The 72089-nt window shown below is 43.3% G+C and overlaps 1 protein-coding gene across 1 annotated transcript; it reads right to left on the bottom strand.

Moving 5' to 3' along the window:
* Window positions 1–6408: 6408 nt before the first annotated feature.
* LOC134344722 (P2Y purinoceptor 1-like) lies at window positions 6409–45470 on the bottom strand. The gene is made up of 2 exons (XM_063044805.1): window positions 45286–45470; window positions 6409–10067 (listed from the first exon to the last, which is right to left on the bottom strand). Exon 2 carries the CDS (start codon window positions 10065–10067, stop codon window positions 9084–9086), a length of 984 nt encoding a protein of 327 aa, XP_062900875.1. The 5' UTR covers window positions 45286–45470; the 3' UTR covers window positions 6409–9083.
* Window positions 45471–72089: the final 26619 nt, after the last annotated feature.

The following is a 72089-nucleotide window of genomic DNA, read 5'->3' on the forward strand; positions in this document are numbered from 1 at the left end:
TATTGACAGACTCCTGTATCGATTTCCTGCTCCTGTTCAGAATGACTTCATGGGGCTGTTTGCATCTGCTTAAAAAACAGGAAGGATGCACGGCACTTTCAAAAGTGCAGCACTACGTCAAGACCCCACTGCATTAACTCCGAGCTTCTGGCGGGGGATTTGAATCCACAACTTCCTTGGACGCAGCACCTATCTGTGATAGTGAGAACAGCTACATTATTGCTGCCTGTGGGAGCCTCTCAAATTGAATACTTCCCTCTTTTACAATACGGTTTAAAGAGCATGTACAACAATGACTCTGCAACTGACCCCTCTTAAATTTCTGGAGGGACAAACAGGCTGCCATACCTTTCTCTTGAGATGGGAAACTGCAAGGAAGTCCCTTAAAAGAGGTCGGGCAAACTAGGATAGTCCAGTTTGGACCATCTAATGAAAGTGCAGTTCATCACCAAGACTAACACAGAGGAACTGCGTATCCTTGAGTTATTGCACAGACCAGTCACCTGTTGCAACTACCCAGAGGAAGAGGCGCTGGAGACTGATAACATTCAAAGTGTAAAAGAGGACAAGTCGTACAAATAATAAAAATGTAAACAATAATTCTGAGAACGGGAGCTGCAGAATCCCCGAAACCGAGTCCGCAGGCTGTGAAGTCTGAAATGAAGAAAGCCAGTCCAGGGGCCCGATGGTTGTCAGGCAACAACTGCTCCTGAACCTGGTGGCTTAGGATCCAAGACTCCTGCATTTCCTGCCCGATGGTAATAACGAGAAGAGAGGGAGACGGGTCAAACATAGGCAGATGGGATGGGCTCAGGTGAGGGACCTTGGCTAGCACGCCATAGTGGGACTGCACACCCCTTTGTTTCCCACTCGTGGGCATCGACACTTTAATCCTGCTTGAAGACAGACCCTCTCTTGCGGTGATGCCCAACCTTTGTCCACTTCAAGGTGCTGTGCCTGCATTCCTGAGTCAAGTTTGCTGAATCCTTTGGGAGATTGTAAAATCGCTAGTTCGCTTACGGTTCAAATGTATGATTCTTAAAGAGAAATTACAGGCTGTGGTTTGCATCAATGCAACACTCACAACACGCTGGAGGAACTCAGCAGGTCGGGCAACATCTGCGGAAACGATGAGTCAACGTTTCAGGCCGGAACCCTTCGTCAGGACCGAAACGTCGACTCATCGTTTCTACGGATGCTGCCCGACCTGCTGAGTTCCTCCAGCGTGTTGTGAGTGTTGCTTTGACCCCAGCATCTGCAGATTATTTTGTGTTTACAGATTGCATCAATCATAGTTCTGAAGAAGTATACTTGGTAGTTTTGTGAACTGCCTGCAAAATGTTGCTGTATATCACCAGTGCCATCTTGGATCTGATATATTCCGGCAGCAACTCCATATTCCTGGATTCACTTTAAGTCCAAAGGACTATCTATTTTAACTAATCCCACCACTCAGTCTTCATACTCCCCAGGGATACAGAATTCAGAAGGTTCTGACTGAGAAACACATACAAAAGTGCTGGAGGAACTCAGCAAGCCAGGCAGTATCTGTGGTCGATGTTTCGGCAGGACCATAGAGGCTGCCTGACTTGTTGAGTTCCTCTAGCATTTTCTGTGTGTTGATCCAGATTCCCAAAATCTATTATGTGTTGGAGAAAGAAATGTTTTCCTCATTTCAGTCAGGGAATCATTTTTCCTACGTCTGATCCTACTGAACACTTTAATCATTTTGCAAGTTTAGGCGTGACCTTATTCTTTTAAATACCAGAGAATACAGAAAGTGGTACATCTCTGGAACTTGTCTACTGAAATTCTGATGCACACCCTCTAGAACAAGTACATTCTTGGGGTCAAACCTGTGCACAATACTCCAGGAATGGTAAACACAAAATAGTCTGCAGATGCTGTTGTCAAAGCAACACTCACAATGCGCTGGAGGAACTCAGCAGGTCAGTCAGCATCAGTTGAAAAGATTAGTCGACGTTTCGGGCCGAAACCCTTAGTCAGGACTGAAGGAAGAACTTTGGGGAGGGTCTGAAGAATGCTGGTAGTTGAAAAAAAACAGTAATTTGAAAGACAAAGGGGTGGGGGAGAGGAAGCAGGGAGGTGATTGGCAGGAGAACAATGTGCAGTAGTAGAAGGAGGCGGAACTATGAGGGAGGTGATGTGAAATAGGGATAGGGGAAGGGAGGGGGAGGGAATTACCGGAAGTTGAAGAATTCTATGTTCATACCAAGGGGCTGGAGACTACCTAGACGGTATACGAGGTGTTGTTCCTCCAACCTGAATTTAGCCTCATCATGGCAGTAGAGGAGGCCATGTATGGATATATCTGAACGGGAATGGGAAGCAGAGTTGAAGTGGGTGGCTACCGGGAGATCCTGTCTGATGTGGCGGACGGAGTGGAGGTGATCGACGAAGCGGTCCCCCAATCTGTGTCAGGTTTCACCGATGTAGAGGAGGCCGCACCGGGAGCACCGGATGCAATAGATGACCCCAACAGACTCACAAGTGAAGTGTTGCCTCACCTGGAAGGACTGTTTGGGGCCCTGAATGGTGGCAAGAGAGGAGGTGTAGGGACAGGTGTAGCACTTACGCTTACACCGGGAATGGTCCTACCCAAGTTTCTATGGAATTGCAAGTAGTCTTGTTTACCCCTGTAAACAAATCCTCTTAGAATGACATTAAAAGTATCATTTACCTGTCTGATGACCTGCTGCATATGAATTTTACCCATCATTTTCTTTCGGTGAACAACTTCAAGCTCCTGGTGTCAATATCTCTGAAGATCTATTGTGAGCCCAACATAGTAATGCAATTATAAAGAAGGCATGCAGCGTCTATACTTCATTAGGAGTTCAATCACTCAGTCTCATTCAACGGCAGCAAGATAAGGAGCTGATTATTGAGTTCAGGAGGAGAAATCCGGAGGTCCATGACTCAGTGTTCGTCAGGGGATCAGAGGTGGAGAGGGTCAGCAACTTTAAATTTCTCAGTTATCTTTTCAGAGGATCTGTCCTGGGTCCAGTACATATGTGTCATTAAAAAGAAAACACAACAGTGTCTCTTCTTCCATAGAGGTTTGTGAAGATTCAGCATGTTCAGAGGTTCATTTATTGTCAAAGTATACAATTCTGAAGTTCTTCTTCTCTGGGTAGCCATGAAACCAAGAAAGAAACAAAAGGCAGCACAATCGTCGTCCCCCAAATCCCCCCTCTCCGCACAAAATAGTGAACAAAACTGGACCAGGCACATCAACCCCGCTGTACAAAAAACAAGAGAAAGACTGGGCGAAAAACACAGAATACGAAAAAAAACTATAAGATTGTAAAAAGTCACAGTCCAAGTCCCCATCCAAAACATAGGAAACCTGGGCAACATTCTCCTGGCACAGCAGCAGGTTCTCCCCTCTCTGGCAGTGTAGCAGAGCACTTCCCAGTGATTAAAATCAATGCTCACCTACAGCATTCGCCTCGATGTTTCAATCTCCCTCATCACATTAATTGGCAAACAATGGAAGCATTAATCGGCGAAATAGAGTTGAAGATCAGCTCACGCCCTGTCCTACAGCCTACCTGCCAGGAAGTTCGAACACGCTGCCTCTGCTGCCTGGAATTCTCTCAGAGACTGAAGCACCTAAATGATCTCCAAACCTCTGCATTTACCTTGATGCTTCAACTTCCCTCGTCATCTAAAACTTTGACACACTTACAGAGATGTACGGTGGAGAGTATATTGATTGGCTGCATCATGGCCTGGTATGGAAACACCAATGCTCCCTGTATGGAAAAGCATACAAAAAGTAGTGGATGCAGCCCAGTATACTGCAGGTAAAGCTTTCCCCACCAAGGAGCATCTGTTAGTCTTGCGAGACCATGGATCTGCGCCTGGAAAGTCTTCACTCTCCAGGGCACAGGCCTGGGCAAGGTTGTATGGAAGACCAGCAGTTGCCCATGCTGCAAGTCTCCCCTCTCCACGACACCAATGTTATCCAAGGGAAGGGCATTAGGACCCATACAGCTTGGCACCAGTGTCGTCGCAGAGCAATGTGTGATTAGGTGCCTTGCTCAAGGACACAACACGTTCCCTTGGCTTGGGCTCGAACTCACGACCTTCGGATCGCTAGTCCAATGCCTTAACCACATGGCCACGTGCCCACTAGACGAAGGAGCACTGTCGGAGGAAAGCAGCATCCATCATCAAGGACATCTGCCATCAATGTCATGCTCTCTTCTCGCTGCTGCCATCAAGAAGGACAAACAGGAACCTCAGGACCCGCACCACCAGGTTCAGGAACAGTAGTTACTCCTCAACCATCAGGCTCCTGAACCAGCGTGGATAACTTCACTCAACACAACTCTGAACCGATTCCATGATCTGCAGGCTCATTTTCAAGGACTGTACAACTCACGTTCTCAGTATTATTCTTTTCACCGCAGAAGTTGTCTTCACTTACACTTTGGTTGACTGACAGTGTTTATTGAGGGAATAACCTCTCAACTTCACTCATCCCAACACTGAACTGTTCCCACAACCTATGGACTTACTCTCAAGGACTCTTCATCTCACGTTCTCAATATATATGGTTGGTTAGTTAGTATTTGTACAGTTTGTTGCCTTTTGCACATTGGTTGTTTGTCTGTCTTGTGATGTGCAGTTTTTCATTGATTTCCATTGTATTTTGTATTTACTGTGGATACCCACAAGAAAATGAATCTCAGGGTTGTATATGGTGATATATATGTAGTTTGATAATAAATTTACTTTGAACTTTGAATTTAGTTGAATTTGAGTTTGAGGAGATTGGACATGTCACCAAAGACTCTCGCAAATTTCCACCGGCATATATCTTGCCTTTCTTTGACAATTTCTCGTTCCTCCTTTGGATTCCAAAAGGCTCCAAAATCACACTTGTATGGTCATGCATTTTGGTAGAAGGAATAAAGATGTAGACTATTTTCTAAGTGGGGAGAAAATTTTAAGAATCGGAGGTACAAAGTTCTCATGCGAGATTCCCTAACAGTTAACTTGCAGGTTGAGTTGGTGGTCAGCAAGGCAAATATATCGTTAGCATTCATTCCGAAAGGACTAGAATACAAGAGCAAGGATGTAATGCTGAGACTTTATAAGGCATTGGTCAGACCACACTTGCAGATTTGTGAGCAGTTTTGGGCCTCTTATCCAAGAAAAGATGAGCTGGCATTGGAGAGGATCCAGAGGAGGTCCGCCAGAATAATTCCAGGAATGCAAGGGTTTACATGAGGAATATTTGATGCCTCTGAGCCTGTACTTGCTGGAGTTTAGAAGAATGAGGGGGGAATCTCATTGAAATCTATCAGACAACGAAAGGCCTAGATAGAGTGGATGTGGAGAGGATGTTTCCTATAATGGGGGAGTCTAAGACCAGAGGGGACAACCTCAGAATAGACAGATGTCCACTTAGAACAAGATGAATTTCTTTAGCCAGAGGGCAGTGAATCTGTGGAATTCATTGCCACAGATGCTTGTGGAGGCCAAGTCATTGAGTATATTTAAAACGGAGGTTGATAGTTTGTTGATTAGTCAGGGCATCAAAAGTTATGGTGATAAGCAGGACAATGGGATTGAGAGGGAAAATCTCTCAGTTCCACGTTGGAATGGAGGAGCATACCATTGGGCCAAATGGCCTACTTCAGCTCCTATGTCTTATGGTACTCATTGAGCTCCTTCACTCTATAGGCAGGATTCCCAGTGGCCACTCATTTTAATTTCACTTCCTATTCCCATTTCAACATGTTGGTCCGAGACCTCCTCAACTTCCACAATGAAGCCACTCTGAGGTTGGAAGAGCATCATCTCATATTCCATCAAGGTACCCTCCAACCTGATAGAATGAACATTGATTTCCAGTGATTTCTCACATTCCCTCCCTTCCCTCTTTTTCATTTTGTCATTCTGACTCCCTTCTTTTCTCCTCACCTGCCCATCACCTCCCTCTGGTGCTCCTCCTCCTTCCCTTTATCCTATGGTCTACTCTCTTCTCCTATGAGATTTTTTTTTCTCCTGGTCTTTACCTCTTCCACCTATCCCCACCAAGCTTCTTATTTTGTCACCTCTCCCCACCTTCCCCCTCACCCGTTTTCACTTATCACTTGTCAACTTGTACTCCTTCCCCTCCTCCCACCTTCCTATTCAGACCTCTTTGTCCTTTCTTTCTAGTCCTGATGAAGATCTCGGCCTGAAATGTTGGCTGTTTATTCCTCTCCATGTACGCTGAAGACCTGCTGAGTTCCCCCAGCATTTTGTGTGTGTCGCTCTGGATTTCCAGCATGTGCTGAATCTCTTGTGCTCCCAGTAACATCTGCTTGTTCAGCATCATACTTTGCAATTATAATCAACTGCAGACAACTCTTGTTACATAGCTTCACATTTATTTTGGGATTCTAGTCAATGGTTTTGTTTTGAACTACATTGGTTTCACATTCAGAGTAAAATTCCATCATGATATGATCACTCTTCTCCGCAGGCCCCTTGACAACAAAATCCCCCATGCAGCTGAGACCTCTGTGGTGCTACCTGCCTGCTTTTAACCGTACTACTCTGAGGAACTATAATTCTTTACGGTATCTGAAAAGTAATATCGTTTTGAGAGTGCAATTTGCTTAGAGACACCATTAGTTCTTCATTCTGTCTGCGGTTATCTATGTGCTTGCTCAACCTTAAAGTTGTGGTGTGACCTGACACCCTTGTGCTGCGGAAAAGTTAGACTATGAAGTGCTGAGCGGTAACCATGGACAAAGTTGTGCAATTAGGTTCCATGTGTGATAAATAGATCATTAACAAGCATCCTTTACTGGAACACAATGTAGTAACTATGTGCCACCAGAACAGTAACCAGATAGAAAGTGGAACACAGGAAGCTGGTTCCAATGGAGTTCCAATCAGTAACCAGTCTCCACCGTAGCAATCCATTCAGTTAACTGACACATAGCATCGATGGGGAAGAAATGTGAACTAAGTGACTTTGACAGTAGAATGATTGATGGTGCCAGACAGGGTGGGTTGAGTATCTCAGAAACTGCTGACCTCCTTGGTTTTTCATGCACACCAGCTTCTAGAGTCTAGACCATAAGACCAGGAGCAGAATTAGGCAATTTGGCCCATCAAGTCTGATCTGCCATTTCATCATGGCTGATCCACTCTTCCTCTCTCAGCCCCAATCTCCTGCCTCCTCCTTGTATCCTTTCATGCTCTGACCAATCAGGAATCTATCAACCTCTGCCTTAAATATACACAAAGAATTGGCCTCCACAGATTCACTACTCTGGCTAAAGAAATTCCTCCTCATCTCCATTCTAAAGAGACACCCCTCTGTTCTGAGGCTGCGTCCTCTGGTCTTAAACTCCCTTACTATAGGAAACATCCTCTCCATATCCACTATCACGGCCTTTCACCATTCGGTAAGTTTCAATGACGTCACCCTTCATTCTTCTGAATTCCAGTGAATAGTGGCCCAGATTCATCAAATGCTCCTCATCTGACAAGCCATTCAATCCCTGAATCATTTTCATAAAGTTCCTTTGAACCCTCCCCAATGTCAGCACGTCCTTTCTTAGATAAGGGGCCCAAAACTGCTCACAATACTCCAAATGAGGCCTCAGCAGTGCTTTGTAAAGCCTCAACATTACATCCTCCATTTCATATTCTGAACCTCTCAAAATGAATACTAACATCGTATTTACTTTCCTCACCACCAACTCAACCAAATTAATCTTTAGAGAATCCTGCACAGAAACTTCCAAGTCCCTTCACACTTCAGATATTTGACTTTTCTCTGCATTTGTAAAATAATCTATGCATTTATTTATTCTACCAAAGTACATGACTGTACACTTCCTGATACTGTATTCCATCTGCTGCTTTTTTTGCTCTTTCTCCTAATCTGTCTACATTCTTCTGTAGCTTCTCTACTTCCTCAAAACTACCTACTCCTCCACCTATCTTCGTATCGTCTTCAAATTTAGCCACAAATCCATCAATTCTGTCATCCAAATCATTGACATATAATGTAAAAAGTCGGTCCCAACACAGACCCTATGGAACACCAGTGGTCACTGGCAGCCAACTCAGAAAAAGCTCTCTTTATTCTCACTCTTTGCCTCCTACCAATCAGACAATGCTTTATCCATAGTAGTATACTTCCGGTTATACTATGGACTCTTAACCTGGCAAGCAGCCTCGTGTGTAGCAATTTGTCAAATGCCCTTGAAAATCCAAGTAAACAACGTTCACTGATTCTCCTTTGTCTTGTTTGCTATTTCTTTAAAAAATTCCAACAGATTTGTCATGCAAGATTTTCCCTTAAGGAAACCATGCTGACTACAGGCTATTTTATCATATGCCTCTAAGTACCCCACACCACATGCTTTGCAATCAACTCCACCATCACTAACTGGCCTATTATTTCCTTTCTTCTGCCTTCCTCCCTTCGTGAAGTGACATTTGCAATTTTCCATTCCTCTGGAACCATTCCAGAATCAATTGAAAAATCATTGATAAGGCCTCCACGATTTTTTCAGCCACCACTTTCAGAAACCCAGGGTATATACCATCTGGCCCAGGTGACATACCTTCAACCCTTTCCATTTCCCAAGAACCTTATCCTTAGAAATAGCAACTTCACAGAAAGGTTCACAGAGAATGGTGCGAGAAATTTAAAAAAAATCCAGTGAGTGACGGTTCTGTGGATAAAAACTTCTTTCTGACAGAGGTCAGAGGAGAATGGCTAGAATGGTTCAAGTTGATATGCGTTACAACAGTGGTGTGCAGAAGAGCATCTCAGAACACACACCACATCAAACCTTGAAGTGGATCATCTAGATCACATTTCTTCCTCATTCTGATGTTTGGTCTGAACAACAACTGAACCTCTTGACCGTGTCTGCATGCTTTAATGCTTTGATTTGCTGCCACATAATTGTCTGATTAGATATTTGCATTAATGAACAGTGTACAGGTGAACGTACGAAAGTTGCCACTGGGTATAAGTGCTGGTTGTAGGTTCACCTACATCCTATGACTGAACTATCATGTCCAGAAAATTCCTACACAATGTTCTCATTCCGAATGGTCATTCTAAAAGCTGCATTAGAAAATCTTTTCCTGAAGTTGTCACCAGCCAGAAAGTACAGGATGGGGTCCATGCAGCTATTGAGACTGGCAAGACCCCTGGTCACTTGGTACATGGCATACACCATTTTATTCCACGCACACGTGTCTTTCCTTTGGTAATAAAGTCTGGACTGAAGGTTTAGATTCTTCATCACGTGGAAGGGCAGGTAGGAGATGGCAAAGACCAGCAACACAATGATGACCAAACGCACGGACCTGCTCCGGGAGGGAGAATGCATCTTGTTACGTATCAGCGCCTTCACTGTGAAACCATAACAGACCAGGATGGTGGCGAAGGGGACACAGAATCCAAAGATGGTGGTACTCGTAGTGTAGATGAAGTATATGTGAAGGAGTTCCTCTGACGTCGTGTCATAACAAATGGTACGATTAGCATCTTGTTGTGGCGTGGAATTGGTGCGCAGGTGTGTTCTAGAGAAGTAGAGTATTGGGGAGATGCCTGCCATCACGACAATCCACACACACACACAAACAATGGTGGACAACCTCTTGTTCAGCTTGCCCAGTGACTTTATGGGATGGACAACCCCGGTGTATCTATGGACACTGATGCAGGTGAGGAACAAGATGCCACTGTACAAGTTGACGTGGAATATAAACCGCTGCAGCTTGCACAGGACCTCACCAAAGATCCAGTCACTTGCCTTGAGATAGTAAAAGGTCAGAATGGGCAGGGAGAAGATGTAGAAGAGATCGGCCAGGACGAGGTTGAACATGTAGATGGTGATGCTGCTCCAAGGTCGCATGTGGAATATGAACATCCAGAGGGCAACACTGTTGCCGATGAGGCCGGTGACAAAGACGATGATGTAAATGATGGGCAGGTAGTATGTCTCAAAGTCCTTGTCAACTTTGCAGATCTCATCTCCCTGCTCAGGCCATTCTTGTAAGAACATCTGCAACAGCAAAGAAAGATTTACACTTAGCAGCCACTTTATTAACTACACCTGTACACCTGCTCATTAATGCAAATATCTAATTAGCCAAACATGTGGCAGCAACTCAATGCATAAAACCATGCATACACGGTCAAGAGGTTCAGTTGTTGTTCAAACCGAACATCAGACTGGGGAGGTAATGTGATCTAACTGAATTTGACTCCGGAATGATTATTGATGCCAGATATGGTGGTTTGAATATCTCAGAAACTGCTTAACTCCTGAGATTTTCACACAGAACAGTCTCAAATTTGCAGTACATTCCACCCAATTACCATTCTCTGTGTAATAAAAATCTATCTCCAAAATTCCCCCACCCACCCCATCATTTCCTCCAATGTTGGAAATAATGGCTATTTCTGCCCTGAGAAGAAGTTGCTGGTTGTCCATTTGGCCAATGCCTCTTTTCATCTTGTACACCTCTATCAGTCACCTCTCATCTTGGCTTCAAAGAGAAAAGCTGTAGCTCGTTCAACCTTTCCTCATAAGGTGTGCTTCATATTATTATTGCCAGGTGTACTGAGAGAGTTAAAATCTCTCTGGTTTGATGTTTAATATTCTGTAGTTTTTGCTCACATTTTTGCCGTTTCCAGGATTTGGTCTTTCTTTTTTGTGCATTGGGGGTTTGATGTTTTTCTTTGAATGGGCTCCATGGTTTTCTTTGTTTTGTGGCTGTCTGTGGGAAGACAAATCTCAGGGTTGTATACTACATACACACTTTCATAATAAATGCACTTTGAATCTTGGGAAAACTTTGTTTTGCATGCTGTCCATACAGATCATCTCATCACCTCAGTACATTGAGGTAGTACAAGGGAAAACAACAGAATGCAGAATAAAGTGCTGCGGCTAAAGAGAAAGTGAACAAGGCCATAACGAGGTAGATTGTGAGGTCAAGAATCCATCTTATCAAGCCAGGAAGCTGCTCATATATACAGAAGCGTACTGGAAAAGAGTCAGTAATATTATAAAGACTCCCACCCACCCTGCTCATGGACTGTCTGTCCTACTTCCATCAGGAAGGAATCTATATAACCTCCACACCAGGAGCACCAGGCTCAAAAACATTTACATTCCCCAAGCAGTAAGGCTGACGAAAACTCTCACCTACTAATCCACCCCTCCAGAACCCCAACCATCACTATTTTATCATTTCCTGTTAGAGCTGCTTCATGTACATGCACTCCTGTACCTAGCTTCATTTTATGGACATATAATCAACCTATGTATAGAAGCTATCTTATGTTTTTTTTTATTATTGTGTTATTTCTGTGTGCTGCATCGGATCTGGAGTAACAATTATTTCATTCTCCTTTACAACTATGTATTGGAAATAACATTAAACAGTCTTGAATCTTGAATCTGTAATAATCTTATAAAAGTGCATAGACTTGAGCCTGGTGGTATGTGCTTTTGGATGGTTTCTTTGATTCTGTCATCTGATTTACTCTGAGAAGTATAAACAATGTTTATGGAGGGGAGACTATTTTCCATGATGTACCGAGCTGTGTCCTCAACTCTGCAGTATTTTGCGGACATGGACAGAGTAGCTGCCATACAAATCCATGATGTGTCCAGATAAAATATTTTCTGGGCTGCATCTATAAAAATTGGTGAGAGACAAAAAGGACATTGCTGAATGTCCATAGCCTCCTGATGAAGTAGATGTGTTGGTGTGGTTTCTTTGCCAAGATGTCCATGTGGCTATTGATAATGTTCACTTGGGAACTGGAAGTTCTCAAGTCTTAGAACCGCCAATGTAAACAGAAGCATACGCAAGGCATTACCCTCCTCTCCCACCAACGCCAACCCCACCCCCTTCCTGAATTGAATGACCAACTCTTTTGTTTCGTTGACATTGAAGGAAAGGTTGCTGTCATGACATTATGTCATTAGGGCTTCCATTTCCTTCCTGTACTCCAAATTATCGCCATTTGAGATCCATTGTTCTATATTCAAATGTCTACATGAAAGTTCTACCACAACACTTCAATCCTCTTTGTTTTCAAATACACTTACAATTCTAGCACTTTGCTTAACCGATTTTACCATGACATCAATTTGAATTGAAACAAACAGAGAGTAGTGGACATATCATGGGCACCTGTTTTCCTACGATCTGCAGGAAAGTGCTGCCTCAAGAAGGCAACATCTATCACTGAAGATCTCCACCACCCGAGTCATACCATTTACTCAGAGTTAGCATCAGGCAGGAGATACAGAAGACTAAAGTCCTACAACATCGGTTTCAGGATCAGCTTCTCGCCTTCAACATTTGGTAATTGAACCAACTGAAACAACCCTAATCACTACAGTTTAGCAAAACTATGACCATTTTCCACTAAAATTGACTTTATTTTGTTTATTCCAATTTCCTTTTATTGTGCCTTCGTTTTTGTGGGCAATTAGGTCCTGCATTCGCACAATCATTTTCTCCATTTTATGGCATAATTTTATGTACAATTGGTATGTAAAATTGGTGTATTGTCTCTGCCTACATTGTTACCTGCTTCTTCTCATTGTTACCATCACGGAGGAGGTACAGAAGCCTGAAGGCACCCACTCGACAATTCAGGAACAGCCTCTTCCCCTCTGCTATCCAATTTCTGAATGGACATTGAACCCATGAACACTACCTCACTACTTTTTAATTTAAGTTCTACTTTTTTGCACTGCTTATTTTAACAACTACATAATAGACACATACTATATTTATACTATATTTACTTATCATGTACATGTCGGATTCTGACATGTCTGTGATACTGCTGGAAGCAAGGTTTCATTAAACCTCACTGTACTGTGCACAGGACAATCAAAGTTCAAAGTAAATTTATTATCAGTGTACTTACAAGGGGTGATTGATAAGTTTGTGGCCTAAGGTAGAAGGAGTCAATTTTAGAAAACCTAGCATATTTATTTTTCAACATAGTCCCCTCCTACATGTACACACTTAGTTCAGCGGTCGTGGAGCATACGGATCCCTTCTTTGTAGAAGCGGTCCACAGCAGGAGTGATTGATAAGTTCGTGGTCTAAGGTAGAAGGAGATGAGTTATTAACTTCAAACTTTCTGCATTATCACTAAAAGAGCTGAACTGCATTTGCATGTCACAAGAGTGTCTTGAACCTCCGGGTGGTCCATAGCAGAGGCAATTGATAAGTTTGTGGCCTAAGGTAGAAGGAGATGAGTTAGACCGCTCTTGTTACATGCATGTACTCTTTGAGTGAATATGCAGAAAGTTTGAAGTTAATAACTCATCTCCTTCTAGTTTAGGCCACAGACTTATCAATCACCCCTGCTGTGGACCACTCCTGGAGGTCCAAGATGCTGACTTCTACAAAGAAGGGATCCATATGCTCCACGACCGCTGGACTATTGACTCCTTTTACCTTAGGCCACGAACTTATCAATCACCCCTCGTATATGGCAGCATTTTCTTGTGGGCATATTCAATAAAGCAACAGAATAATAACCATAACAGAATCAATGAAAGACCGCACCAACTTGGGCATCAACCAGTATGCAAACGACAGTACACTGTGCAAAGAGAAAAAAAGAAATAAAGAATAATAATATATAAATAAGAAATCATTATCAAGTACATGAGATGAAGAGTGCTTGAAAGTGAGTCTATAGGTTGTGAGAATATTTTAATGATGGGACAAATGAAGTTGAGTGGAGTTATCCCCTCTGGTTCAAGAGCCTGATGGTTGACAGGTAATAACTGTTTCTGAACCTAGTGATGTGAGAGCTGCGGCTCCTGTATCTTCTTCCTGAAGGCAGCAGCAAGAAGAGAGTATGTCCTGGGTGGTGGGGTCCTTGATGATGGATGCTGCTTTCCTGCAACTATGCTTTGTGAGTCTGTTGGGCTCATCTATTGCATCCGGTGCTCCCGGCGCAGCCTCCGCTACATCGGTGAAACCCAACGCAGATTGGGGGACCGCTTCGTCCAGCACCTCTGCTCCGTCCGCCACAACAGACAGGATCTCCCGGTAACCACCCACTTCAGCTCTGCTTCCCATTCCCATTCAGAAATATCCATACATGGCCTCCTCTACTGCCATGATGAGGCTGAACTCAGGTTGGAGGAGCAACACCTCATATACCGTCTAAGTAGTCTCCAGCCCCTTGGTATGAACAGAGAATTCTCCAACTTCCAGTAATTCCCTCCCCCTCCCTTCCTCTATCCTTATTTAACTCTGTCCCCTCCCCCAGCTGCCTATCACCTCCCTCATGGTTCTGCCTCCTTCTACTACCCATTGTTTTCCTGCCTATCACCCCCTTGCTTCCCCTCCCCCACCCCTTTGTCTTTCAAATTACTGGTTTTTCAATTGAACCTACCAGCCTTCTCCTTCCAACTCTCCCCCACCTTCTTTATAGGGCCTCTGCCCCTTCCTTCTTCAGTCCTGAAGAAGGATTCCGGCCCGAAACGCCGACTCATCGTTTCCACAGATGCTGCCCGACCTGCTCAGTTCCTCCAGCGTGTTGTGAGTGTTGCTTTGACCCCAGCATCTGCAGATTATTTTATGTTTTGTGTAATTGTGCTCAGTAGTGGGGAGGGCTTTACCCCTAATGGATTGTGCCCATCCACTGCTTTTTGTCAGATTGTCCATTCAAGGGCATTGGTGTTCCTATTGGCAGCTCGTCTATAGAAGTTTGTCAAAGTTTTGGATGTCATGCCCAATCTCTGCAAACCCCTAAGGAAGTAGAGACATTGCTGTGCTTTCTTCAGAATTGCACGCTTGTGGTGGGCTGGGACAGATCCCCTGGAATGAAAACACCGAGGAATTTAAAGTTGCTGACCTTCACCACCTCTTATCCTCCACCGCTGAGATAAATTGAAACCCATTGGAAAACAAATTGCCTTTAAAGCCTCTGGTAAATACAGAAACATTTTGGAATGGTATTTCTTTCCCTTTTACTCATGAATTTAACTTCTCCAGCTCGGGTAATACTCAGCTGACCAAGTAGCAATAGAAATCAGGGTAGATTTTCAGGATGAAAACTATTTGCCCAAAGTGAAAGGAACCAGAGATATAGTAAACAGGGGAGAAGTAAAAGGCCAACTAGTCACAGAGTGAAAGGTTAGAGAAAATAATCCCAGAATGGGGTTAAGGTATCATGCCAGCATAGCAGTTGGCACAATAGCTTTACACTGCCAGTGATCACTGATCAGGGTTCGATTCCCACTGTTGTTTCGAAGAGCTTTGTATGTTCTCTTCGTGACCACATACTGCAGGTTTCCTCTGGGTGCTCTGGTTTCCTCCCACATTCCAAAGGCCTATAAGTAGTGTTAGGGTTAATGAGTTGTGGGCATGCTCTGTTGGCACCTGAAGTGTAGCAAAACTTGTGGGCTGCCCTGCACAATCCTCAATGATTTGATTTGATGTAAAAGCACATTTCACTGAATATTTTGAAATACACTGAGAGGCCAATTTATTAGGTATCTCCTGTACTTAATAAAGTGACCACTGAGTGTGCGTTTGTGGTATCCAGCTACTGTAGCCCATCCACTTCAAGGTTTGATGTGTTGTGCATTCAGAGATGCTCTTCTGCTCACCACATTGTAATGTGTGGTCATTTGAGTTACTGTCACTTTCCTGTCAGCTTGAAAGAGTCCGGCCATTCTCCTCTGACCTCTCTCATTAACAACGTATTTTCATCCACAGAACTGCCACTCACAGTAAGTTTTTTTTTGTTTCTCACCCCATTACTCTGTAAACTCTAGAGTCTCTTTTGCGTGAAAGTCCCAGGAGATCAGCAGTTTCTGAGATACTCAAACCACCCTGTCTAGCACCAACTATCATTCCATGGTCAAAGTCACTTAGATCACATTTCATTCTAATGTTGATCTGAACAACAACTGAACTTGTCGACTATGCCTGCATGCTCTTTTGCAATGAGTTGCTGATTACATATGTGACAGGTGTACCTAATAAAGTGGTCACTGAGTGTGCATGTGACAAAATTAATAATTAAATCTTTAAGGAGCAAGCCAAAAAGGGTTGCTACGAGACAAAGGAAACAATAGATCAAGAGGAGATGTAACTGGTGAAAAGTGCTATCATTAACTTCTGCCCCAGAAAAACTGACAGTACTGGTTATATCTTGTTTTTGTGCTCAAATGGTTCAAGTTTCACAATCAAAAGACAAGATGCTTTTCTCTCAGTGGTTACACGTTACAGGCATCCACTCTGGGGAGAGTAAGCGCTGTCACCTTGATGTAGTACACAGCAAAACACAGATGAGAAGAAGGATCTAGTGCCTTCCTGGCGTATATGACGAATAAACCTCTCGGGCTTCAAGCTGGGTGCAGGTATCGATTATAACTGATGTTTTGGTAACAAACTCCACCATCTTCATCAGGGATGACGATGAAAATTATTGGACAGATGAGAAGGTTGATAATGATCAGTGTTCATAATTACTTGTCGTTACCTGAATGTAGTTTTAAATTAGTTTCTTATTTTCTAATTTTTAGTATTTTTTTTATCGTTGCCATTCAGAGAGATAAGGGAAGGCTGAAGGGATTACAAGGCATTGGTCAGACTGCAATTGGAGTATTGTGAGCCATATTGAGCCTCATATCAAAGCAATCAATCAACCAAGTTTATTTGTATGGCATGTTTCAAACACTAGGCAGTTCAAAATGCTTTATATTGAACAAGATATAAAAATTATATATCAAGTTTCAGACAATATATAAGAGAATAAAATCACACAAGAAATAGATTTGATGAATAGAAGTTGCAGTGCAGGAGATTCTAATGAAAATCTACAGTGTAAAGAAAGGATGGGTTGGCATTTGAGACAGTCCAGAGGGAGTTCACAACAATGATCCCAGGAATGAAAGGATTAATGTATGAAGAGCATTTGGTGGCTCAGGGCTTGTACTCACTGGAGTTTAGAAGAATAATGGGAATCTCATTGAAACGTACTGAAAGGATGTGGAAAGGATATTTCCAATTATGGAAGAGTCTAGGTCCAAAGGTCAGAGCCAGAGAATAGAAGGACGTCTCTTTAGAACAGAGCTGAGGAAGAATGTCTTTAGCCAGAGGATGGTGAATTTGTGGAACTTATTGTTAAAGATAGTTGTGGAGGCCAAGTCATTAGGCATACTTAAAGTGAAGGTAGATAGGTTCTTGATTATAGACAATAGACAATAGGTGCAGGAGTAGGCCATTCGGCCCTTTGAGCCAGCACCACCATTCACTGTGATCATGGCTGATCATCCACAATCAGTAGCCAGCTCCTGCCTTATCCCCATAACCTTTGATTCCGCTATCTTTAAGAGCTCTGTCCATCTCTTTCTTGAAAGCATCCAGAGAGTTGGCCTCCACAGCCTTCTGGGGCAGAGCATTCCATATATCCACCACTCTCTGGATGAAAAAGTTTTTCCTCAACTCCATTCTAAATGGCCTACCCCTTATTCTTAAACTGTGGCCTCTGGCTCTGGACTCACCCATCAGCGGGAATAAGCTTCCTGCCTCCAGCGTATCCGATCCCTTAATAATCTTATATATTTCAATAAGATCCCCTCTCAGCCTTCTAAATTCCAGAGTATACAAGCCCAGTCGCTCCAATCTTTCGACATATGACAGTCCCGCCATCCGGGGAATTAACCTTGTGAACCTACGCTGCACTCCCTCAATAGCAAGAATGTCCTTCCTCAAATTTGGAGACCTACTCCAGGTGTGATCTCACCGGGGCCCTGTACAGCTGCAGAAGGACCTCTTTGCTCTTATTCTCAATTCCCCTTGTTATGAAGGGCAGCATGCCATTAGCTTTCTTCACTGCCTGCTGTACTTGCATGCTTGCTTTCAGTGACTGATGTACAAGAACACATAGATCTCATTGTGCTTCCCCTTTTCCTAACTTGACTCCATCTAGATAATAATCTGCCTTCCTGTTCTTACCACCAAAGTGGATAACCTCACATTTATCCACATTAAACTGCATCTGCCATGCATCTGCCCACTCACCCAGCCTGTCAAAGTCACCCTGCATTCTCATAACATCCTCCTCACATTTCACACTGCCAACCAGCTTTGTGTTATCAGCAAATTTGCTAATGTTACTTTTAATTCCCTCATCTAAATCATTAATATATATTGTAAACAGCTGCGGTCCCAGTACTGAACCCTGCGGTACCTCACTGGTCACCGCCTGCCATTCCGAAAGGGACCCGTTAATCGCCACTCTTTGTTTCCTGTCAGCCAGCCAATTAGTCAGGGTGTCAAAGATTATGTGAAGAAGGCAGCAGAATGGGGTTGAGAGGAAAAATAAATCAGCCATGATCTAGTAACAGAGCAGACTTGATGGGCTAAATAGCCTAATCCTGAAGCTATGTTTTATGGCTTCTTGTTTGGTTACCAGTGAGGCCTATGTGGAAGCTTCAGTGGTCACCAGTTGTGAATGTTCTTGCTGGGTGAGATGTACCACAGGAAGTTGGGAGCCATAAGGATACCAGCAGTAAGTGCCATGGAGTGTGGAAATAAGGGCAGGGTAGGTCATTCGGCCAATTGAGTCTGCTCTGCTATTCAATATGATTACAGCTCATCCTCAACCACAAACTCATACTCCTGCTCCTCTCAATACCTCCTGATCCCCTTTGTGCCTCCATTATCTTATATCATCACTCAGCCTTCACAACCCTCTGGGGCAAAGATTCCAAAGGTTCACCAACTCTCAGTGAAGATATTTCTCCTCCACTCATCCTAAAAATCTTACCCTAAATCCTCAGTGATGACACTTTATTATTGTTATTTTTTCACCTAGTTCTGTCTCAATGCACTGATCCACACTTCTCCGTGGATTGTCACCTTGTCGTGGTGGAGAAGCTGGTGTGGTCATGTGACCCCGAGAGCAATGCCGTCTGGAGCTATGCTCCTGGTAGGGTCACCCATGGTGGTAAGGTTGAGGGTGAGGTCCCTAACAAAGAACAATCCAACTAAGACCTCAACAGTGGAACAGACGGACGAAGTTACTTTGAACTCAACGGCTGTGAAGTTGGATGAAGGCTGCAACAAATCCATCAGCTTCAATCGTCGAGGTTCCCATGCCATTGGAATCAGTTGGTTGATTTGTGAAGTATCGTGTGCTTCTTGGACTGCAACATCAAGTACAAGTTAAACAAATACACGCACAGGCGTCTTTGCTCTGTGGGGCACTTCTTCAGAATGAAGACTATCATCCTCGACCTCGAGGGATAGCCACGATGACGACGACTGACCCACACAGTGTATGCTCGTGGTCTTCTGCTGCTGTAGCCCATCCACATCAAGGTTCAAGATGTTTTGCAGTCAGAGATGCGCTTCTGCACATCACTGTTCCAACATGTAGTTATTTGAGTTACTGTTGCCTTCCTGTCAGCCTGAACCACTCTAGCCAACAATATAAAATTGTGTAGCCAAAGTTGCTTCAAATATGTAAAGCATAATAGAGAGGTGAGAGTGGATACTGGGCAATTGTAAAATGACGCTGGAGAGGTAGTAATGGTAGACAAAAAAATGGCGGATGAACTTAATCAGTATTTTGCGTTAGTTTTCACTATGAAAGACACTAGCAGTATGCCAAAAATTCAAGATTATCAGGGGTTTCTAGTGTAACCTACCCTTTTTGTACAGGTCATACCTTCCCTAGCGGAGATCCCAATGATCCAGAAATATGAAACCCTGCTCCCTGCACTGATTCCTCAGCCAAGCATTTATCTACCATATTATCCTATTCTTACCTTCACTGGTGCATAGCACAGGCAGAAATCCAGAGGTTACTATCTTGGAAATCCTACTGCTCAGCTTTCTACCTAACTCCCTATATTCTCTCTTAAGGACTACCTCCCATTTCCTACATACAGTGCCTTTAAAAAGTATTCACCCCCCCCCCCCCCACCAGGAAGTTTTCATGTTTTCTTGTTTTATAACATTGAATCATGGTGGATTCAATTTGGCTTTTTATGACACTGATCAAAAGAAAAAGACTCTTTTGTGTCAAAGTCAAAACAGATCTCTACAAAATGATCTAATGAATTACAAACATAGAACCCAAGTAATTGAATGCATAAGTATTCCCCCCACCAAGTCAGTATTTAGTAGATGGACCTCTGGCAGCAATTACAGCCTTGAGTCTGTGTGGCTAGGTCTCTATCAGCTTTGCACATCTGAACATTGCAACTTTCCCACATTCTTCCTTACAATATTGCTCAAGCTCTGTCAGATTGCATGGGGATCGTGAGTGAACAGCCCTTTTCAAGTCCAGCCACAAATTCTCAATTGGATTGAGGTCCGGTCTCTGACTTGGCCACTCCAGGACATTAACTTTGTTGTTTTTAAGCCATTCCTGTCCGGCTTTGGGTTTAGTCTTGGGGCCATTGTCTTGCTGGAAAGCAAACCTTCTCCCAAGTCACAGTTCTCTTGCAGACTGCACAAGGTTTTCCTCCAGGATTTCCCTGCATTTTGCTGAATTTTTTTTACTCTCTGTCTTCACAAGCCTTCCAGGGCCTGCTGCAGTGAAGCATCCCCACAGCACAATGCAGCCACCACCATGCTTCACAGTAGGGATGGTGTGTTTTTGATGATGTGCTCTGTTTGGCTTACACCAGACAAAGTGTTTAGATGATGGCCGAAAAGCTCAATTTTGGTTTCATCAGACCATACAACTTTCTTCCAGTTAACTTCAGAGTCTGCTGAGATTTCATGTGAGTATCTTTCAACAGTGACTTTCTCTTTGCCACTCTCCCATAAAGCTGTGACTGATGAAGCACCCGGGCAACAGTTATTGTATGCGCAGTCTCTCCCACATCAGCCACTGAAGCTTGTAACTCCTCCAGAGTTGTCATAGGTCTCCTGGTGGCCTCCTTCACTAGTCTCTCTTCTTGCACGGTCACTCAGTTTTTGAGGACAGCCTGCTCTAGGCATATTTACAGCTGTGCCATATTCTTTCCACTTCTTGATGATTGACTGAACTGTTCTCCAAGGACAAAAAAGACACATACATTCAAATGTTGTTCATAAACTTCAGTTCAGCATTCAACACAATCATTCCTCAGAAACTGATTGGAAAGCTGAGCCTACTGGGCCTGAACACTTCCCTTTGCAACTGGATCCTAGACTTCCTGACTGGGAGACCTCAGTCAGTCCGGATCGGAAGCAGCATCTCCAACACCATCACACTGAGAACGGGGGCCCCCCAGGGCTGTGTGTTCAGTCCACTGCTGTTCACTCTGCTGACCCACAATTGTGCTGCAACACACAGCTCGAACCATATCATCAAGTTCGCCGATGACACGACCATGGTGGGTTTCATCAGCTAGAACGATGAGTCAGCATACAGAGAGAAGGTGCAGTGGCTAACGGACTGGTGCAGAGCCAACAACCTGTCTCTGAATGTGAACAAAACAAAAGAGATGGTTGTTGACTTCAGGAGGACAAGGAACGACCACTCTCTGCTGAACATCGACGACTCCTCCGTAGAGATCGTTAAGAGCACCAAATTTCTCGGTGTTCACCTGGCGGAGAATCTCACCTGGTCCCTCAACACCAGCTCCATAGCAAAGAAAGCCCAGCAGCGTCTCTACTTTCTGCTAAGGCTGAGAAAAGTCCATCTCCCACCACCACCACCTCTGCCCGCACCCCCCCCCCATCCTCACCACGTATTCAGAGCATCCTGAGCAGCTGCATCACTGCCTGGTTCAGAAATTGCACCATCTTGGATCACAAGACCCTGCAGCGGATAGTGAGGTCAGCTGAGAAGATCATCAGGGTCTCTCTTCATTTACACCACACACTGCATCCGCAAAGCAAACAGCATTATGAAGGACCACACGCACCCCTCATACAAACTCTTCTCCCTCCTGCCATCTGGCAAAAGGCACCAAAGTATTCGGGCTCTCACGACCAGATTATGTAACAGTTTCTTCCCCCAAGCCATCAGTCTCCTCAATACCCACAGCCTGGACTGACATCAACCTACTGCCCTCTACCGTGTCTATTGTCTTGTTTATTATTTATTGTAATGCCTGCACTGTTTTGTGCACTTTATGCAGTCCTGGGAAGGTCTGTGGTCTGGTGTAGTTTTGTGTTGTTTTACGTAGTTCAGTGTAGTTTTTGTATTGTTCATGTAGCACCATGGTCCTGAAAAACATCGTCTCGTTTTTACTGTGTACTGTACCAGCAGTTACGCTCGAAATGACAATAAAAAATGACTTGACTTGCAACTTGAAAAAGGGATATTCAGTGACTTGGAAATTTTCTTGTATCCATCTCCTGGCTTGTGCTTTTCAATAACCTTTTTCACACAGTTGCTCGGAGTGATCTCTTGACTTTAAGATGTAATTTTTGCCAGGATAGACTCACCAGCAGTTGGACCTTCCAGATACAGGTCGTATTTTTACTGCATTCTGTTGAAATTACTTTACTGCACCCACATCTCCAAAAACACATCTCTGTTTAATTAATTATGTGCCTTCTCAAACAAATTGGCTGCACCAGTGATGATTTGGTGTGTCACATTAAAGGAGGGCAAACAGTTAAGCAATCAGTTATTTTGCATTTTATATTTATAATTAATTTAGATCACTTTGCAGAGATTGGTTTTTCACTTTGACATGAAAGATTATTTTTCTGTTCCGCATCAGAAAAGCCAAAGTAAATCCATTGTGATGCAATGTTGTCAGACAATAAAACATGAAAACTTCAAAGGAGGGGTGAATATTTTTTATAGACACTGTATGTCATTGATAACAATATGTACTCTACCATGTCTTTTGGATCGGGACAGGAAGAGTGGTGTGAGAGCTGAATTCTGAAGAAAGGCAGATTTCTAAAACACTTCTTCGAGTACAAGAAGGATGAGACTGTGCAGGCGCATGACGTAGACAGGACAGTGCGGAGAGTTTAAAAAGGAGACCACCCTATACAGCGGGCAGTGGAGTGAGTGACAGCAGTGTAGGGCTTTGGCTCAACGGGCTTAGGTGATAATGGGAAGAGGCGAGAGCGAGGCACCAACTCTTTTTTTTCCCCCTTGGCGAATCAGCCTGGACAGACAGAGAAACAGCAGAGCTCACACAACTAACGGTACGAGCTAACGGTTTAAAAAGTTCGTGTGTTTGGTGAGGTAAGTGGGTGAGTAGACTTATTTTTCCTGTTTCATTCCTGTAGAATTAGGTAGCCTGCCTGCAGGGTTAGTGCTTTGTTCAGGGTGTCAGATGTGGGAATCCTAGGAGACCTCCAGCCTCCCTGATGGCCACATCTGCACCAGATGCACCGAAATGCAGCTCCTCAGAGACCGTGTTAGGGATCTGAAGCTGCAGCTTGATGACCTACTGCTTATCAGGGAAAGTGAAGAGGTGATAGACAGGAGCTACAGGGAGGTAGTCATCCCTAGGCTACAGAGGTCAGAAAACTGGGTAACTGTCAGGAGAGGGAAGGGAAATGCCCGGATAGTGGAGAGCACCCCCGTGGCTGCCCCCCACAGCAACAAGTATCTCGTTTTGGATGCTGTTGAGGGGGATGACCTGACAGGGGACAGCCACGGTGACTGGGTCTCTGGCACTGAGCCTGGAGCTGTTGTGCAGGAGGGAAGGAGGGAGAAAAGCAATGTGGTAGTCATAGGGGATTCCATAGTCAGGGGAACAGACAGGAGATTCTGTGAGCCAGATAGAGATACCCGCATGGTGTGTTGCCTCCCATGTGCAAGGGTACAGAATGTTTCGGATCGGGTCCAGAATATTCAGAAGCGAGAGGGGGAGCAGCCAGTTGTCTTGGTACATGTTGGTACCAATAACATAGATAGGAAAAGGGAGGAGGTACTGAAGAGAGATTTCCGGGAGTTAGGAAGGAAGCTGAGGAGCAGGACCTTCAGGGTAGTAATCTCAGGATTGCTACCTGTGCCACGTGCTAGCGAGGGCAAGAATAGTAGGATCAGGCAGATAAATGCGTGGCTGAGAGACTGGTGCAGGGGGCAGGGCTTCAGATTCTTGGATCATTGGGATCTCTTCTGGGGGAAGTATGACCTGTTCAAAAAGGACGGGTTATACCTGAACCCGAAGGGGACCAGTATCCTGGTGGGAAGATTTACTAGAGCTGTTAGGGAGGGTTTAAACTAATTTGGCAGGGGGATGGGAACCGGAATGATAGAGCAGAGGAGGGGGAAAGCAGAAATAAATCTAAGATAGTGAGCAGTAAAGATGTCAGGAAAGACAGGCAGGTGATGGGGCAAATTTGCAGCCATTGGGATGAGTTGCAGTGCAATCAAAGCAAAAAGTACCAAATACTGGACTTAAGGTGTGATACTTAAATGCACGCAGCATAAGGAATAAGGTGGATGATCTTGTCGTACAGCTACAGATTGGCAGGTATGATATTGTGCCCATCACTGAGACGTGGCTAAAGGGTGCATGTCTCTGGGAGCTGAACGTCCAAGGATACACGGTGTATCGGAAGGGTAGGCAAGTAGGCAGAGGGGGTGGCGAGGCTCTATTGGTAAGAAATGATATTAAATCATTAGAAAGAGGTAACATAGGATCGGAAGGTGCAGAATCTTTATGGGTTGAGCTAAGAAATTGCAGGGGTAAAAGGACCCTGATGGCAGTTATATACAGGCCTGCAAACAGCTGCAGTGATGTGGACTACAAATTACAACAAGAAATAGAAAAGGCTTGTCAGAAGGGCAGTGTTATGATAATTGTGGGGGATTTTAACATGTGAGTGGATTGGGAAAATCAGGTCGGCACTGGATCTCAAGACAGAGAATTTTAGAATGTCTGCGAGATGGCTTTTTAGAACAGCTTGTTGTTGAGCCCACTAGGGGATCGGATGTACTGGATTGGGTATTGTGTAATGAATCAGAGGTGATTAGAGAGATTGAGGTGAAGGAACCCTTCGGAGACAGTGATCATAACATGATTGAGTTCACTGTGAAATTTGAGAAAGAGAAGCCAAAATCTGATGTGTCGGTATTTCAGTGGAGTAAAGGAAATTACAGTGGCATGAGAGAGGAACTGGCCAAAGTTGACTGGAAAGAGACACTGGTGGGAAAGACGGCAGAGCAGCAGTGGCTGAAGTTTATGCGAGAAATGAGGAATGTGCAAAACAAATATATTCCAAAAAAGAAGAAATTTTCTAATGGAAAAAGGATTCAACAGTGGCTGACAAGAGAAGTCAAAGCCAAAGTTAAAGCAAAGGAGAGGGCATACAAGGAAGCAAAAAGTATTGTGAAGACAGAGGATTGGGAAGTTTTTAAAAGCTTACAAAAGGAAACTGAGAAAGTCATTAAGAGGGAAAAGATGAACTATGAAAGGAAGCTAGCAAATAATATCAAAGAGGATACTAAAAGCTTTTTCAAGTATATAAAGAGTAAAAGACAGGTGAGAGTAGATATAGGACCAATAGAAAATGATGCTGGAGAAATTGTAGTGGGAGATAAGGAGATGGCGGAGGAACTGAACAAGTATTTTGCATCAGTCTTCACTGAGGAAGACATCAGCTGTATACTGGACACTCAAGGGTGGCAGGGAAGAGAAATGTGCACAGCCACAATTACGACAGAGAAAGTACTCAGGAAGCTGAATAGTTTAAAGGTAGATAAACCTCCTGGACCAGATGGAATGCACCCACGTGTTCTGAAGGAAGTAGCTGTGGAGATTGCGGAGGCATTAGCAATGATCTTTCAAAAGTCGATAGATTCTGGCATGGTTCCGGAGGACTGGAAGATTGCAAATGTCACTCGCTATTTAAGAAGGGGGCAAGGAAGCAAAAAGGAAATTATAGACCTGTTAGCTTGACATAGGTGGATGGGAAGTTGTTGAAGTCGATTGTCAAGGATGAGGTTACTTTGGCAGAAGAAATAAACAGGCAGACTATTATTTAAATGGGGAGAGAATTCAAAGTTCTGAGATACAATGGGACATGGGAGTCCTTGTGCAGGATACTCTTAAGGTTAACCTCCAGGTTGAGTCGGTGGTGAAGAAGGCGAATGCAATGTTGGCATTCATTTCTAGAGGAATAGAGTATAGGAGCAGGGATGTGATGTTCAGGCTCAATAAGGCACTGGTAAGACCTCAGTTGAAGTACTGTGGGTATTTTTGGGCTCCTTATTTAAGAAAGGATGTGCTGATGTTGGAGAGGGTTCAGAGAAGATTCACTAGAATGATTCCAGTAATGAGAGGGTTAACTATGAGGAATGTTTGTCCACTCTTGGATTGTATTCCTAGAGTTTAGAAGAATGAGGGGAGACCTCATAGAAACATTTTGAATATTGAAACGAATGGACAGAGTGGATGTGGCAAAATTGTTTCCCATGGTGGGGGAGTCTCGTACAAGAGGGCATGACTTAAGGATTGAAGGGCGCCCATTCAGAACAGAGATGCGAAGAAATTTTTTTAGCCAGAGGGTAGTGAATCTATGGAATCTGTTGCCATGGGCAGCAGTGGAGGCCAAGACATTGGGTGTATTTAAGGCAGAGATTGATAGGTATCTGAGTAGCCAGGGCATCAAAGGTTATGGTGAGAAGGCGGGGGATTGGGAGAATGGATCAGCTCATAATAAAATGGGGGAGCAGACTCGATGGGCCAAATGGCCGACTTCTGGTCAGTCTTTCTGTTTAGAATGGACCTAATCTAAGACATCCCTGACCCTGGAACTACGGAACGCAAAGTACCATCCAGGTGTCTTTTTCATATCCACTGAATCTCCTGTCTGCTCCTCTAACTATGTAATCACCTGTCACAACTGTACTCTGCCATTCCCTTCTGAGCTACAGAGTCAGACTCACAGCCAGAGATCTGCTCATTGCGGTTTCTTCCAGGTACGCCACCACCCCCCCCCAACCTTCACACACAACAGTATCCAAAGCAGTATACTGATTATGTGCGTCCTTCAACTTATGGATGACTATCTCCCTGTAGCTCCTATCTATCTCCTCCACATTCTCCCGTATCAGCCAAAGGTCATCGAGCTGCAGTTCCAGTTCCATAACACAGTCTCTAAAGAGCTGCAGTTCGGTGCACTTCATGCAGATGTGTTTATCAGGGAGACGAGAGGTCTCCTAAAGTTACCATATCTCAGACAGGGAACATATCACTAAATCTGGCTCAATTATCAGCACACTAACTACATAAGCACTAACAGAGGAAAAGAACACCTGATTAAAACTGGCGCCTACAGCTGTTTTCGCCCAAGCCTTAGGATAGCTAAGTAACCAAAATGAGACAGAATACACCCAGGGTTCTGAAAGAGGTGATGAAGAGATTGGGGAGGTATTGGTAATGATCTTTCAAGAATCACTAGATTCTGGATTGGTTCTGGAGGACTGGAAAATTGCAAATGTCATTCCATTCTTTAAGAAGGAAGAGAGGCAGCAGAAAGGAAATTGTAGGCCAGTTAGCCCAACTTCAGTGTTTGAGAAGATGTTGGAGTCCATTTTCAAGGATGCGGTTTTGGGGTACTTGGAGACACATGCTAAAATAGGCCAAAGTCAGCATGGTTTCCCTCAGAGGAAATCTTGTCAGACAAATCTTTTGGAATTCATTAAAGAAATAACAAGTAAGAGTGACAAAGGAGAATTGGTGGGTGTTGTTTACTTTGAATTTCAGAAGGCCTTTGCAAGGTGTCGCACATGAGGCTGTTAAACAAGATAAGCAGGTATTACAGGAAACACACTAGCATGGATAGAATGGATAACATGGCTAACTGGCAGGAGGCAAAGAGTGGGAATAAAGGGGGCCTTTTCTGGTTGGCTTCCCTGTGTACGTAGGGGTTGGTGTTCGGATGAATTTCGGAATTCATGACTTTGTGGCCAAGTTTACAGATGATATGAAGGTAGGTGAAGGGGCAAGTAATGTTAAGGAAGCAGGGAGTCTGCAGAAGGACTTAGACATATTGGGAGAATGGGAAAAGAAGTAGCAGATGGAATATTGTGTAGGGAAATACATGGGCATGCACTTTCATAGAAGGAATGAAGACATAGGGTATTTTCTAAATGGGGAGAAAATTAAAAAAATCAGAGGTACAAAGGGACTTGAGAGTCCTTCTGGAGGAAGGATAACTTGCAGGGTGAGTCGGTGGTAAGGAAGGCATATACAATATTAGCATTAATTTTGAGAGAACTAGAATATACCAGTAAGGGTGAATTACTGAGGTTTTATAAGGCATTGGTCAGACTGCACTTGGAACATTGTGAGCAGTTTTGGGACCCTTACCTAAGAAAACATGTGCTGGCTTGGAACAGAGATGAGAAGGAACTTCTTTAGCCAGAAGGTAGTGAATTTGTGAAATCCATTGCCAAAGGATGCTGTGAAGGCGAAGACATATTATATTTAAAGTATATTTAAAGCGTAAATTGCTAGGGCCTTGATTAGTGAGGGCGTCAAAAGTAATGGTGAGGAGGCAAGAGAATGAGGTTGAGAGGGATAATAAATCGGCCATGATGGAATGGTAGACCACACCTAATTCTGCTCTTATGCCTTATGGTCTTAGGATCATACAGGTGGTCCAATCTCTCCTCGAAGCTCAGGAATCCAGCCAGCTTCTGCACCATTTCCAACACCTCCACACCCTTCCCATAATAGGGCAACTAGAATTGCACACACTGCTAGGATTACTCAACTTGGCCCTTTAACCTGGCAATGTAACTAGGTATGACCATAAAGTACAGTTCAGAAGTTTGACAGGATGGGCTCATTGAAAGTCAATCAAGGGACAGAAGAAGCTGGAATCTAGATCAACATAATCTAAAGGGACCGCGTTAGGGAACTGGAGATGCAGCTCGATGACCTTTGTCTGATCAGAGTAAGTGAGGAGGTGATAGAGAGGAGCTAAAGGCAGGTAGTCACACTGGGGCCTCGGGAGACAGGTAAGTGGGTAACAGAAAGGGGAAGCACAGGAGTCAGAGGATAGCGAGTACCCCTGTGGCTGTACCCCTTGACAATAAGTACTCCTGCTTGAGTACTGTTGGGGGGGATGGCCTACAAGGGGAAGCAACAGTGGCCGTACCTCTGGCACAGAGTCTGGCCCTGTGGCTCAGAAGGGTAGGGAAAGGAAGAGGATGGCAGCAGTGATAGGGGACTCTATAGTTAGGGGGTCAGACAGGCGATTCTGTGGACACAGGAAAGAAGCACGGATGGCAGTTTGCCTCCCAGGTGCCAGGGTCCGAGATGTTTCTGATCGCATCCACGATATCCTGAAGTGGGAAGGAGAACAGTCAGAGGTCATGGTACATATTGGTACCAACGACGTAGGCAGGAAAAGGGAGGAAGTCCTGAAAGCAGACTACAGGGAGTTAGGAAGGAAGTTGTTAAGCAGAGCCACTAAGGTAGTATTCTCCGGATTACTGCCTGTGCCACGTAACAGTGCGTATAGGAATAGAGTGAGGTGGAAGATAAATGCGTGGATGAGGGATTGGAGCAGGAAGCAGGGATTCAGATTCCTGGATCATTGGGACCTCTTTTAGGGCAGGAGTGACCTGTACAAGATGGACAGGTTGCACTTGAATCCCGGGGGACTAATATCCTTGCGGGGAGGATTGCTAAGGCTATTGAGGAGAGTTTAAACCAGGATTGCTGGGGGTGGGAACCAAACTGAAATGATGAAGGACGAGGCAGTTGGCTCACAAATAGAGAAAGCTTGGAGACAGTGAAAGAGGGAGGATAGACAGGTGATAGAGAAGGGACGCGCTCAAACCGATGGTTTGAGATGTATCTATTTTAATGTAAGGAGTATTATGAACAAAGTAGATGAGCATAGAGTCTGGATCAGTATAGAAACATAGAAACATAGAAACATAGAAAATAGGTGCAGGAGTAGGCCATTCGGCCCTTCGAGCCTGCACCGCCATTTATTATGATCATGGCTGATCATCCAACTCAGAACCCAGCCTTCCCTCCATACCCCCTGACCCCTGTAGCCACAAGGGCCATATCTAACTTCCTTTTAAACATAGCTAATGAACTGGCCTCAACAGTTTGCTGTGGCAGAGAATTCCACAGATTCACCACTCTCTGTGTGAAGAAGTTTTTCCTAACCTCGTGCTATGATATTGTGGCCATTACAGAGACTAGGATGGCTCAGGGGCAGGAATGATTACTTAGAGTGCCAGGCTTTAGATGTTTCAGAAAGGACAGGGGGGCAGGCAAAAGAGGTGGGGGTGTGGCACTGTTGATCAGAGATAGTGTCATGGCTAGAAAAAAGGAGGAAGACGTGGAGGGATTGTCTACGGAGTCTCTGTGGGTGGAAGTTAGGAACAGGAAGGGGTCAATAACTCTACTGGGTGTTTTTTATAGACCACCCAATAGTAATAGGGACATCGAGGAGCAGATAGGGAAAGAGATTCTGGAAAGTTGTAATAATAACAGTTTTGTCATGGTGAGAGATTTCATTTTCCCAAATATTGATTGGCATGTCCCTGGAGTGAAGGGTTTAGATAGGGTGGAGTTTGTTAGGTGTGTTCAGGAAGGTTTCTTGACACAATATGTAGATAAGCCCACAAGAGGAGAGGCTGTACTTGACTTGGTATTGGGAAATGAACCTAATCAGGTGTCAGATCTTTCAGTGGGAGAGCATTTTGGAGATAATGATCACAATCCTATCTCCTTTACCATAGCATTGGAGAGGGATAGGAACACATAAGTTAGGAAAGCGTTTAATTGGAGTAAGGGGAAATATAAAGTTATCAGGCATGAACTTGGAAGCATAAATTGGGAACAGATGTTCTCAGGGAAATGTACGGAAGAAATGTGGCAAACATTCAGGAGATACTTGCGTGGAGTTCTGCACTGGTACGTTCCAATGAGACAGGGAAAGGATGGTTGGGTACAGGAACCGTGGAGTACAAAGGCTGTTGTAAATCTAGTCCAGAAGAAAAGAAGAGCTTAGAAAAGGTTCAAAAACTAGGTTATGATAGAGATCCAGAAAATTATAAGACTAGCTGGAAGGAGCTTAAAAAAGAAATTAGGAGAGCCAGAAGGGACCATGAGAAGGCCTTGGCAGACAGGATTAGGGAAAACCCCAAGGCATACCTCAAAAATGTGAAGAGCGAGAGGATAAGACGTGAGAGAATAGGACCAATCAGGAGTTTCAGGAGTGACAGTGAAAAAGTGTATATGGAACCGAAGGAGATAGCAAAGGTACTTAATGAGAACTTTGCTTCAGTATTCACTATGGAAAAGGATTTTGGCCATTGTAGGGATGACTTATAGTGGACTGAAAAGCTTCAGCATGTAAATACTAAGAAAGAGGATGTGCTGGAGTTTTTGGAAAGCATCAAGTTGGATAAGTCACCGGGACTGGACGGGAGGTACCCCAGGCTACTGTGGGAGGCGAGGGAGAAGATTGCTGAGCCTCTGGCGATGATCTTTGCATTATCAATTGGGACAGAAGAAGATCCGGAGGATTGGATGGTTGCAGATGTTGTTCCCTTATTCAAGAAAGGGAGTAGAGATAGCCCAGGAAATTATAGACCAGTGAGTCTTACTTCAGTGGTTGGTAAGTTGATGGAGAAGATCCTGAGAAGCAGGATTTATGAACATTTGGAGAGGCATAATATGATTAGGGATAGTCAGCATGGCTTTGTCAAAGGCAGGTTGTACCTTACGAGCCTCGCTGAATTTTTTGAGCATGTGACTAAACACATTGATGAAGGTAGAGCAGTAGATGTTTTGTGTATGGATTTCAGCAAGGCATTTGACAAGGTACCCCCATGTAAGGCTTATTGGGAAAGCAAAGAGGCATGGGATCCAAGGGGACATTGTTTTGTGGATCCAGAACTGGCTTGCCCATAGAAGGCAAAGAGTGGTTGTTGATGGGTTATATTTTGCATGAAGGTCTGTGACCAGCGGTGTGCCTCAGAGATCTGTTCTGGGACCCTTACTCTTCGTGATTTTTATAAATGTTCTAGATCAGGAAGTTGAGGGATGGGTTAGTAAATTTGCTGATGACACAAAGGTTGGGGGTGTTGTGGATAGTGTGGAGGGCTATCATTGATAGGATGCAAAACTGGGCTGAGAAGTGGCAGATAGAGTTCAACCCAGATAAGTGTGAGTGGTTCATTTTGGTAGGTCAAATACAATGGCAGAATATAGTATTAATAGTAAGACTCTTGGCAGTGTGGAGGATCAGAAGGATCTTGGGGTTCAAGTCCATAGGATACTGCACAGCTTGAATCTGTGGTTAAGAAAGCATATGATGCATTGGCCTTCATCAATTGTGGGATTGAGTTTAGGAGCCGAGAGGTAATGTTGCAGCTTTGTAGGACCTTGGTCAGACCCCACTTGGAGTACTGTGCTCAGTTCTGGTCACCTCACTACAGGAAGGATGTGGAAACCATAGTAAGGGTGCAGAGGAGATTTACAAGGATGTTGCCTGGATTGGGGAGCATACTTTATGAGATTAGGTTGAGTGAACTCATTCTTTTTTCCTTGGAGTGACGGAGGATGAGAGGTGACCTGATAGAGGTGTATAAAATGATGAGAGGCATTCATCATGTGGATAGTCAGAGGCTTTTTCCCAGGGCTGAAATGGCTAGTATGAGAGTGCACGGTTTTAAGGTGCTTGGAAGTAGATACAGAGGAGATGTCAGGGGTAAGTTTTTTTACACAGAGAGTGGTGAGTGCGTGGAATGGACTGCTGGTGGTGGAGGCGGATATGATAGGGTCTTTTAAGAGACTCCTGGACAGATTCATGGAGTTCAGATAAACAGAGGGCTATGGCTAACCCTAGGTAATTTCTAAGGTATTGACATGTTTGGCACAGCTTTGTGGGCCGAAGGGCATGTATTGCGCTGTAGGTTTTCTATGTTTTTATAAACAATCTACTGGAGGGTCAGAATTGTAAGGTGATTGGAGGAAAGTATACTGTAGGAGGGATGTCAGAGATAGGTTCTTTACACAGAGAGTGGGGGGTGCATGGAATGCCCAGCCAGGGGTAGTGCTTAGGGACATTTAAGAGGCACATAGATAGGCATATGGATAATAGAAAAATGGAGGGCTATGAAGGAAGGAACAGTTAGATCGATCTTAGGATAAATAAAAAATGTTGAGCACAACATTGTGGATTGATGGGCTTGTACTATGCTGTAATGTTCTATTTTCTATAATCAGGTTTCTGAAAAGTCCACAAATCCATGAATACTTCCTCATTGTTTCCATTCTTTTTATCATTTCTTTATTTTGTAACATAGTAATATTTATGCCTTGTTGTAGTGGTGCAAAACATTTCATAAGACTAGAGCTAGAGGTCATGGGTTAACGGTGAAAGATGAAATGTTTTAGGGGAACGTGAGGGGGAACCTCTTCAGTTAAAGGGCGGTGGGAGTGTGGAATCAGCTGTCAGCAGAGGTGGAGGATTCAGGGACGATTTCAGAATTTAAGAGAAATCTGGATAGGTACATGGATTGGAGGGGTATGGAGGGCTATGATATGGGTCCAGATCTATGGAACTAGGCAGCATAACAGTCTGGCATGGAATAGATGGACAGAAGAGCCTACTTCTGTGGTGAATCGGTGACTATATGTCATATCAGACAGTGAGTACTAACCTGATCCTGAATCTGAATTGGATGGGTGGACAACGTTTGTTGTCTTTGCATCAAAACTGTATAAGTGGGTAACTGGAGTTCCCCTTTTCACAGAGATATTATAACTCATTCATTGCCTGTATCCACATTTGCTCTGGGGAATCTAACAAATTAAGACCCATGCAATGGCAGAGAAGTACAGCACAGAAACAGACCCTTCAGCCCATCTAGTCCATGCTGAAACCATTTAAACTGCCTTCCCCCGTCGACCTGCACCTCCATACCCCTAATATCCATGTACCTATCCAAATGTAGCCTATACATTGAAATCAAGATCACATGCACCGTTTATGCTGGCAGTTCTTTCCAGACACTCACGACCCTCAGAGTGAAGAAGTTTCTCCTCATGTTCCCCTTAAACTCTTCACCATTCACCCTTAACCCATGACATCAGGTTGTAGTTTTACCCAACCTCAGCGGAAAAAGCCTGCTTGCATTTACCCTATCTATATCCCTCATAATTTTGTATACCTCCATCAAATCTCCTCTCAATCTTCTACATAGGGTTAACATATGAGGAACGTTTGTCCGCTCTTGGACTGTATTCCTTGGAGTTTAGAAGAATGAGGGGAGACCTCATAGAAACATTTCGAATGTTAAAAGGCATGGACAGAGTGGATGTGGCAAAGTTGTTTCCCATGATGGGGGAGTCTAGTACGACAGGGCATGACTTAAGGATTGAAGGGCGCCCATTCAGAACAGAAATGCGAAGAAATTTTTTTAGTCAGAGGATGGTGAATCTATGGGATTTGTTGCCACAGGTGGCAGTGGAGGTCAAGTCATTGGGTGTATTTAAGGCAGAGATTGATAGGTATCTGAGTAGCCAGGGCATCAAAGGTTATGGTGAGAAGGCGGGGGAGTGGGACTAAATGGGAGAATGGATCAGCTCATGATAAAATGGCGGAGCAGACTCGATGGGCCGAATGGCCGACTTCTGCTTATGGTCTTACATTCTAAGGAGTAAAGTCCTAATCTATTCAGTCTTTCCTTATAACTCTGGTAATCCAGACATGTCTCCATACTTTTTCAATCTTGTTTACATCACCTCCAAGCTGATTGCCAAACTTCGCCAGCTTGGTATCAGCTCATCCCTCTGCAATTGGACCTTGGACTTTCTGACTAACAGACCCCAATCAGTTAAGTTATACAACCTCTCGTCCTCTACTCTCACCCTGAACACCGGCGTGCCTCAAGGCTGTGTGCTGAGCCCTCTTCTGTACTCCCTTTTCACCTATGACTGCGTTCCTGTACATGGTTCTAGTTCCATAATCAAGTTCGCAGACAACACCACGGTGGTTGCCCTGATCAGAGGGAATGATGAGACGGCTTACAGGGACGAGGTCCAGCACCCGGCCGTGTGGTGTGCCGACAACAACCTGGCCCTTAACACCCAGAAGACCATGGAGATCATTGTGGACTTCAGGCATGCCAGGAGTCACACTCACATCCCCATCTACATCAACGGAGTTGTAGTGGAGCGTGTATCAAGCTTCAAATTCCTTGGTGTCTACATTTCCGACGATCTCACCTGGTCCCTGAACTCCTCCATCCTGATCAAAAAGGCGCAACAGCACCTTTATTTCCTGCGGAGCATCAAGAAAGCTCACCTCTGTCCCAGGATACTGACTGACTTTTACTACTGTACCATTGAGAGCATACTCACCAACTGCATCTCGGTGTGGTATGGCAATTGTCCCGTATTGGACTGCAAAGCACTCCAGCATGTGGTGAAAACTGCCCAGCGGATTATCGGTACCAAATTGCCCACCTTTGAGAACATCTACCATAAACGCTGCCTGGGCAGGGTGAAAAGCATTATCAAGGATGCATCTCACCCTAACCATGGACTTTTTACTCTCCTCCCATCCAGTAGGCGCTACAGGAGCCTCCGCTCCCACACCAGCAGGCACAGGAAGAGCTTCTTCCCTGAGGCTGTGACACTGCTGAACCTCACATCACAGCGCTAAGCAGTATTGCACCCATATTGTACTGTCTCAGTACTCTTATATTTGTGTGCTGTAGCACTTACTTTTTATTCACAGCTATTTTGTAAATAACACTATTCTTTGCATTTCTGGTTAGATGCTAACTGCATTTCATTGGCTTTGTATCTGTACTCGGCACAATGACAATAAAGTTGAATCTAATCTAATCTAATCCTTCTTGTGGGTAAGTGACCAAAACTGCACACAATCTTCCAAATTAGACCTCACCAACGTCTTATTCAACTTCAACATAACATCACATCTCCTGTACTCAATACGTTGATTTATGAGGGCCAATATGCCAAAAGCTTTCCTCATGACCCTTTCCAGCTGTGATACCACTTTCAATGATCTTGAGACCTGTATTCACAGATCCCTTTGACCTACCACAATCCTCAGTGCCCTACCTTTCACTGGGTAAGACCTACCCTGGATGGCCCTACTATATACCTTGCCTTATCTGCATCAAATTCCAGCTGCCATTTTCAAGCCTATTTTTCCAGCTGATCCAGATCCCCCTGTAAGCCACAATACCCTTCCTTGCTGTCCACTACACCCCCAAGCTTGGTGTCATCCGCAAATTTACTGAGCCAGTCAACTTCATTATGATCTAGATCATTGATGTAGATGTTAAACAATAACACACCCAGCACCCATCCTTGCGGCACACCACTAGTCCCAGACCTCCAGTCAGAGAGGTAACCATCTACTACCACTCCCTGGCCTTTCCCACAAAGGCAATGTCTAATTCAATTTACTACCTCGTCTTGAATGAGAAGTGACTGAACCATCTTGACCAATAGGTGATAAGAGTGGGCTCCCTCACCTCTGCCCCGCTGACCCTCAACACAGGAATTCCCCAAGGCTGCGTCCTAAGCCCCTTCCTTTACTCTCTGTATACCCATGACAGTGTCACCACCCACAGCTCCAATCTGCTAATTAGATGTGCAAATGATATTACATTCATTGGCCTTATCTCAAATAATAATGAGGCAGCCTGCAGAGAAGAAGTCATCACCCTGACACTGTGGTGTCAAGAAAACAACCTCTCCCTCAATGTCTCAAAAACAAAGGAGCTGGTTGTGGATTACAGGAGGAATGGAGACAGGCTCATCCCTATTGACATCAATGGATCTGGGTTTGAGAGGGTGAACAGCTTTGAGTTCTTCTGTATACACATCAGAGAGGACCTCACTTGGTCTGTGCATAGCGGCTGTGTGGTGAAAAAAGCATAACAGCACCTCTTTCACCTCAGACGGTTAAAGAAGTTCAGCTTGAGTCCCCAAATCCCAAGGACTTTCTACAGGGGCACAGTTGAGAGCATCCTGACTGGCTACATCACTGCCTGGTATGGGAACTGTACTTTCCTCAATTGCAGGACTCTGCAAAGAGTGGTGCGGACAGCCCAGCACATCTGTGGATGTGAACTTCCCACTATTCATGACATTTACAGTGACAGGTATGTAAAAAACGCTCGAAGGATCATTGGGGACACGAGTCACCCCAACCACAAACTGTCCTAGCTGCTACCATCTGTGAAATAGTACTGCAGCATTAAAACCAGGACCAACAGGTTTCCGGACAGCTTCTTCCACCAGGCCATCAGACTGATTAATTCACATTGACACAATTGTATTTCTAAGCTATATTGATTATTCTGATGTATATCTTACTGTACATACTATTTATTACAAATTATTATAACTTGCACATTGCACATTCAGACGGAGATGTAACGTAAAGATTTTTACTCCTCGTGTATGTGAAGGATGAAAGAAATAAAATCAATTCAATTCAAAACCAACTTCCCATGAAGGACTTTATTTATATATATATCCGGTTCCTTAGAATACCTTCCAATAACTTTCCCACAACCGATCTCAGACCCACTAGCCTGTAATTTCCTGGATTATGTTCAGAACCTTTATTAAACAGCGGAACAACATTGGCTATCCTCCAGTCATCTCGTACCTTTCCTGTCACTAAAGATCATTTAAATATCTCTGCTGGGTTCCAGCAATTTCTGCACTTGCCTCCCACAGGGTCCAAGGGAACACTTGTCAGGCCCTGGGGATTTATCTACCCGGATTTGCCTCAGGATAGCAAACACCTCTTCCTGTGGAGGAGACTGAGGTCCTTTAACATCTGCCGGACGATGCTGAGGATGTTCTACGAGTCTGTGGTGGCCAGTGCTATCATGTTTGCTGTCGTGTGCTGGGGCAGCAGGCTGAGGGTAGCAGACACCAACAGAATCAACAAACTCATTCGTAAGGCCAGTGATGTTGTGGGGATGGAACTGGACTCTCTCACGGTGGTGTCTGAAAAGAGGATGCTGTCCAAGTTGCATGCCATCTTGGTCAATGTCTCCCATCCACTACATAATGTACTGGGTGGGCACAGGAGTACATTCAGCCAGAGACTCATTCCACCGAGATGCAACACAGAGTGTCATAGGAAGTCATTCCTGCCTGTGGCCATCAAACTTTACAACTCCTCCTTTGGAGGTTCAGACACCCTGAGCCAATAGGCTGGTCCTGGACTTATTTCATAATTTACTGGCATAATTTACATATTACTATTTAACTATTTATGGTTCTATTACTATTTATTATTTATGGTGCAACTGTAACGAAAACCAATTTCCCCCAGGATCAATAAAGTATGACTATGACTACGACTATGACTATGACTGTAATCTCTACAGGGTCCATGAGGTTGATGTCACTTTGCCTCACTTATATAGACTCTGTGTCCATCTGCTGAGTAAATACAGGTTCTAAAAATGTATTTAAGACCACCCCCAACACCACAAAATGCTGCCGGAACTCAGCAGGTCAGGCAGCATCTATGGAAAAGAATAAACAGTCGACATTTCGGGCAATTCCCTTTCATCAGGACTGGAGTATAAAGATGAGAAGTCAGGGTAAGAAGGTGCCGGAGGGGAGGAAGAAATATAAGGTAGTAGGTGATAGGTGAAACTGGGAGTGGGGCTGGTGAAGTGAAGAGCTGGGAAGTAAAATGGTGAAAGAGATAAAGGGCTGGAGAACTGTGGAAAGTGTGGGTCTCAGCTCGAAACATGAACTATTCTGCCTTGATGCTGCCTGACCCGCTGAGTTCCTCCAGCATTGTGTGTGTGTGTGTGTGTGTTGCTCGGATATCTGCAGATTTTCTTTGTTTAAGACTTCCCCCGCCTGCTTTTGCTCCACATATGGACTACCATTTTTGATCTCCCAGAGGACCGATTTTGTCGGTTGCAATCCTTTTGCTCTTAACATATCTGTCGATATTTCTTCACCTTCTTTGCTTGAGCAACTTCATGCCTTCTTTTAGCCCTCCTGATTTCTTTCTTAAGTGTTCTCTTGCATTTCTTATACATCATAAGCCATAATTTGTTTCTGCATGTCTATACCTGCTATGAACTTCTGTTTTCTCTTAACCAGGCCCTTAATATCTTTTAAAAACCAAGGTTATCCTCACCTTTTAGTCTGATAAGTATCTACAAGAGTTGTACTCTGAAAATTTTGCCTTTGAGAGCCTCCCACTTACCAAGTACACCTTTGCCAGAAAACCACCTGTCCCAATCCACATTTGCCAGATCATTCCCAATACCATCAAAATTGGCCTTTCTCCAATTTGAAATCTCAAGCCATGGATCAAACTTATCTTCTTCTGTATTTACTTCCAAACTAATAGCAGTATGATCAGCAGTTTCAACATGTTTCCTTATGCAAACTTCTGTCTCCTGCCCTGTCTCGTTCTCTCATTGCAGATCCAGTATAACACACTCACGGGTTGGCACTTGTACATACTGCTACACGAAACTATCCTGAACACATTTGATAAATTCCATCCTATCCAGCCCTTTGGTAGTATGGGATCCCCAGTCAATATGTGGGAAGTTAAAATCACCTACTATAACAATGTTATGTTTCTTACAACAATCTGCAAATTTCTCTACAAATTTGTTTCTCTAAATCCACCGGACTATTGAATGGTCTGTAATACTGCCCACATTATTGTGGTCAGTCCTTTCTTATTTCTTAGTTCCACCTGTAATGCCTTAGTAGACGAGTTCTCCAGACTGTCCTGAACTGCATCAAGAATTGCAAACATTCCTGTCCGGATAGTTCACCGGAATTTGTTTCTCTTTCAACTCAACACCTTGCATCTGCATTTACAGTGTGTACAGGGTGCAAAGTGTTGAAGGACATTTGACCTGTATCGATCAGCTCCCTTTATCAACCAGCTCGGCAAGGTGGATTTCATTGGAAACGCAAAACTCAAAACAATGAAAATACTGGGAATCTGAATAAGCATTAGAAAATTCCTCAAGACACTCTGTATGCAATCATCCAAGAGGACAACAACGCAACCTTGTGGTTTTAGGCTTATGTGCCTCAATAGACAATAGGTGCAGCAGTAGGTCATTCGGCCCTTCGAGCCAGCACCACCATTCACTGCGATCATGGCTGATTATCCAAAATCAGTACCCCGTTCCTGCCTTCTCCCCATATCCCTTGACTCCACCATCATTAAGAGCTCTATCTAACTCTTTCTTGAAAGCCTCCAGAGAATTGGCCTCCACTGCCTTCTGAGGCAGAGCATTCTACAGATCCACAACTCTCTGGGTGAAAAAGTTTTTCCTCAACTCCGTTCTAAATGGCCTACCCCTTATTCTTAAACAGTGGCCTCTGCTTCTGGACTCCCCCAACATCGGGAACATGTTTCCTGCCTCTAGCGTGTCCAATCCCTTAATAATCGAATATGTTTCAATCAGATCCCCTCTCATCCTTCTAAATTCCAGTGTATACAAGCCCAGTAGCTCCAATCTTTCAACATATGACAGTCCCGCCATCCCGGGAATTAACCTTGTGAACCTACACTGCACTCCCTCAATAGCAAGAATGCTCTTCCTCAAATTTGGAGACCAAAACTCTACACAATACTCCAGGTGTGGTCTCACCGGGGCCCTGTACAACTGCAGAAGGACCTCTTTGCTCCTATTCTCAATTCCCCTTGTTATGAAGGCCAACATGCCATTAGCTTTCTTCACTGTCTGCTGTACCTGCATGCTTAATTTCAGTGACTGATGAACAAGGACACCTAGATCTCGTTGTACTTCCCCTTTTCCTAACTTGACACCATTCAGATAGTAATCTGCCTTCCTGTTCTTGCCACCAAAGTGGATAACCTCACATTTACCCATATTAAACTGCATCTGCCATGCATCTGCCCACTCACCCAAACTGTCCAAGTCACCCTGCATTCCCATAACTTCCTCCTCACGTTTCACACTGCCACTCAGCTTTGTGTCATCTGCAAATTTGCTAATGTTGCTTTTAATCCATTCATCTAAATCATTAATGTATATTGTAAATAGCTGCGGTCCCAGCACCGAGCCTTGCGGTACCCCACTAGTCACTGCCTGCCATTCTGAAAAGGACCCATTAATCCCTACTCTTTGTTTCCTGTCTGCCAACCAATTTTCTATTCATATTAGTACCCTACCCCCAATATCATGTGCTCCAATTTTCCCCACTAATCTCCTATGTGGGACCTTATCAAAGGCTTTCTGAAAGTCCAGGTACACTACATCCACTGGCTCTCCTTTGTCCATTTTCATAGTTACATCCTCAAAAAATTCCAGGAGATTAGTCAAGCACAATTTCCCCTTCATAAATCCATGCTGACTCGGACTGATCCTGTTACTGCTATCCAAATGTGCCGCTATTTCATCTTTTACAATTGACTCCAGCAATCTTCCCCACCACTGATGTCAGGCTAACTGGTCTATAATTCCCTGCTTTCTTGCTTCCTCCTTTCTTAAAAAGGGGGATAACATTAGCTACCCTCCAATCCTCAGGAAATGATCCTGAATCTATAGAATATAGAATAGTACAGTACATTACAGGCCCTTCGGCCCACAATGTTGTGCCGACCCTCAAACCCTGCCTCCCATATAACCACCCACCTTAAATTCCTCCATATACCTGTCTAGTTGACTCTTAAACTTCACTAGTGTATCTGCCTCCACCACCAACTCAGGCAGTGCATTCCACGCACCAACCACTCTCTGAGTCAAAAGCCTTCCTCTAATATCCCCCTTGAACTTCCCACCCCTTACCTTAAAGCCATGTCCTCTTGTATTGAGCAGTGGCACCCTGGGAAGAGCCACTGGCTATCCACTCTATCTATTCCTCTTATTATCTTGTACATGTCGATCATGTCTCCTCTCATCCTCCTTCTCTCCAAAGAGTAAAGCCCTAGCTCCCTTAATCTCTGATCATAATGCAAACTCTCTAAACCACACAGCATCCTGGTAAATCTCCTCTGTACCCTTCCAATGCTTCCACATCCTTCCAGAACTGGAGACAGTACTCCAAGTGTGGCCGAATCAGAGTTTTATAGAGCTGTCATTACATCGCGATTCTTAAACTCTATCCCTAGACTTATGAAAGCTAACACCCCATAAGCTTTCTTAACTACCCTATCTACCTGTGAGGTAACTTTCAGGGATCTGCAGACATGTACCCCCAGATCCCTCTGCTCCTCCACACTACCAAGTATCCTGCCGTTTACTTTGTACTTTGCCTTGGAGTTTGTCCTTCCAAAGTGTACCACCTCACACTTCTCCGGGTTGAACTCCATCTGCCACTTCTCAGCCTACTTCTGCATCCTATCAATGTCTCTCTGCAATCTTTGACAATCCTCTACACTATCAACAACACCACCAACCTTTGTGTCGTCTGCAACTTGTCAACCCACCCTTCTACCCCCACATCCAGGTCGTTAATAAAAATCACGAAAAGTAGAGGTCCCAGAACAGATCCTTGTGGGATAATCCTCCAATCTGAATGTACTCCCTCTACCACGACCCTCTGCCTTCTGCAGGCAAGCCAATTCTGAATCCACCTGGCCAAACTTCCCTGGATCTCATGCCTTTTGACTTTCTGAATAAGCCTTCCGTGTGGAATCTTGTCAAATGCCTTACTAAAATCCATATAGATCACATCCACTGCACTACCCTCATCTATATGCCTGGTCACCTCCTCAAAGAACTCTATCAGGCTTGTTAGACATAATCTGCCCTTCACAAAGCCATGCTGACTGTCCCTGATCAGACCATGATTCTCTAAATGCCCATAGATCCTATCTCTAAGAATCTTTTCCAACAGCTTTCCCACCACAGACGTAAGGCTCACTGGTCTATAGTTACTCAGACTATCCTTACTACCTTTTTTGAACATGGGGACAACATTTGCCTCCCTCCAATCCTCCGGTACCATTCCTGTGGACAACGAGGACATAAAGATCCTAGCTAGAGGCACAGCAATCTCTTCCCTCGCGTCGTGGAGCAGCCTGGGGAATATTCCGTCAGAACATTGGAAAATAATTACCAATGTGTCCACGATTTCTAGAGCACCTCCTTAAGTACCCTGGGATGCAGACCATCAGGCCCTGGGGATTTATCAGCCTTCAGTCCCATCAGTCTATCCAACACCATTTTCTGCCTAATGTGAATTTCCTTCAGTTCCTCCGTTACCCTAGGTCCTCTGGCCACTATTACATCTGGGAGATTGTTTGTGTCTTCCCTAGTGAAGACAGGTCCAAAGTACCTGTTCAACTTGTCTGCCATTTCTTTGTTCCCCATAATAAATTCACCTGTTTCTGTCATCAAGGGCCCAACTTTGGTCTTAACTAATTTTTACCTCTTCACATACCTAAAGAAGCTTTTACTATCCTCCTTTATATTCTTGGCTAGCTTACATTCATACCTCATCTTTTCTCCCCATATTGCCTTTTTAGTTATCTTCTGTTGCTCTTTAAAAGTTTTCCAATCCTCCGGCTTCCCGCTCATCTTTGCTATGTTATACTTCTTCTCTTTTATTTTTATACTGTCCTTAACTTCCTTCTTGAGCCATGGTCGCTCCTTACTCCCATTAGGATCTTTCTTCCTCTTTGGAATGAACTGATCCTGCACCTTCTGTATTATTCCCAGAAATACCTGCCATTGTTGTTCCACTGTCATCCCTGCTAGGGTATCTTTCCAGTCAACTTTGGCCAGCTCCTCCCTCATGGCTCCATAGTCCCCTTTGTTCAACTGTAATACTGACACTTCCGATTTTCCCTTCTCCCTCTCAAATTGTAGATTAAAACTTATCATATTATGGTCACTACCTCCTAATGGCTCCCTTACCTCGATTTCCCTTATCAAATCCGGTTCATTGCACAACACCAGATCCAGAATTGCCTTCTCCCTGGTAGGCTCCAGTACAAGCTGCTGTAAGAATCCACCTCGGAGGCACTCCACAAACCCCCTTTCTTGGGGTCCAGTACCGACCTGATTTTCTCAGTCTACCTGCATGTTGAAATCCCCCATAACAACTGTAGCGTTACCTTTGCGACATGCCAATTTTAACTCTTGATTCAACTTGTACCCTATATCCAGGCTACTGTTTGGGGGGCCTGTAGATAACTCCCATCAGGGTCTTTTTGCCCTTGCAGTTTCTCAGTTCTATCCATACTGACTCTACATCTCCTGATTCTATGTCCCCCCTCACAAGGGACAGAAATTCATTCCTCACCAACAGAGACACCCTACCCCCTCTGCCCACCTGTTTGTCCTTTCGATGGGATGTATATCCCTGAATATTCATTTCCCAGCCCTGGTCCTCTTGCAGCCATGTCTCTGTTATTCCTACAACATCATATTTGCCAATTTCCAACTGAGCCTCAAGCTCATCCACTTTATTTCTTATACTTCGTGCATTCATATATAATACTTTTCATCCATTACTCCCCTCACTTTTCACATCGGTTCCTATTGCACTTGGCCGTACTCTCCGATCCCTTCCCGAGCTTTCTGTCCCGTTAATTCTGTTTTCTTTCTTAACTTTTCTTGTTCTCTTTCCCTTTAACTCCATCTTTATATTTCCAGTTCATCTCCACCCCCCCCCCCCGCCACTTAGTTTAAACACACCAGTATAGCAGTGGCAAACCTGCCTGCGAGAATGCTGGTCCCCCGCCTGTTAAGGTGCAACCCGTCCCTCTTGTACAAATCATCCTCACCCCCAAACAGATCCCTGTGGTCTAAAATCTAAATCCCTGCACCCCGCACCAGCTCCTCAGCCATACATTCAGATCCCCTATCTCCCTGTTCCTGTCCTCTCCAGCACAAGGAACTGGAAGCAAACCGGATAACCGTCCAGAGAGCTATGCCGGTTGAAATCAGGATTTTATGCTTTGGCTTTTGGTAGGGTCACCCATGCCCAACAGGTTAAAAGGTAGAGGCCAAACTACGAGTCTTCCAGGTTCGGGGGTGTAGCCCAGGGCTAACAAACCTGACTTGTAAAGAAATGTCAGGGAAACAGCAATGAAGAACCCTTTTACATCTGAGTGCGACTGTTTTCCTGACGTGACTTGAAGTAAACCGAGGGATAGCTGCTGAACACCGCCGAGATGGGGGGCTTCCACTGCTGCCCTCAACGCTAGCGGCGTAATGAGCAGCTAAATCTCTGTTTGCAATGTGAGACCATTAATGTGCCAGGTCGAAGATCTTTCATCAGAGAGGAGCAAGTTCTAAAGAGGTGCAATTATAACCGCATTATACGCTATCAAATTTACCTTCCACGAGATATTCAGCAAATGATCCAACGCATTCCTTAGGAGATGGAGAAAACTAGTGAAGCTACTGGTGGTTTCTTGGAAGGTGAGTCTGGGTTCGTATCGACGGAAACTCGAATCCTAGTCCGAGCTCTCTTTCTCTCTCTTCTCTGGACAATTCCGCAGGGTTCTCTCAGTCAGCCCGTTCTTCCTCATTACATCTCATGAGGCTTGACTGTCAGCGCCACACCGCGTTCCCTGACATTTCAGCTCCGATGACAATAAAAACCGGAAGTATTCAGTGAAGTTTAACAAAAAAAAACGTAGTTACAATAAGATCGATTCTCCTCAAACGTGATTTTAACATAATCAGTATAGGGAAACTGACTTGTTACCAGATTTTTTTTTCTCTTATAAAACATTGTCCTTGATCGGTGGTGCTTAATTCATTCATGACATCTACTTTTTAAATGTTTTCGGCTCCTTTTATTGTACACTCTAGTTTAAAGTACTGCTCTTTTATCACATTTCCTCTACCTTTATATTCTCTCCGATCTTCAGCCTGTTTTTTCTTTTTAGTATTTACATTTGGGTACGATATAAAAATGATCTGCCACAAGGATTAATGTTCGAGTCTTTACTGTTTTACAAGCCAGATGAATATAAAATTGCTGATGACTCAAAGATTGAGATACAAACTAATATACATGGTTAATATTAGTAATATAAAAAGGTAGATAAAAATCTGACAAATGGATTATACTGTAGGAAAATGTAAGATTGTCCGTTTTGGCAGGAAAGGGTTAAAATGGAAGCACATTCAACCGGTGAGAGAATAGAGTGCCGGGCGAAATCTTCGAGTGCAGAATTCAGAATTAGGTTTAATACCACCGGCATACGTTGTGAAATTTGTTGGCTTTATGGCAGCTGTACAATGAAATACATAATCACAGAGCGAAAAAAATGTGAATCGCAGTACGTATATATAATAGTTAACTTAAATAAGTAGTGCAAGAATAGAAATAAAAAAGTCGTGAGGTAGTGCTCATGGGGTCAATGTCCATTCTGAAATCTGGGAGAGGGGAAGGAACCGTTCCTGAATCACTGAGTGTGTGCCTTCAGGCTTCTGTACCTCCTTCCTGAGGGAAACATTGATAATAAGACATGACCTGGGTGATGGAAGTCCTTAAGGATGGACGCTGTCTTTTTAAGGCATCTGCTTGAAGATGTCCTGGATATTACAGAGGCTAGTGCTCATGATGGAGTTGACTAAGTTTATAACTCTCTGCAGCTTACTTCGATCCTGTGCAGTAACACCCCCCCCCCACCCATTCCTCCATATCAGACAGTGATGCGGCCAGCTAGAATGCTCTCCACCGTACATCTATAGAAATTTTTCAGTGGTTTAGGTGACATACCAAATCTTTCCAAACTCTTAATGAAATATAGCTGCTGTTGTACCTTCTTTGTAGCTGCATCAATGTGTTGGGTCCTGGTTAGATCTTCAGAGATATTGAAACTAGAGAACTTGAGATAGTTTACTCTTTCCACTTCTCATCCCTCTATGAGAACTGATGTGCATTCCCTCACCTTACCCTTTCTGAAGTCCACAATCAGTTCTTTGGTTTTACTGATGTTGAGTGCAAGGTTGTTGCTGCGTCACCACTCAACCAGCTGATATATCTCACTCCTGTATGCCCTCTTGTCACCATGTGAAATTCTGCCAGCAATGGTGGTATCATCAGCAAATTTATAGAAGGCATTTGAGCTATGCCTAGCCACACAGTCATGAGTGTAGAGAGAGTAGAGCAGTGGGCTAAGCACACGACCATGAGGTGAGCCAGTGTTGATCGTCAGCTGTTTCTGTCTGACAAATTGTGATCTTCTGGTTAGATACCTCAGGATCCAAGTACAGAGAGAGGTACAGAGGCCCAGGTTCTGGAGCTTTTTATTGTCATTTTGACCATAACTGCTGGTACAGTATACAGTAAAAATGAGACATTTTTCAGGACCATGGTGCTACATGAACTGTTACATAGTCTGGTTGTAAGACCCCCAATACTTCAGTGCCTTTTGTCAGATGGCAGGAGGGAGAAGAGTTTCTATGAGGGGTGTGTGGGGTCCTTCATAATGCTGTTTGCTTTACGGATGCAGCGTGTGGAGTAAGTGTCGGTAGTGGCAGGAAGAGAGACATTGATGATCTTCTCAGCTAACCTCACTACCCACGGCAGGGTCTTGCGATCCGAAATGGTGCAATTTCCGAACTAGGCAGTGATGCAGCTGCTCAGGATGCTCTCAATACAACCTCTGTAGAATGTGGTGAGGATGGGGGGGGGGTAGGAGATGGACCATTCTTTCTGCGAAGGCTAAGTAGCGACGCTGCTGGGCTTTCTTTACTATGGAGCTGGTGTTGTGGGACCAGGTGAGTGTCATATGGGGGGGGGTGGGCGCTGGGAGTGGACCCAAATGCAAGACACTTAAGTACTAGGAACAGGACTTGACAAGAGAGCTGGGACAAGGACATAGACTTGGGCTAGGACATTAGCTAGGTAAGCATGACCAGGACAAGGAACTGGGAACTAGGAGCCTGGGCTTGGACTCTGAGCCGGAGACTGGACAAGGACCCAGAACCTGGGTCTTGACTTGGGCTCGGACCTCAGAATCAGGAGAGGACATGACGTGGCTACAGGACTGGGTACTTCATGGCTTGGGTTCGGACTCCGAGCCAGAGACTGGAAAAGGACGCAGAATCAGGTTCTTGACTCGGGCTCGGACTCCGGAACTAGGCAAAGGCATGATGTGGTCTTGGGAGACAGGACTAGGTGAGGCCACAGGACAGAACGAGAGACTCCTGGGCAAGACAAAGCACTTGGACAGGACGGGGTTCTTGGACGAGGCTTGGACAGGATGGGGGAATCCCAGCACCAGGACGGGTGAGACACATGGATAGGATGAGAACACGAAGCCTTGACTTGGTCGAGGAAGACAGGAATGCAGAGCCTTGGTAATCTTGAGAGACAGGAACATGGAACACAGAGCCAGGACCCCTCCTTAGAAACAGGGCGCAGGGCTGGGACTCATACACAGAATACTGAACATGACGAGACGGTTCCCAACACAAGGTAGCGGCAAACAGCCGAATCTACTAGTGAAGGTATGGACACAGAGATGGTTCCCAACACAATGTAGCAGCAAATGGCCGGACCTACCCAGCGAAGGCGTGGACACAGACAGTTCCAACTCAATGACAGACAGTTTCTTATCTTGACACAGCAAGGCTCCAGTCTCGCTCTGGTGGTTGAACTTAACCAGGTTGCAGGGCAAGGCTCCAGGAGGAAGGAGCAGAGAAGGGATTCAGACAGGGGGTTTTGACAGGAACAATCCAGCCACTGAAGCTGAACCAAGGAGCTATTTATGTAGCCAGCCCAAAATGTGAATCAGCTGCCTCAATTAGAGCACCCAACAGAAAAAGGGAAAACCAGAAAACCTGGAATAAGGAACAATGGACCAGACCATGAACCGGAATACGGACTTCACGGACTGGACCATGACAGTGAGATTCTCCACCAGGTGAACACTAAGAAATTTGGTGCTCTTAACGATCTCTACGGAGGAGTTGTCAATGTTCAAAGAAGAGTAGTCATTCCGTGTCCTCCTGAAGTCAACAACCATCTCTTTTGTTTTGTTCACATTCAGAGACAGGTTGTTGGCTCTGCACCAGTCCGTTAGCCACTGCACCTCCTCTCTGTATGCTGACTCATCGTTCTTGCTGATGAGACCCACCACAGTCATGTCATCGGCAAACTTGATGGTGTGGTTCGAGCTGTGTGTTGCAGCACAGTCGTGGGTCAGCAGAGTGAACTACAGTGGACAGAGCACACAGCCCTGGGGGGCCCCCGTGCTCAGGGTGATGGTGTTGGAGATGCTGCTTCCAATCCAGACTGATTGGATCTCCCAGGCAGGAAGTCTAGGATCCAGTTGCAGAGCTAATCTAGGATTTGATCAGAATTCTAAGAATAACTGTGTTAAATGCAGAGTTGTAGTTAATAAACAACATCCTGACATAGATATTTGTATTGTCTAGGTGATCCAAGGCCACAGGAAGACCCAATGAGATTGTATCTGCCGTAGACCTATTGTGGTAACAGGCAAATTGTAATGGGTCCAGGTTCTTACTGAGACAAGAGTTAATTCTAGCCATAACCAACCTCTCGAAGCACTTCATCACTGTAGATGTGTGCTACTGGATGATAGTCATTGAGACAGCTCACCCTGCTCTTCTTGGGTATTTATATAATTGTTGCCCTTTTGAAGCAGGTGGGAATTTCTGATTCAAGCAACGAGAGATTGTCTAACGTCATTTCTAATACACAAGTGTAAAGGAAGTGAAATAATCAGTCTGGATCTGATACAGCACAAAAAGATAAAGAACATGATAATAACAGTAACTATACATGATAGCTTATAGACATAGATTGTACATAAAGTGATGCCAGGTACAGGAGCAACTTTGAGGAGAAAAGTTCATCACTGGAAGAAAGGCCAGGTGGGGAGGGGACAATAAGCCAGGCTGAAACAGAGGAATGAAAGCCCCTCTACCCAGCATCATGTTGGCAAATATGCAATCACTGGAGGAAAAAACCGAGGACCTGAGAGCCTCAGATGGAAATGAGAGATTGTTGTGTTCTATATTTAAACAAGACATGGCTTATTTCCAGCATGCCAGAAATAGCAATCAAACCTGTAGACTTTTCGATTCATAGGATGGAGTGAACTGCTGATTTGGAAAAGGTAAAAATTGGAGGTGATTGTTTCCATGATAAACTCATGGTGCTGCTCCTTTGTGGTGATTTTGTGGAACTCGTTTTCCCCGACTTTGAATACCTAGAGTCAGAGAATCATAGAAAAATACAGCATAGAAACAGGTCCTTCAGCCCATCTAGTTCATGCTGAACCATTTAAACTACCTACTCCCATTGACCTTAAACAACCATCCCCCAACCATCCATGTGCCTATCCAAACTTCTCTTAAATGTTGAAATCGAGTGCACATGCATGACTTGCATGGGCAGCTTGTTCCACACTCATATGACCCTCTGAGTGAAGATGTTTTCCCTCATGTTTATATTAAACTTTTCACCTTTTATCCTTAACCCATGACCTCTGGTTGTAGTCCCACACAACCTCAGTGGAAAAAGCCTGCTTGCATTTACTCTATCTATACCCTTCATAATTTTGTATACCTCTATCACATCTCCTCTCAATCTTCTACATTCTAAAGAATAAAGTCCTAATCTATTCAATCTTTTTTTGTAACTCCAGTCCTGCAGTCCTGGTAACATTCTTGTAAATTATCTCTGTACTCTTTCAACCTTACTTACATCTTTCTTTTAGGTCGGTGACCAAAACTGCACATAATACTCAAGTTAGATCTCACCAACATCCTATACAACTTCAACAAAACATCCCAACTCCTGTACTAACTACTTAGATTTTTGAATGCTAATGTGCCTAAACAATTCTCTATGACCCTATCTACCTGTAACACTATTTTCAATAAATTATGGACCTGAATTCCCTGATCCCTTTGTTCTACAGCGCACTCATCAGTGCCCTTCCGTTCACTGTGTAAGACCTACCTTGGTTGGTCCTACTGAAGTGCAACACCTCATTTGTTGGCATTAAATTCTATCTACCATTTTCAGCCCTTATTTTGAGCTGGTCCAGAACCCACTGCAAACTCTGATAGACCATACAACCATAAGATATAGGAATTGAATTAGGCGATTTGGCCCATTGAATCTGTTCTGCCATTTCATCATGACTGATCCAATTTTCCTCTCACCTACAATCTCCTGCCTTCTCCCATATCACTTCATGCCCTGACCAATCAAGAATCTGTCAACTTCTGCCTTAAATATATATAAAAACTTGGTCTCCACAGCTGCCTGTTGCAAAGAATTCCACAGATTCACCACTCCCTGGCTAAGAAATTCCTCCTCATCTCCGTTCTAAAAAGCAACTCCTCTATTCTGAGGCTGTGTCCTCTGGTCTTAAACTCTCACCGCAGGAAACATCCTCTCTATATCCACTCTATTAAGGCCTTTCACCATTCAATAGGTTTCAATGACGTCACCCATCATTCTTCTGAATTCTAGTGAATACAGGCCCAGAGCCATAAAACTCACTTCATATGACAAGCCGTTCAATCGTGGAATCATTTTCGTGAATCTCCTCTGAATCTTCTCCAGTTTCAGCATATGGCCCTAAAACTTCTCACAGTACTCCAAATGAGGCATCAGCAGTGCTTTATAAAGTCTCAACATTACATCCTTGGATTTCTAGTCCCCTCGAAATGAATGCTAACATCATATTTGCCTTCCACACCACAGACTCAGCCTGCAAGTTAATTTTTAGGGAATCCTGCACAAGGACTCCCAAGTCTCTTTGCACCTCAGATTTTTTATATATTCTCTCCATTTAGAAAATAGTCAACCATTTCATTTCTTCTACTAAATTGCACGACCATACACTTCCCAACCCTGTAGTCCATCTGGCATTTCTTTCCCTTTTCTCCTAATCTGTCTAAGTCCTTCTGTCACCTCTCCACGTCTTCAAAACTACCTTAACTAACTTTGCAACAAAGCCATCAATTTCTTCAGCCAAGTCATTGACATATAACATAAAAAGAGTCAGTCTCAACACAGACCGCTGTGGAACGCTACTAGTCATCGGCAGCCAGCCAGAAAAGGCTCTGTTTTTCCCCACTCATTGCTCCTTCCAATCAGCCATTGCTTTATCCATGCTGGAATCTTTCCTGTAAATTCATGGGCTCATGGCTTGTTAGGCAGCCTTATGGATGACACCTTGTCAACGGCCTTCTGAAAATCCTAGTACAAAATATCAACCGATTCTTCTTTGTCTATCCTGCTTGTTACTTCTTCGAAGAATTCCAACAGATTTGTCAGGCATAATTTTCCCATGGGGGAAACCATGCTGACTATGGCCGATTTTATCATTTGCTTCAAAATACCCTGAGGCAAATACCTCTCATCCTTAATAATTGACTTCAATATCTTAAGAATGACATCAACTGAGGTCAGACTAACTGGCCTATAGTTGCCTTTCTTCTGCCTTGCTTCCTTCTTGAAGAGTGGAGTGACATTTGAAATTTTCCAGTGTTCCAGAACCTCTCCAGGACCTGGTGATTCTTTTTTTTTATATAATTTTTATTGAATTTTCAAAAAGAATACATGAAAAGATAAAACCTACCCACCCCCCCTCCCCTTAACCCTCCCCCCCCCATATATGTAGTCTACCTAAAAGAAAGAAAGAGAAAAAAAAAAAGAAGAGCCGCCTGGGTATTGGAAGGTTTCCACATGCTCCATGGGATTCAAAATAAATTTGGTATAATTATTCGTTATTTTCCCCAAGTAACCAAATTCTTTGTCGGAGCACTTAAATATGACATCCTATCTTTTGTAAATAAGGGCGCCAAATATTCAAGAATGTTAGATAATTATCTCTTAAATTATAAGTAATTTTTTCAAGTGGAACAGAACTAGCCATTTCATTATTCCAACGATCCATACTTAAATACGAATCAGATTTCCAAGTAACTGCTATAGTCTTCTTAGCTACTGCCAATGCAATTTTTATAAATTCTTTCTGATATTTATTCAATTTAAGTTTCGGTTTTATCCCTTCAATATCACCTAATAGAAATAATACAGGGTTATGTGGAAGTTGAATTCCAGTAATTTGTTCCAATAAGACTCTTAAATTTATCCAAAAGGGTTGAATTTTAAAACAAGACCAAGTAGAATGTAAAAAAGTACCAATTTCTTGATTACACCGAAAACATTTATCAGATAGATTTGAATTTAATCTATTTATTTTTTGTGGTGTAATATATAATTGGTGTAAAAAATTATATTGTACTAATCTAAGTCAAACATTTATTGTATTTGTCATGCTGTTCTGACAAAGTCTTGACCAATTTATTTCATCAATATTAATATTCAGATCTGTTTCCCATTTTTGCTTTGACTTATGGGTTCCTTGTTTAATTGTCTGTTCTTGAATCAAATTATACATACAAGAAATAAATTTTTTAATTTTCCCTTTTTGAATTAAAATTTCAATTTCATTAGCTTTTGGCAAAAACATTGTTTGACCCAGCTTACCTATTAAGTAAGCCCTTAACTGAAAGTAGCAAAAGAAAGTATTATTAGATATTTTATATTTATCCTTTAATTGTTCAAATGACATCAATATACCTCGCTCAAAACAATCTCCTATAAATTTAATCCCTTTTTGGTACCAATTATATAAAAGTTCATTGTCCATTGTAAAAGGAATAAGTCTGTTTTGAAACAAAGGTCTCTTTGCTAATAGAGATTTCTGTGTTTCCTTATCAACATTTATCTTATTCCATAGATCAATCAAGTGTGTTAATATAGGAGATTCTTTCTTTTCCCGTATCCATTTAGATTCCCATTTATATATAAAATCTTCAGGTTTATTTTCTCCTATCTTGTCTAGTTCTATTTTAATCCATGCTGGTTTTTGATCATCGAAAAAAGATGCAATAAATCTAAGTTGATTTGCTTTATAGTAATTTTTAAAGTTTGGAAGTTGTAACCCTCCTAACCTAAATTTACATGTCAGTTTTTCCAATGATATTCTTGACATTTTACCTCTCCAAAGAAATTTTCTCACGGATTTATTTAACTCTTGAAAAACTTTCTGTGGCAATTGTATTGGTAATGTTTGAAACAAATACTGTAATCTCGGAAATATATTCATTTTTACAACATTGACTCTACCTACTAATGTTATTGGTAGTATCATCCATTTGTCAAGATCTTCTTGAATTTTTTTCAATAGTGGTAAATAATTAAATTTATATAAATTCTTTACATCACTATCAAGTCTTATACCTAAATACTTTATACCATTTACCGGCCATCTAAATTGGGTTACTAATCGACATTGACTATAGTCTCCTTTAGTAAGAGACAAAATTTCACTTTTATCCCAGTTTATTTTGTAACCTGATACCTTCCCATATTCATCCAATCTAGAAGATAATTTATGTAACGAATGTTGTGGGTTTGTTAAATAGATCAAAACATCATCGGCAAAAAGATTAATTTTATATTCCTCTTGGTTAACTCTAAAACCCATAATATCTGGATCTAATCTAATTAGTTCTGCTAATGGCTCTATCGCCAATACAAATAGAGCAGGTGATAGTGGACAACCTTGTCTAGTTCACCTTTTTAGCTGAAATGGTGTTGAAATTTGAGAGTTTGTCACTACTTTAGCTTTAGGGTTAGAATTTAAAGTTTTAATCCAATTTATAAAAGATGTTCCTAACCCATATTTTTCTAATACTTTAAATAAAAAATCCCATTCTAATCTATCAAATGCTTTTTCTGCATCCAAAGCTACTACTATACTCTTCTCATCCCTTTTTTGTGCCAAATGAATTATACTGAGTAGCCGAGTTACATTATCTGCCAGTTGTCTATTTTTAATAAATCCTGTTTGATCCATATGTATTAATTTTGGTAAATATTTAGATAATCTATTCGATAAAATTTTTGCTATTATTTTATAATCCGTATTCAATAAAGAAATAGGCCTGTATGATGTTGGCTTCATAGGATCTCCGTCCTTTTTTGGCAATACTATTACAATCGCTGTTGAAAAAGAATCTGGAAGTTTATGTATTTTTTCTGCTTGACGTATTAATTCCATAAAAAGAGGAATTAATAAATCTTTAAATTTTTTATAAAATTCAGGTGGAAAACCATCTTCTCCTGGAGATTTATTACTTTCAGGACCTGGTGATTCTTGAAAGATCATTATTAATGCCTCTATGATCTCTTCAGCCACCTCTTTCAGAACACTGGGGTGTACACCATCTGGTCCTGGTGACTTATCTACATTCAGACGTTTCATTTTCCCAAGAACCTTCTTTCTAGTTATGGTAACTTCACACACATCTTGACTGCTGACCCCTGGACCTTCCACCATATTGCTAATGTCTCCCACAGTGAATACTGATGTGAAATACTTATTCAGTTCATCTGCTATTTCCTTGTCCCTCATTACTACCTCTCCAGTAGTCCAATATCCACTCTCATCTCTTTTACACTTCATGTGTCTGAAGAAACTTTTTAACATTATTAGATAATCTTCCTTGCTGTCCACGACACCCAATCTTGCTGTCATCAATAAATTTACCTATTAAGGAACTGGAGCTGCAGCTTGATAACCTTTAAGTCACACGGGAGAATGAGAAGGTAAGAGATCAAAGCTGCAGGGAGGTAGTCAGATTTAGGTTACAGGAGACAGGTAACTGGGTGACTGTCAGGAGAATAAAGGTAGCTTAACATCCAAGGACACACATTGTATTGAAAGGACAGCAGGTAGGCAGAGGTGGTGGCATGTCTCTGTTGGAAAAAAAATCATTAGAAATTGCAAAGGTAAAAAGACCCTGATGGGAGTTATATACAGACCCCCCCCCCCCAAACAGAAGTAAGGATGTGATCTACAGATTACAATGGGAGATAGAAGATACAAGCCAAAAGGGCAAAGTTATGATAGTCATGGGTTTTACAATATGCAGGTAGATTGGGAAAATCAGGTTGGTGCTGGATCCCAAGAGGGGGTATTTCTAGAATATCTACGAGATGTCTTTTTTGACCAGCTCATGGTTGAACCCACTAGAGGATCAGCTATTCTGAGGGCATGTTGGGCAATGAACCAGAATAGATGAGAGAGCTAAAGGTAAAAGAACCCTTAGATGAAAGTGACCATAATAAGATTGAACTCACTCTGAAATTTGAAAAGGAGAAGCTGTCTCTTCGTGTTCTCGTCTCCACTGAGTAGGTCCGGCCGTTTGCCACTACTCTGAGTTGAGGAATCCTGTCTCTCAGTGTTCTGCGTCCTGTGTCTAAAAGAAGAGTCCTGGCTCTATGTCCTGTGTCCAAGGAGGAGCCCCGGCTCAATGTTCCCTGTCCTGTGTCTAAGAAAGGTCCAGGCTTCGATGTTCTGCATTCAGGCTTCTGACGTCTTGAGTTCCAAGTTCCGGGTCCCGAATTCCAAGTTCCAGGTCTAGCCACGCTTATTCCCGCTTCTGCTTTGCTTACTCCTAGATTTCCCTCTGAACAATCCTTGCTTCCCTGCTTTTCTAGTAACGATTAATAAACTTTATTCTTGTTAATGCTACAAAACGTGTTTGTGTCTTGCATTTGGGTCCATTTGTGCTCTGCAATTGTGATACTCAGAGGCTGATGTTAGGCTGCCTTTAAAGATAGTGAACCCTCGCAAGGCAGAAGGTCCCAATGGAGAACCTGGTAAGGCTCTGAAAACCTGTGCCAACCAACTGGCAGGAGTATTCAAGGACATTTTCAACTTCTCACTGCTTAGGGTAGCTGTTCCCACTTGCTTCAAAACGGCATCAATTACACCAGTGCCTAAGAAGAATAATGTGAGCTTCCTTAGTGAATATTGTCTGTTAGCACTTACATCTAGAGTGAGGAAATTCATGAGGTTGGTCATGACTAGGCTGAATTCCTGCCTCAGCAAGGACCTGGACCCATTGCAATTTGCCTTTCACCACAATAGGTCAACAGCAGATGAAATCTCAATTGCTCTTCGCACGACTTTAGACCACCTGGACAACATGAACACCTATGTCAGGATAATATTCAACTATTGCTCAGCATTTAATACCATCATTCGCATAATCCTGATTGAGAAGTTGCAGAACCCGTGCCTCTGTATCTTCCCTCTGCAATTGGATCCTCGACTTCCGAACCAGAAGACCACAATTTGTGCGGATTGGTGATAACATATCCTCCTCGCTGACGATCATCACTGGTGCACCTAAGGGGTGTGTGCTTAGCTCACTGCTCTACTCTCTATACAGGTTTCCCCCGCCATCCGAAGGTAAAGCGTTCCTACGAAACGGTTCGTAAGCCGAAATGTCGTAAAGCGAGGAAGCAATTACCATTTATTTATATGGGAAAATTTTGTGAGTGTTCGCAGACCCAAAAATAATTCACCAAATCATGCCAAATAACACATAAATCCTAAAATAACAGTAATATATAGTAAAAGCAGGAATGACATGATAAATACACAGCCTATATAAAGTAGAAATACTTTTCCACAATCATTACTGAACTGTTCTCCGTAGCGAAAATCTCACGCAAGCGCCGTCGGCAGAAAATCTCACGCAAGCACCATCGGCAAGAACACTCTCCAGTAACCTTTAAGCTATGAAGCTGCCAAATCATACCAAATAACACGTAAAAATACACAGCCTATATAAAGTAGAAATAATGTATGTACAGTGTAGTATCACTTACCGGAATCGGGACAGTGCCAAGCATACAGATGATGGTGTGTTAGACTGAGTCGTCGCAGGCTGGGTGGTGCCGTGGCCCCCACCCTCTGGGCAGCGAACTGATACATTGCCGCGAAGCATGCAGGAATACCACAGTAGCCGGGAGGTACAAAGCACATCTTTAAAAAAAAAAGCCAAAACAAACAAGCTAATTATTTAGGTGCCGCCCAACATGTAATTGTCGGCCCAGATCAGTGCTGATTTCCAACTGCGTCATCTCTGATCTGGGCCGACAATTACCTGTCGGCGGCACCTAATTAATTTGCATGTTTATTTCGGCTTTTTTCTTAAAGATGTGCTGTGTGCCTCCCGGCTACTGCTGCATTCTCCGCGAATTGGTACAGTATCTGTCTGTGGCCTGGGGGTTGGGGTGGTGGGACACTGGGGTGTCTTCTGTTTCCATTAGAGCAGGAAGCTCATCTTCTATCTCTGCCCGCCTTGATGTCGAAGGTCGAGGTTCATCATATGCTGTGGCTGATGTGGAAGGCTTACTTGACTGCTGAGCCTCGTGCATTTTTCCATCACACAGTTCTTTAATAAGGACTCAAATCATCCTGCAAATATCTCCTAAACCAACATACTCTTTCAAAATTAAAGTCGTACTTTATCATTATTCATTCGGTTTCAATTTTTATCCTTTTTTCTTCCAATTGCATCAGCTCTTCATCTGTCAGTTCTTGGTGATGGGATGCCAAAACCTCTTCAACGTCATGTTTGTCATCTTCCACAAGCCAAACTCACTTTGTCCTTCCTTCGTTCACCACGATCGAAACGCTTAATTATGTCTAATTTTACCGTAAGTGTAACACCCTTACGAGCTCTTTCAGGCTTTTCCGATACCATAGATTTCATCTTGCAAACGGCTGCTCACAGGCACGTGTTAAAGCAAAGCAGTTCCGAATCCGGGGGAGAGCGGCTGCTCGGGGCGCGTGCTGTCTTTTATTGCGCGCTGAATTTCTTTTCGTAACAGTGAAAACACCTTCTGAAAGCGAAAATAGGGTACTAATGTAGGTCTTTCGTAACAGTGAGATTTCGTAAAGTGAACGTTCGAAAAGCAGAAGACACCTGTATAACCTTGACTGTGTGGCTAGGCATAGCTCAAATACCATTTGCTGTTGATACAACTATTGTTGGTAGAGTCTCAGGTAATGACGAGAGGGCATACAGGAGTGAGATATGCCAACTAATGGAGTGGTGCTGCAGCAACATCCTGGCACTCAATATCAGTAAGACCAAAGAGCTGATTGTGGACTTTATGGAGGGTAAGACAAAGGAACACATACCAATCCTCATAGAGGGATCAGAAGTGGAGAGAGTGAGCAATTTCAAATTCCTGGGTGTCAAGATCTCTGAGAATCTAACTTGGTCCCAACCTATCAATGCAGTTTCTAAGAAGGCAAGACAGTGGCTATATTTCATTAGGAGTTTGAAGAGATTTGGTATGTCAACAAATACACTCAAAAATTTATATAGATGTACCATGGAGAGCATTCTGAAAGGCTGCATCACTGTCTGGTATGGTGGTGGGGTGTACTACTGCACAGGACCAAAAGAAGCTGCAGAGTGTTGTAAATTTAGTTAGCTGCATCTTGGGTACTAACCTACAAAGTACGCAGGACATCTTCAGGGAGTGGTGTCTCAGAAAGGCAGCGTCTATTATTAAGGACCTCCAGCACCCAGGGCATGACCTTTTCTCACTGTTATCATCAGGTAGGAGGTACAGAAGCCTGAAGGCACACACTCAGTGATGTAGGAACAGTTTCTTCTCCTCTGCCATCCGATTCCTAAATGGACTTTGAGCCCTTGGACACTACCTCACTTTTTAAAAAAATATATAGTATTCTGTTTTTTGCACAATTTTTAATCTATTCAATATACATAATTGATGTATTTGTTTATTTATTACATTATTATTTTATTTTGTTTTTTCCTTCGATATTATGTATTACATTGAACTGCTGCTGCTAAGTTAACAAATTTCACGTCACACACTGGTGATAATAAACCTGATTCTGATTTTGAAACTAAGCTAGTACTAAAGAGGATACCAGATATTTCTTAAGATTCAAAAAATGTGAAAAAGAGGTGAGAGTGGATATCATTCCACTGGAAAATGATGCTGTAGAGATCGTAAATACGAGGAAATCTGCAGATGCTGGAAATTCAAGCAACACACAAAATGCTGGTGGAACGCAGCAGGCCAGGCAGCATCTCTAGGAAGAGGTACAGTCGACGTTTCAGGATGGGATCCTTCGTCAGGACTAACTGAAAGAAGAGATAGTAAGATATTTGAAAGTGGGAGGGGGAGGGGGAAGATCCGAAAAGATAGGAGAAGACAGGAGGGGGAGTGATGGAGCTAAGAGCTGAAAAGTTGATTGACAAAAGGGATACAAGGCTGGAGAAGGGAGAGGATCATGGGATGGGAGGCCTTGAGAGGAAGAAAGGGGGAGGGGAGCATCAAAGGAAGATGGAGAGCAGGCAAGGAGTTATAGTGAGAGGGACAGAGGGAGAAAAAAGAGAAAGAAAGGGGAAAAAAATAAAATAACAAATAAATAAGGGATGGGGTAAGAAAGGGAGGAGGGGCATTAACAGAAGTTAGAGAAGTCAATGTTCATACCATCAGGTTGTAGGCTACCCAGACGGAATATAAGGTGTTGTTCCTCCAACCTGAGTGTGGCTTCATCTTTACAGTAGAGGAGGCCGTGGATAGACATATCAGAATGGGAATAGGACATGGAATTAAAATGTGTGGCCACTGGGAGATCCTGCTTTCTCTGGTGGACTGAGCGTAGGTGTTCAGCAAAACTGTCTCTCAGTCTGCGTTGGGTCTTGCCAATATATAGAAGGCCTCCAACCTGATGGCGTGAACATTGACTTCTCTAACTTCCTCCCTTTCTTACCCCATCCCTTATTTATTCATTTATTTTTAATTCCCCCCCCCATTCTTTCTCTTTTTTCTCCTGCTGTCCCTCTCCCTTTTGCCAAACAACTTTCCAGCTCTTGGCTCCATCCCTCCCGCTATCGTTTCGGATCTCCCCTTCCCCCTCCCACTTTCAGAACTCTAATAGCTCTTCTTTCAGTTAGTCCTGACAAAGGGTCTCGGCCCGAAATGTCGACTGTACCTCTTCCTAGAGATGCTGCCTGGCCTGCTGCATTCCATCAGCATTTTGTGTGTTGACTGTAGAGATAGTAATGAGGGACAATTAAATGGTGGAGGAGCTGAATAAGTATTTTGCTTTAGTCTTCACTGTAGAAGCCAGTAGCAGTGTTCTGGAAGTTCCACTGTGTCAGGGGTCAGAAGTGTGTTAAGATGCCATGACTAAAGAGAAAGTTCTTGGGAAACTGAAAGCTCTGAAGGAAGATAAATCACCAGGACAAGATGGCTTACACCCCAGGGTTCTGAAAGTTGTGACTGAAGAGATTCTGCAGGCATTATTAATGATCTTTCAAGAATCACTACATTCTGGAATGGTTCTAGAAGACTGGAAAATTGCAAATGTGAGTCTACTTTTCAAGAAGGGAGAGAGGCAGAAGAAAGTATATTATAGGCCTGTTAGTCTGACCTCAGTGGTTGGGAAGATGTTGGAATGAATTGTTAAGGATGTGGTTTCGGGGTAGTTAGAGGCACATGATAAAATAGCCATAGTCAGCATGGTTTCTTCAAGGGAAAATCTTGCCTGACAAATCTGTTGAAATTCATTAAGAGATAGAAAAAAGGAGTATCAGTTGATGTTGTGTACTTGGATTTTCAGAAGGTCTTTGACAATGTGTCACACATGAGGCTGTTTGTCAAGTTATGAGCCTATGGCATTACAGGTAAGATATTAGCATGGATAAAGCAGTGGCTGATTAGCAGGAGGCAAAGATTGGAAATAAAGTAACCTTTTCTTGTTGGCTGCCAGTGACCAGTGGTGTTCTACAGGGGTCTGTGTTGGGACTGCATCTTGAGACTTGGATGATAGAATTAATGACTTCGTTGCAAAATTTGCAGACGATACAGAGATAGGTAGAGGAGCTGGTAGCTTTGAGGAAGCAGAGATGCTACAGTAGGACTTAGATAGATTAGGAGAATGGCAGATAGAATGCAGTGTCAGGAAGTGATGGTGATGTACTTTGGTAGAAGAATAAAAGGGTAGACTATGGAGAGAAAATTCAAAAATCTGAGGCACAAAGGGTCTTCGGAGTTTTTGTGCAGAATTCCATAAGGGTTAATTTTCAGGTTAAGTCTGTGATGAGGAAGGCAAAAGCAATGTTCGCATTCTTTTCGAGAGGACTGAAATATAAAAGGAAGGATGTAATGTTGAGACTTTATAAAGCACTGGTGAGGCCTCACTTGGAGTATTGAGAGCAGTTTTGGGCCCCTTATCTAAGAAAGGATATGTTAACACTGGAGAGGGTTCAAAGGAGTCATGAAAATGTTTCCACAGTATTGTCGGATGAAGAGCCCTTGATGGATCTGGGCCTATATTCTCTGGAGTTCAGAAGAATAGGGGTGACCTCATTGAAACTAATCAAATGATGAAAGGTCTTGATAGTTTATGTGGAGAGGATGCTTCCTAGGGTGGGAAAGTCTAGGACCAGAAGACACAGACGCAGAATAGAGGTGCATACTTTTAGAAAGGAGATGAGGAGGAATTTCTTTAGCTATAGAATGGTGAATCTGTGGAATTTGTTGCCAAGGGCAACTGTGGAGACCATGTCTTTACAAATACTTAAGGCTGAGTTTGATAGATTTTTGACTGGTCAAGGCATCAAGGGATATTGGAGAAGGCAGGAAATTGGGATTGGGAGATAAAAATGGTGATGAAGAGTTGCAGTAGACTTGATGGGCTAAATGGCCAAATTCTACTCCTATACCTTATGGTCAAATTGTCTTAAATTTGCTTATCCAGTTAGCCACATCATCATCCAGATCATTGACAACAATGGATCCAGCACCAATCCCTGCAGCACTTCACTAGTCACAAGCTTTCAGTCGGAGAGACAACCATCAGCTACCACACTGACTTTTCCCACAAAGGCAAGGTCTAATCCAATTTATTATTTCATCTTGAATGTAAAGCGACTGAACCTTCTTGTCCATCCTTGTATGTGGGACCTTGCTACGGTCCATGTGGACAACATCTACTGCCTTGCCTTCATCCACTTTCCTGGTTACTTCCTCGAAAAACTATGTTTGATAAGACATGACCTACCATGCACTATGCCATGCTGAATATCTCTAATCAGTCCATGTCTATCCATATACTCATATATCCGGTCTTTAGAATACCTTCCAATAACTTTCCCACACCTGGCGTCAGTCTCACAGGTCTATAATTTCCTGGTTTATGTTTGGAGCCTTTCTGAAATAGCAGTACAACATTGGCTATCCTACAATCCACTGATCTCTCATCCATCACTAAGGATGATTTAAATATCTCTGCTAGGGACCCTGCAGTTTCTGCACTTACCTCTCAGGGGGTCTGAGGGAATACCTTGACAGGCTCTGGGTATTTATCCACCCTAATTTGCCTCAAGTCAGCAAACACCCCACCTCCCTGTAATCTGTATAGGGTCCGTGAAGTAGTTGCCCCTTTGCTTCACTTATATAGACCTTGTATCCATCTCCTGAGTAAATACAGATGCAAAAAAATGTATTTAAGATCTCCCCCATGTCTTTTGGCTCCACACATGGATTACTATTGTGATTTTCTAGAGGACCAAATTTGTCCCTTGTAATCATTTTGCTTTTAACGTATCTGTAGAGTCCCTTGGAATTCATCACCTTGTCTGATAGGGCAACCTTGTGCTTTCTTTTAGCCCTCCTGATTTCTTTCAGTGTTTTCTTGCATTTCTTATACTCCATAATTACCTCATTTCTTCCTACCTGCCTATACCTGTAATACACCTTTTTTTCCCCCTTAGCCTGGGCTGCAATATCTCGGGAAAACCAAGGTTCCCTAAACCCAGTATCTTTATTTTATTCTGACAGTCACAGACAAATTTTATACTCTCAAAATTTCACATTTGAAGCCCTTTCACTTACAAAGTACACCTTTGCCAGAAAACAGACTGTCCCAATCCACACTTACCAGATCATCTCTGATACCATCAAAATTGGCCTTTATCCAATTTGGTATCTCAAGTTGTATCTTCTTCCATACTTACTTTGAAACCAATGGCAGTATGATCAGCAGTTTCAACATGTTCCCCTATACAAACTTTGTCTCCTGCCCTGTCTCATTCCCTAATAGCAGATCAAGTATCGTATGCACTTTCTTTTGGACTTGTATAAACTAATTAAGGAAACTTTCATGAACACAATTGACAGAAGTTAAAATCACCTACTATGGCAACCTTATGCTTCCTGCAACAGTCTGTGATCTCTCTACAAATTTGTTTCTCTAAATCCTTAGGACTGTTGGGTGGTCTGTAAAATAGCCCCATTAAAATGGTCATACCTTTCTCATTTTCACTCACAACCCCTTGCTAGAGAAGTTCTCCAGTCTGTCCTGTCTGAGCACTGCCGTGACATTTTCCCCGACTTGTATGCCACTCCTCCTCCTTTAATCCCTCCTGCTTTGTCATGTAGAACCACAGAACCCTGGAATATTGAGCTGCCAGTTCTGCCCGTCCTGCAACCAAGTCTCACCAATGGCTAAAATTATCATAGTGGGGGCACTGGGAGGTGGACCCAAATGCAAGACACAGACGCTGAACTACTAAGTACAGGACTAGGATTATCAAGGTAGCAAGGTGTGTCAGGAAGAAATGATGCTGGATATGACACAGGACCTGGACAAGACAAGGATTCAGGGCCTGGGCTAGGACTTGACTAGGATAGCGGAACCAGGACATGGAACTGGGAACAGGAGCCTGGGCTTGGATTCCAAGCCAGAGACTGGACAAGGACCCAGAACCTGGGTCTTGACTTGGGCTCGGACCCCGGAACTAGGCGAGGAGATGACGAGGCTTGGGTTCTTTGAGGCTTGGATATGGACTCCGAGCCAGAGACTAGGCAAGGACCCAGAACCTGGAACTTGACTCAGGCCCGGACTCCAGAACTAGGCGAGGACAAGGTGTGGCTACAGGAAGAGGAGTGGCAACAGGACTGGACGTGAGACTCCTGGACAGGACAAGAGAACCCCAGCATTGGGCTGGGTGAGACACATGGACAAGATGAGAACACAAAGGCATGGCTTGGACAGGACAGGGTTCTTGGATCGTGGCTAGGACTGGACGAGACCCTGAAGCCTTGACTTGGTTGAGGGAGAGACAGGAATGCAGAGCCTTGGTCAATGGAGAGACAAGAACATGGAACACAGAGCCAGGACCCGTCCTTGGAAACAGGATGTAGGGCCGGGACTCATTCACAGAACACAGAGACAGTTCCCCACTCAAGGTATTGGCAAACGGCCGGACCTACCTAGTGAAGGCATGGACACAGACGGTTCCCAACACTAGGTCGCGGCAAACGGCCAGACCTACCTAGCGAAGGCGAGGACACAAAGACAGATCCCAACACTAGGTAGCGGCAAACAGCCAGACCTACCTACTGAAGGCGTGGACACAGAGACAGTTCAAAACAGCAATAGACAGTTCCTTATCTTGCTCCGGTGATTGAAATTGACAGCGGTGCAGGCCAGGGTTACAGGTGAGGCAAGGCTCCAGGCAAGGCAAGGTTTCAGACACAGGTTGCAGGGGCATGGCAAGACTTCAGGAGGAAGGGGCAGAGAAGGGATTCGGAAAGGAACAATCAAGCATCCCGAGGCTGCTTCTTCTTTGAGTTTTTACAGCAGTTGGCATCCACACTGTTGCATTACTGCCATCTTCAGTATTTATTGTCCCTCATTGCCCATTCACTTTAAAGTCGTCTTTCCAGTCACGTCGCCCTTAAAAAACTAAACAACCGTTTCCTCCCCTGATCACTCTCCTCACATTCCAATGAACATTTAACACTGTTCTCTACCAGTCCTATTTTGCATAATTGTTGTAACATTTGTTGTCTTTCTTGTGCAAATGTCCTGCATGAAATAAGGATATGCTCTACTGTTTCAGTCTCCTGACAGATCGCGAAAACCTGTTGGATGCTTATTTATGATGGCCAGAGTGCCATTAAGGTTGCTGTGTCCAATTCTCAGTCTTCTTATAATTACTTGCTGCTTCTGCTTTACTCCCCTACTTCTTCCCATATCTACTCTGTTCTGAATTGAATGTAAATGTCTTCTTTTTATTGCTCTATCCCAGTGCTGCTGCCACTGTTGATTTATCCTTCACACTATGCTCTTCCTCTCTGATTTTGATAGCTTAATATTGACCTATATAGATCCTTTTTTGACTGCTGCTTTTGTCAGTTTATCTGCTGTCTCATTTCCCATAATACGCGAATGTGCTGGAACCCACATGAATGTGATATTTTTACCCTGTCTAGCCAGTCTTGAATTTGCAAACAGGATTTCATAAAGCAGATCCTGGTGACCTCTAGCTGTACCCGCCTTAATGCTTGTAAGGGCCGATACAGAATCGCTACATATCACAATATTATTACAATCAACCTGCTCACTCCATTCTAGTGCTAACAATATGGCAAACATTTCAACTGCATATACACTCAAGCAATCAGGTATTCTCTTGCTAATTTCCACTTGATAACTTGGCACAACAATTGCAGACCCTATTGCACCTGTTTCTGGATCCTTTGATCCATCCGTAAAAATCTGTTTGTCTTTATATTTACATTCCCTACAACTATGGTATTCACTGAGTATATCAGCCGTCTTATTACTGTGTTTAATCTTAAGCAATTCCAAATCTACAGAGGGATTTTCTAATACCCAGAGAGGTCTGACAGGCCACACCACACTTGGACAAAACTCTTCATCGTATCCACCCATATCTTTTGCTGTTTGCTCTCCTGTCCAGCCAAAACTTTCTTTTTGTGTCCTCTCCTTCTCCCAGCATGTCTGCAGCACCCTTTTTGTAGGATGGCTATCACTATGTCCCCTTAAATTAATCCAGTAATTGGCCTCCAGCTGTTTACGCCGCAGCCCCAGTGGCATTTCATTTGCTTCAACTTGAAGTGCACACACTGGGGAAGTTCTAACCGCTCCCAAGCACACCCTTAGAGCCCGAGCTTGCACGATATCCAGTTCTGCTAGCACAGATTTTGCTGCTGACTCATACAATACTTCCATAGTCTAATCTTGATCTTATTAATGCTACATAAATATACTTCAGTGATGCAAAATCAGCACCCCATTCCAATCCAGCAAGATACCTCATGACATTTATCACATTTTTACATTTACTAACTACATATCTAACATGTTCTCTCCATGTTAATCTCATGTCAAAGTGCACTCCCAAAAACCGAAAACTTTCAACTCTCCAGGTTACTTCCATACAGATTCAAATTAAGTCCCCTGAGCTTTTTCCTTGTAAAGAACATGGCTTTTGTCTTCTCCACTTAAAATTTAACCCCCCACTTTGCCCCCACTCTTCAACTTGATTAATTCCATCTTGCATTTTTGTAACTATATGTTCAATATTTCTCCCTCTTTTCCACAAAGCCCCATCATCTGCAAACAATGACCTCCTCACTTCCGTTGGAATATTTATGAATATATCATTTATCAGAATGGAGAATAAAGTTGGACTCACTACACTCCCCTGAGGCGTCCCATTTTCTACAACATACTGGCTTGACAGCTCTGATCCTATCTTCACCTGTATAGTTCTTCCGTTAAAAAGTCCTTAACCCAATTGAACATTGCACCCCCCCACCCCGATTCCCATTAAATGTAGCTTGATTAGGAGTCCTTCTTTCCATAACACATCATAAGCTTTCTCAACATCAAAAAAAAAACTGCAACCTCTGTCTCTTTATTTACTTGAGCTTTTCTTATTTCATCCTCTAGACACAACACTGGATCCATAGTATTCCTTCCTTTCCTGAACCCACTTTGATACATAGCCGCCATACCTCTACTTTCCAAGAAGTACACTAACCTCTCATTTATCATACGTTCCATAAGTTTACATACATGTGACGTCAAGGCAATTGGCCTGTAGTTTCCTGGCCTGCTGGCATCTTTCCCAGGTTTCCTTATTGGAATAATTATTGCCTCTTTCCAGCTCCCTGGTATTCTCCCTTCACCCCAGGCTTTGTTATACAGAAGCAGTAGTTTCTCCAGACTTCCTTCACTCAAGTGTTTTATCATACTATAACATATTTCATCTTTACCTGGTGCAGTCTTTCCTGTTTTACCTAGTGCCCTTCTTAATTCTCCCATGCTGAAAGGGACATCTTGCACACCGTCAAGGTTAGTTTTCCTACATAAAGCCTCCATATTATCAGCTTTTGTTCTCTCTCTACCTCTTCTTCCATTCTCAGACAAATTATCGGAACTATGTACCATAACAAAAGCGTTTGCCAACAACTCTGCCTTTTGCTTATTTGTTACTGCAGTCACATTTCCATTAACCAGAACTGGGTACCTCCACTCTCTCCTGTCCCCTCCCATCCTTTTTATCATCCCCCACACCTTTCCTATTTGAGTTGTGTTTCCAATTGAATCGCAATATTTTCTCCAGTGCGTCCTTTTAGCATGTCTTATTGTCCTCCTCACTACTGCCTGAACTTGTTTGTACTGAATCATATGTTGGAAGTTATAAGTTCTTTTAACCAGTTTAAATGCCTTATTTCTATTTCCCACTGCTTCCTTACAATTATCATCCCACCATGGTATTACCCTCTTCTTTGTTCTTCCTTTACTTTTAGGAATGGGTTCTAATGCAGCTGATATTATACCTTGTTTTAATATGCTGTCAAGTGTTTCTATGTCCATTCCATCACTGACCTGACTTAGATATCTATCACTTTTTTCCAGAAATTTCTCCCAATTGGCTTTCTCAAGGATCCATTTCCCACCTGTATTCTCTGTGACCAATTAGGCAGAAATATTTATCTTGCACCAGATTGAGTAATGATCACTCCCTACAGTTCCTTCTTGGTACACTAACCAATCACACACTGATGCAATGGAGTTTGATACTAATGTAAGATCAAGCACAGATTCCTTACCTGTATTAACGTCAATTCTAGTACTACTGCCATCATTTAGGCACACTGAATACTTCTCATCTAGCAACTCCTCGATTACCCAACCATTGATGTCTGTTCTGTCACTCGCCCATAATACATTATGTCCATTAAAATCACCATACTTTTACTACCACATACGCTTGTTCACTTCCTATACCTAGTATTCTATAAGGAATACCTTGCTTTACATAAGTTGCACATCCTCCTCCTCCCCCCCCCGCCTCCTGTCCCACCTTACTGCCTCATATCCATATAAAACAAAATCTAAATTAGGTTTTAACCAGGTCTCCTGGATACACACAACATCTGGCTTTTCTCTCCTACTAGCTATAAACTGCTTGAAATCTTGTCCATTAGCAATCAGGCTTCTTGCATTCCATTGAAGAAGTAGCATTATTAGTAATATCAACCCACACATACTGTCTCATGACTTGACTGTACCCTGAGTTCATCGTTTACTTCTTTCCATTTTAATCCTATCATACCCAAATGGTGCTCTGCAGCTTTCACAATAATCTAAATCCTTTCAGTTTTAGATTTGATCTCATAAGTTGCATTTACCACTCCTGCTATAAAGGTCACCAATTTCTTCTTCTCTATCCATGTATTCTTATCTTGCCTTTCTTTAGCTGCCACTTTCTCTTTGCTACATCCTCCCTCATTCATTTTCTTCTGTCCTACCAACTTGACTGCCTCAGCATATGAGACTTTATCCTTCCCCCTTATCTGCTGCACCTCCACCTCTTTTTTCAACACTTCACATCCCCAGTACGCTACACAATGGTTACCTCCACAATCACAGCACTTTGGTCTCACTCCCTCTCCACATTTTCCATATTCATGTTCCCCACCACACCTTGCACATCTTCTCTTCCCTTTGCACACTTTGGCCACATGCCCAAACTCCTGGCAATTGAAACACCTCATAGGTTTTGGTATATATTCTCTTACATTGTATCTTAGAAATCCAAAATATAACTATATGGAGGCACCTTATCCTCAAATTCTACCAGAACAGTTTCAGTCTCCCTTTTCTCTGCTCCCCTTGTCATTCTTTTCACACTCTTCACTGAACTATTCCTCACCCTCAAGTTCTCCACTAGCACCTTCATATTAACACTGAGGGGAACCCCAGATATCACCCCCTTGCAACCATTGACCCTTTGTGCTCCAACTCTTACAACCCTGGACACTTTGACTTTCCCAACATTAGTCACCTTCATTGCCTTCTCCGTCTGCTCTTCAGTTTTACATCCTATCAGCAGGTTTCCATCTCCTAAAATTCTCGCATGACTCACTTCCTCTACTTATCCTCTAATGATTTTTGTTAGCTTAAGCGGATCAATTTTCTTTACACCCCCTTCGCCCTCAAATCTTACCACTGCATTCAGCAATTTTGCCCTCAGGCCCTTCTCCTCAACTTCTCTTCCCTCACTTTCTGATCCACCTATACTAGACCCACCTCCTTTCTTTCTCGTCCAACCCATCACCTTCCTGTTCTTAGTCCCTCCCCACCTCTTCTCACTCACACTCCGTGCTGTTGCTGTCACCATCAGTCTCCCTCCCTGCCATCCTATCAGAGTTTGCAAGGAACCGTGTACGAATATCATTCCAGACCTATAGAGGCCATCAGTCAATATTCCCACAGAATGTCCCCCACAACACCCACCCACCCACCCAGCCAGCCACATTTGAATCCCAAGGCTACTTATATGCAGCCAGCAGCCCAATCCCTCCACCCACACCACCACAGCCCAAGCCTCCTCCTCCTCCTCTTTCTCCTTCTCCTCCAGTTTTCAGTGCATTACCGCCACCTGCTAAACTTCTTGTGTTACAACCAAATATGACCTGTAGTTCTCTACTTTAGACAATCTAGTTCAGCCTGCAATTCTCTATTAGCATCACTCTGTAGTTGCAATTCCTCGTGAATGCATAATGCGCTCGTTAGATAATGCCGCAAACTGCTATTCTTCCCTAATTTTGTCAGATGTTTTCATGTAGTTGCATTACCTCAATTACATTGATTTCATCTACATCACTTGTAAGAGTAAAATCGTCTTGTTAAAGAATAGTAATTATCGCACGTTATAGTTTTAAAATTGCTGTTTTTCCAAGTCTATCTGCTTTTTCAGGTTTTCCTTTTCTTGGATCGTAGTCTGCAGTTGTTTACTGAGACCTCGAAGTTCTTCTTCATTTGCTTCCATGTTTTCATTTTATAATCTGAATGTAAATAATTCACTTTACGACGAATTCCTTTTCCTTTTGTATCCTTGTAATAATTTCCTCCATTTTCCAATCTCTTTCCAACTCACCGTTGTTCTTGTCAGGTACTTCTATTTGTTGCAGGAGTTCTGCACATTTACCCTGGGCTTCAACCATAAAATCTGAGGATTTTTCTCAAGTTCTGAAACATTTCTTAAATTCTTGACCATTTGCGATAAATATACTGCCATTAAGATTCCATCTCTCCTGCCTGTGAACTGTTGGATCCTCCATTCAGCGCTTCTTTGACTTCTTCCCACCTAATCTCTTTAATACCAAGCAACACACATAAAAGTTGCTGGTGAGTGTTCACCAGCAACTTTTATGTGTGTTGCTTGAATTTCCAGCATCTGCAGAATTCCTGTTGTTTCCCTTTAATACCAAGATACTTTTCTGCAGACTTGACGATAATTTTAATTTTCTCAGTTCTTTTGCTTGTTTGAGCTGAACAATTAATTGCATCCACCATAAAAAGCACAAAATCCTTTCTACTCATTAATAGTGTATCCTTATTTTTCATATTACAGCTCTCACAATTCACCAGTTTATTATTCCCTGTATATGTTTGCTTGACATTCTTTTTTTAAACAAATTCTTTCACTGCCTCTGCATAACTGATTCCTTGAGTTACTTTTACATATTGTATCTCAGTCGCCTTCTTGCTACAAATGCACCCTCAATAAGCTGCGCTGTGTTCCTTGCCACAATTGCAGCATTTCAGCCTAGCTCCCGTTTCACATTTCTCATATTCATGTTCTCCAGCGCATCGCCCACATCTGTTTTCCTCTGCAGACCGCCGCAATGTGCCCGAATTTCTGACATTTATAGCATCTTAAAGGCAGTGGTATATATATTCTAACCACATAACACATATACCCAAAATAAACATTACTCAGCAATCTCTCTTCATCAAAGTTGATCATTACCGATAAACTATCACACTTTTTCCCATTTCTTGTAACTTTCAAACATTTGGCCTCAATAATTTTTGCTCCTTTTATGTTCTGTTTAATCTCATCCGTAGCAACTTTTGTTGGTATCCCCAAAATAACT

This window comes from Mobula hypostoma, chromosome 4, assembly GCF_963921235.1.
Source record: "Mobula hypostoma chromosome 4, sMobHyp1.1, whole genome shotgun sequence".
NCBI lineage: Eukaryota > Metazoa > Chordata > Chondrichthyes > Myliobatiformes > Myliobatidae > Mobula > Mobula hypostoma.

What these genes read in the sequence shown, in the direction of transcription:
- LOC134344722 (XM_063044805.1), bottom strand. Translation starts at nt 10,067, where the DNA reads ATGTTCTTACAAGAATGGCCTGAGCAGGGAGATGAGATCTGCAAAGTT.